The sequence below is a fragment of the Malus sylvestris genome, chromosome 12 (genome assembly GCF_916048215.2).
Source record: "Malus sylvestris chromosome 12, drMalSylv7.2, whole genome shotgun sequence".
NCBI lineage: Eukaryota > Viridiplantae > Streptophyta > Magnoliopsida > Rosales > Rosaceae > Malus > Malus sylvestris.
This window is the reverse complement of record NC_062271.1, coordinates 14,840,004-14,912,092: the sequence shown is the minus strand read 5'-3', so window position 1 is coordinate 14,912,092 and position 72,089 is coordinate 14,840,004. Positions and strand designations below refer to the sequence as shown.

At 40.3% G+C, this 72,089-nt stretch overlaps 3 protein-coding genes and 3 pseudogenes across 3 annotated transcripts in view; 2 read left to right on the top strand and 4 right to left on the bottom strand.

Moving 5' to 3' along the window:
- Positions 1-2,106, top strand: part of LOC126593748 (protein PSK SIMULATOR 1-like) — a 2,716-nt gene extending 610 nt beyond the window's left edge. The window contains exon 2 of the mRNA XM_050259863.1: positions 1-2,106. This exon is cut by the window's left edge and continues 16 nt beyond it. Within this exon, the coding sequence (XP_050115820.1) occupies positions 48-1,754 (1,707 nt within the window). The 5' untranslated portion in view covers positions 1-47 and the 3' untranslated portion in view covers positions 1,755-2,106.
- A 6,530-nt stretch (positions 2,107-8,636) lies between these two features.
- On the bottom strand, positions 8,637-11,867 carry LOC126593794 (cytochrome P450 76A2-like; annotated as a pseudogene).
- A 23-nt stretch (positions 11,868-11,890) lies between these two features.
- LOC126592177 (cytochrome P450 76A2-like) lies at positions 11,891-16,312 on the bottom strand (annotated as a pseudogene).
- Positions 16,313-31,343: 15,031 nt separating this feature from the next.
- Positions 31,344-33,474, top strand: LOC126593944 (AP-5 complex subunit mu-like; annotated as a pseudogene).
- A 12,278-nt stretch (positions 33,475-45,752) lies between these two features.
- LOC126593908 (uncharacterized) lies at positions 45,753-49,419 on the bottom strand. The gene is made up of 3 exons (XM_050260077.1): positions 49,006-49,419; positions 48,602-48,941; positions 45,753-46,284 (listed from the first exon to the last, which is right to left on the bottom strand). Exons 2-3 carry the CDS (start codon positions 48,935-48,937, stop codon positions 45,811-45,813), a joined length of 810 nt encoding a protein of 269 aa, XP_050116034.1. The 5' UTR covers positions 48,938-48,941; positions 49,006-49,419; the 3' UTR covers positions 45,753-45,810.
- An 11,880-nt stretch (positions 49,420-61,299) lies between these two features.
- Positions 61,300-64,520, bottom strand: LOC126592694 (pentatricopeptide repeat-containing protein At5g18950-like). The gene is made up of 2 exons (XM_050258448.1): positions 62,062-64,520; positions 61,300-61,965 (listed from the first exon to the last, which is right to left on the bottom strand). The coding sequence occupies exon 1, from the start codon at positions 63,854-63,856 to the stop codon at positions 62,099-62,101; it is 1,758 nt and encodes a 585-aa protein (XP_050114405.1). The 5' UTR covers positions 63,857-64,520; the 3' UTR covers positions 61,300-61,965; positions 62,062-62,098.
- Between the last annotated feature and the right edge of the window lie 7,569 nt (positions 64,521-72,089).

Genomic DNA, 72,089 nt, shown 5'->3' with positions numbered 1-72,089 from the left:
GGTTTCTGATTAGGGTTAGTTTCGCACTTTGAGGTGTATGTGCTTAAATGGGGGGTGAGATAGTCTCTGGGTCCTGGATTGGTAGTTTGAGGTTCTCATGGAGTCGTTTGGCGGAGGCTGACAAGCCAGTGATTGGAATTCTGGCATTTGAAGTTGCGGGGTTGATGTTAAAGATGGTTAATTTATGGAATAGTGTGAGTGAGAATGAGATGCTTAGGTTGAGGGAAGAGATTGTTAACTTGATTGGGGTCAGAAGGCTTGTGTCTGACAACGATGATTACTTGATGGAACTTGCACTGAATGAGATAATTGAGGATTTGGGATATCTGGCAATTTCTGTCGTCAGGCTTGGGAAGAAGTGCACTGACCCTGTGTATCACCGTTTTGAAGAAATTTTCGAGGACCCTGTCGAGAATGGTTTTCAGTGGCTTGGATGGGCTTACAGGTGGAGCAAAATGGAGAGGAAAGTGAAGAAAATGGAGAAATTTGTTGAGGCTACAATGCAATTATCGCAGGAGCTGGAAGTGCTGGCAGAGCTTGAGCAAACTCTGAGGAGAATGCGCGCTAATCCTGAAGTAAATCGGGTAAAATTGCTTGAGTTTCAACAGAAGGTAATGTGGCGGCGTCAAGAAGTGAAAATTTTACAAGATACGTCTCCTTGGAGTAGAACGTATGATTACATTGTCCGACTTTTGGCAAGATCCCTTTTTACAATGTTAGAGAGGATAAAGCTGGTCTTTGGATTTAATCAAATGGCTTTGGGAGAGGGAATGGATAGCTCTGAAGTTATCAATTCTGTTTGTCTTTCCCGCAGTCATTCATTTTCTGCTCTTATGCACTCTTCCGTTCATCCATCTGATGGTAATCCATGTGGGTTCTATTCTGGACCTCTTGGGAGGACTCTTACAAAGCCGAGGCTTAATGCTGGCAAGAATATAACAAACAAGCAGCGGCAAGCTCATCACCAGTCATCCATCCAACATGGAAGTTATTCCCATCTAAAACCCAAACGGTTTGCTCATGTTCGGTCTTTTAAAGAATGTGTGACAGGTGGAAGCAATTCTCCTGTTCTTGAGAGCTGCAAGCCAGATATGGGTGGTTCTATGAGGTTGAGAAGTACCGGTATCAAACATTTTGATAACTTAAAGTACACGCATATGGGTTCTCAATCTTTCAGCCACGGCATCTATTCTAAACTGTCCCTGTTCAGTTCAAAATGCACACTATTGAATGCTCCACCATCTACCCTTGGCGATGCTGCTCTAGCTCTCCATTACGCATATGTGATAGCTTTGATTGAAAAGATAGCTTCATCACCTCACTTGATCAGCCTTGACGAAAGATCTAATCTTTACAATATGTTGACCACAACCATAAGAGCTGCTCTGAGAGCTAGACTAAAGTCATATGCCAAAACTATGGGCTCATCTGTGTATAATCCTGCCCTTGCAGGAGAGTGGAATCGAGCAATGGAGCAGATCTTGGGATGGCTTGCTCCACTCGCCCATAACATGATACGGTGGCATTCTGACCGCAATATTGTGAAGCAGCAGGAAGTTTCCAAGACAAATGTGCTTCTGGTCCAGACCCTTTACTTTGCAAGTCAGGCTAAAACTGAAGATGCAATTACAGAGCTTCTCATTGGTCTGAACTATATGTGCATGATTGACGAACTTAATAGGAAGGCTATGCGAGACGCTGGTGGCAGCCGGCCATACGATGATTATATGCTCAAGCAGGATGAAATTGCTTAACAAATTCTGCAGATGGCATTAGCGGATTTTGGACTTGCACAGGTCTATAAGATGGAGATGTTCATCAATAAAGTGGTTTAGAGAAGCATGAGTTACTAGACAACACTTCCAAGAAGTAGTTTTAAGTGATCAGAAATCGAATTACTCCACTCTTGAGATGTTTAACACATCAAATTAACACGTTTCGCTTCTGTTTTGCTGTTTAGTTCTTCTTCTTGGAACTCAACGATTCTTTCGTTTGTTCATATGTTGGATGAATTGGGGGCCTATGGTCAGTTTCTTGTAAAGCTTATCTTGTAATACGAAACTCTGTGGCATCACGAATAGGTATATTTGCACTGATCTTTTGACATATCCGTAGCTACATTCATTTAGTCAGATTGATTGCATCTTTTTAGTTATTCTATAAAGGATATGTATGAAGGAGCAAAGACTGCTGTAAGAACTCATGAAGGACAAACCGAAAGCTTTCCCATAACTGTAGGATTACATCAAGGCTCATCCTTAAGTCCTTACCTTTTTGCGTTGGTAATGGATGAGTTAACAGGACATATTCAAGATGATATTCCTTGGTGTATGCTTTTCGCAGACGATATAGTGTTGATAGATGAAACTCAGGAAGGGGTAAATGCAAAGCTTAACCTTTGGAGAGAAGTGTTGGAATCTAAAGGTCTTCGCCTAAGCCGATCAAAGACAGAATATATGGAGTGCAAGTTCAGTGCAAATGGAGGCCAAAACGAGTTAGGGGTGAGGATCGAAGATCAAGAAATACCAAAGAGCGACCGTTTTCGTTACCTAGGATCTATCTTGCAAAAGAACGGAGAATTAGATGGAGATCTCAACCATAGAATACAAGCTGGATGGATGAAGTGGAAGAGTGCATCTGGTGTGTTGTGTGACCGCCGTATGCCACTGAAGCTCAAGGAAAAATTTTATAGGACGGCAATAAGGCCGGCGATGCTGTATGGCACAGAATGTTGGGCGGTGAAGCATCAACACGTACACAAAATGGGTGTAGCGGAGATGAGGATGCTTCGTTGGATGTGTGGGCACACGAGAAAGGATAAGATTAGGAATGAGGATATCCGGGGTAAAGTAGGAGTAGCCGAAATTGAAGGAAAGATGAGAGAAAATCGGTTACGGTGGTTTGGACATGTGCAAAGAAGGCCTACTGACGCTTCGATTAGAAGATGCGACTATGGGACAGAGGTTCAGGGCCGAAGGGGTAGAGGAAGACCTAGGAAAACTTTGGAAGAGACTCTAAGAAAAGACCTAGAGTACTTGGATCTAACGAAGGACATGACACAGGACCGAGCACAATGGCGTTCTAAGATTCATATAGCCGATCCTACTCAGTGACTTGGATTTTCCAAGTCTCCAACCGAGAAGTTTTCCTCACTCGGAAAATTAAGGGAACACTACCCCAACCTACATGCTCCACTCAGAAAGCTTCAACATACAAGCTTCAACAAAAGAAAATTCAAAGAACTTAGCGAAGAAGGCTTTGGTGTATTTAACACAATACGTTGAAATGAAGGAAAACTTATTTATTGATATCCCCGATAAGCTACAAATATGTACATATACATGAGTCAAAATAAACAAACAAGATGGAGCCTTCACAAAGGTTGCTTAGGAGAAGTCTCAGCAGTCGGTAGAGCCCCAGAAAGAGAAGGCATCGAAGGGGGATCATTCGGAGCCTCAGTACTGGACAGAACCCTAGAAGGAGGAGGCATCAGAGGTTGATCATTTGGAGCTTCATTACGCGGTACAGCCCCAGAAATCTCTGATGATCAAGTAAAACCTGACCATCAGTTTCCTTCATCTGGTCAAGCTTCCTCTTCATGTTTGTAGCATAGTCATGTGCGAGCCGGTGCAACTGTTTATTCTCATGCTTGAGCCCTCTAATCTCCTGTTTGAGACTCATCACTTCGGCCGCCAATGATTCAACTTGGCGGGTTCGAGCAAATAGGCGTTGGGCCATATTAGACACAGAACCTGCACACTGAACACTGAGAGCCAGCGAATCCTTAACAGCTAACTCATCAGACCGTTTGGAAAGTAGTCTGTTATCTTTGGGAGTGAGAAGGTTCCTGGCCACCACCGCAGCGGTCATATCATTCTTCATCATGGAATCCCCAACGGTAAGAGGACCAGTAGGGGAGACGAAGGATGGGCGCCATATGTTGTCTGGAGAAGGCGGGGCTGCCTCTTCAACAAGGTTCAAGTCAAAACGACGGTCGGAGGGGCCAGACATTTTCAAAGGTGTTGAAGAGAGAAGAAGTCGGACAAATCAAGATCTTAGAAGTGCAAGAATGGAGCTTATACTGGTGGAGATTCAAGTGTGCTTTGGAACTTAATGCCAGCCCCTATAAAAAGCTGCACTCGACAGAGCTTCAGACATCGAAGAGGCGCCTGCTCAGAAATCGAAGAGGCGTTTGCTTTCTCAAAAGCTGGGCTGCTTAGAGACCACGAGGGTGATCTCATAAATCGAAGAGGTGTTTGCTTTCTCAAAAGTTGGGCTGCTCAAAGACCATGAAAGCCGATCTCAGAAATCGAAGAGGCACTCGTTTTTTCAAAAGCTGGGCTCCTCAGAGACCACGAGGGCCGATCTCAGAAATCGAAGAGGCACCTACTTTTCCAGCCTTGTCAGCACCTGTCACACGCACACTCAGCTTTGCGGAAATTATGGGTATTCTGTCGAAGACTTCTGGGGAAGTAGAAAACACATGAATCTTACTGTCCAATCACCCACTTCCCACACGCAACAATAGCTCATGGGTACCACAGATAACTTTGCCAAAGTTCTCTGCCAAAGTTGAGCACGTGAAGCTTGCAGCTCCCACTACATCGCTCTGACCAAGAAGGGTAAAAAAATAGCAAAGAAACAGCACTAACAAAGTTTAGACCCATAAATTTTGAAGGTCTAGCTACCATATTATTACCCACAAGGGTAAAGGAACAGTACCACTGCTGGATAATTGGAAAGTCCCTGTGTGTCAACCTCTGTGCCTCGTGGCAAGGTAGACTAGCAAACATGCCCAACCTTTACTCACATTCGAGAAAACACTCCCAATAAGATTGCTTGCTCCAAAATCGAAGAGGCACCGTCCTCCGAATCTCGAGAGCCAGAATCCCAACATGACTACTTTCTCAAAAATCGAAGAGAGGGTAAAGGAACAGTACCATTGCTGGATAATTGGAAAGTCTCTGTGTGTCAACCTCTGTGCTTCGTGGCAAGGTAGACTAGTAAACATGCCCAACCTTTACTCACATTCGAGAAAACACTTCCAACAAGATTGCTTGCTCCAAAATCGAAGAGGCACCGCCCTCCGAATCTCGAGAGCCAGACTCCCAACATGATTACTTTCTCAAAAATCGAAGAAACACTGCTCCCCGAATCTCGAGAGCCAGACCCCCAGCATGATTGCTTTCTAAAAAATCGAAGAGGCATCGTTCTCCGAATCAATCGAAGAGGCGCTCGCTTTCTCAAAAGCTGGGCTGCTCAGAGATCACGAGGGCCGATCTCAGAAATCGAAGAGGCACCTACTTTTCTAGCCTTGTCAGCACCTGTCACACGCACACTCAGCTTTGCGGAAATTATGGGCATTCCGTCGAAGACTTCTGGTGAAGTCGAAAGCACATGAATCTTACTGTTCAATCACCCACTTCCCACACGCAACAATAGCTCATGGGTACCACAGATAACTTTGCCAAAGTCTCTGCCAAAGTTGAGCACGTGAAGCTTGCAGCTCCCACTACATCGCTCTGACCAAGAAAGGTAAAAGAATAGCAAAGAAACAGCACTAACAAAGTTTAGACACATAAATTTTGAAGGTCTAGCTACCATATTATTACCCACAAGGGTAAAGGAACAGTACCACTGTTGGATAATTGGAAAGTCCCTGTGTGTCAACCTCTGTGCCTCGTGGCAAGGTAGACTAGCAAACATGCCCAACCTTTACTCACATCCGAGAAAACACTCCCAACAAGATTGCTTACTAAAAAATCGAAGAGGCACCGCCCTCCGAATCTCGAGAGCCAGACTCCCAACATGATTACTTTCTCAAAAATCGAAGAGACACTGCTCCCCGAATCTCGAAAGCCAGACCCCCAGCATGATTGCTTTCTCAAAAATCGTAGAAGCATCGTTCTCCGAATCTCGAGAGCCAGATACCACATACCACTTTTTCAAAGTGCTCTAACAGAGTTAAAACATGTGAAGCTGGCAGCTCCCACTACCGTGCTATGACCAAGCAGGGTAAAGGAATAGCATTACTACTTGTTGTTAGGGAGACTCCTATATATGTCGACCTCCATCCCCAACGGACAGGCAGACCTGCAAAAATGCTTAACCCTTCCTCATATCTTAGAGGGCACTCCCAACGAAGCCTTTCGAAATATTCAGCTTTCTTTCCCCCCGATAATACCTCTGCAAACAAGCTATACTAGAGCAAGAATATCTCATATCATCAGGGTTAAAAGCAAGAGTATCCCATATCATGCTTTTTCCCTGTCTTTTCCTTTGGCCTTGTTTTTACCTGCAAGACAAGGAGAAAGAGAGAAATCAGTCAGCACTTGAAATCAAGCTCCCAACCAGGAACTGACTGCCTGGAACCCCTTACCTGATTACTTACCTGGCATTGCTCTCGAGTACTCATCTTCAACATCTTATGTTTCCAGGGAAGATACCGCATCTGCTTGAGGAACAGATAGGGCAAGTGCAAAGGATACAAGGAAGCATGTGGAGACAAGCGTAACAGCACACGTGCCTATACATCCATTACTCTGTCAAAAGCAAAAGTATCCCATATCAGCAGGGTCGAACGTATTCTAGATTTGATTGACTTGTTTTGACCCTTAAATTCTTCAGTCGGCCTTATACTCTGGAGGAAACCAGAAAACCCTCCAGCTCAGTTCAAGAATAAGCCTGTGGAAAGTTACTTCTTCAAAAGCAAAAGTATCCCATATCATCTATTCTCATTTTTCTTCTCTTTATCCTTCATGCTGCTGCAAGATGGGGAGAAGGTGAACAATCAGCCGGAGCTCTGATTGCTTACCTTGTCTGTCACCTCTTTCAGCAGATCCCCTAGCTCAGCGACTTGGGGGACTCCTACTACATGGTTTGTATCGCGCTTGACCAAGCCTGAAACTACAAGTAAGCTTCAAGTGAAATTGATACATTACCTTGTGCATCTCCACCAGTTAAAGATACCACCCCTGGATGGAGGAAGAGTACTTCCAGAGAAGCTGCCACATCTACCTATGAGACAGATAAGGCAAGTCAAGATGATACCACACTCCGATACTTAGAAGTTTCGTGATTACGAGATCATTCTCCCACAATATTTCCTAATGTCATTTGTACTCTAATGTCATTTGTACTAAATCATTCACTTGTACTCACTAAAGGAGAGCTTAAACCTATGTACTTGTGTAAACCCTTCACAATTAATGAGAACTCTTCTATTCCGTGGACGTAGCCAATCTGGGTGAACCACGTACATCTTGTGTTTGCTTTCCTATCTCTATCCATTTATATACTTATCCACACTAATGACCGGAGCAATCTAGCGAAGATCACAAAAAGCGACCGTTTTCGCTACCTAGGATCTATCTTGCAAGAGAACGGAGAATTAGATGGAGATCTCAACTATAGAATACGAGCTGGATGGATGAAGTGTAAGAGTGCATCCGGCGTGTTGTGTGATCGTCGTAGGCCACTGAAGCTCAAGGGAAAATTTTATAGGATGGCAATAAGGCCAGCGATGTTGTATGGCACAGAATGTTGGGCGGTGAAACATCAACACGTACACAAAATGGGTGTAGCGGAGATGAGGATGCTTCGTGGGATGTGTCGGCACACGAGAAAGGATAAGATTGAGAATGAGGATATCCGAGGTAAAGTAGGAGTAGCCGAAATTGAAGGAAAGATGAGAGAAAATCGGTTCCGGTGATTTGGACATGGGCAAAGAAGGCCGACTGACGCTCCGGTTCGAAGATGTGACTACGGGATAGAGGTTCAAGGCCGAAGGGGTAGAGGAAGACCTAGGAAAACTTTGGAAGAGACTCTAAGAAAAGGCTTAGAGTACTTGGATCTAACGGAGGACATGACACAAAACCGAGCGCAATGGCGTTCTAGGATTCATATAGCCGACCTCACTTAGTGGGAAAAGGCTTTGTTGTTGTTGTTGTTGTTGTTGTCTCCTCTTTTTGTCCTCTGTTTTTCGGAAGGGTAAATGATTGCCACACTCCCTTTTGACCTCCTGCACTCCTAATTTTATCAATTGATTCTCATTTGATCTATTCAATCTAATGACACAAAAAAAGGGGAGTCAAAGAGGTGAAAAGGCGGAAATCACTCCTCTTTTGGTAATAGTATCAATGAATTATGTTCTTCATATGTATCAAAGGTCAGAAATTGTCTATGTGTTGATCACGTCGTCCCTATTGTTTGGGCCCTTACCAACTACAAGGAAAAATCTAGATGATTAACTTTTTCTTATGTAAATTTTTAATCAAAAACCATGCCTGATCAATCAATTGATCTTTTTCTACACAATGATTCTTCAATAATGCCATAGAACTTACTTCTTTAAGACTCCCCCCCCCCCAAAAAAAAAAAAAAAAAAAAAAAAAAAAAAGAAAACTTACAGCTTTCACACATTTTGTAATACAACGTTGTTTGTAGCACATAGTTGAGCAACAATTTGACATAATACAATACTATTAGCATTATCGTTTGAATCATCAAATTCATTCACCAAATTTGTTTACAAATTAGGTGGGGCAATGCTTGCGTTAGTATTTTACGTAATTTGAATTAGTGAAACAACAACAACAAAGCCTTTTCCCACTAAGTGGGGTCGGCTATTTTTTGAATTAGTGAAACACTGTCACATTATTCAATGAATACGTTTGACATTCGGTATGATATTTCAATATTAAACAAGTCGATTAAGATCACTCATTCAAGAACACCAAATTGTTGTCTAGCATCAATCATAGTTTCTCTAGTAACATTTGCATCCCCAACTTCCTAAGGCACTGCTAGCAATGGCTCAGATTTTGTCATTGTTATCCCCAACTTGTCCTTCCAATCCATAGTTTCTCTAGTAATATTTGCGTCAAGTGACCAATCAAATCGTTGAAGCAACATCCCCAATGTAAGATGCAGCATTCTATGAGCCAGAGGAATACCTGCACACATTCTTCTCCCAGCTCCAAATGGAATCAACTCATAATTCTGCCCCTTATAATCAGTCTTTGAGCCTACGTGTTAAGACCTAGCTACGTCTTCGAGAGATTGCACAGAGAGAGTACAGAGAACATTCACAATTTCATTCATATCTCAACTTCCTTTACAATTCGTTATATGTAGTAAGTTCTAACAAACAACCCACCCAACTAACTCTCATCCAACTATTACCAACAGAACCAACAGAATTATGCCATCTGTCACAGACTCCTAACACTACGAACCTCTCGGGCTTAGACGACATCGGCTCTTCACGCCACACATCTCGATCTCTTCCAATTGCATAAGCATTCACAAACACCTGTGTGTCTTTGGGTGCAAAGGACCCCATGAATCTGGTGTCATGCATTGCCTTTCTTGGTACTAGGAATGGAATTGGTGGATGCAATCTTAGCGTTTCGTTGATTATGCCCTGCAAGTATGGAAGATTGTCAATATCACTCTCTTCAATCTTTCTGCTCGGACATATTACTTGAGTGAGCTCGGTTTTCGCCTCAATTAGTGTTGCTGGGTTGCATAACAGCTCGGTCAATGCCCATTCTGTGGTGCTGCTTGTTGTTTCCAAACCAGCCCGAAATATTTCCTGCACCGGACCACACATTTTAAATTTTTTCACTATTCAGGCTTGAGAAGTGAAATGTGAAGGGTAATTACAGTTCTCTTGCGAGATAGACGAGTATGTATATTGCAAAACTGTGAATCTGGATCACACGTTAACACAAGAATCAACCTGATGAATAGTACAGCATTTTAAAGAAATTTGAAGGTTTAAGGGCTAAAAAGAGAACTTACCAGTATGAAAATAATGAGATCATGATCAGAAATTTTAGCCAGTTTGTCAATTCCGTCTCCTTCAAATTCAAGCAACACATCCAAGAAGTCCATAGTTTTCTCTCCACCTACGTCCCTCTCTTGGATGCGTTCCTTGAAAAACTTAGAGGCAATTTGTATAGCTTTTCCAAGCTCCCTTTTCATCTTCCTCTTCAAGCCTTGCTGTTAGGGTAAAATTGGCAATCCCTGACAAAATGCCTGAGTCTATAATAGCTTAGACTTGTTACATATTTACAATTGTAATAGTTTTAGCCTAGGGAGGTTTCTCACACTTTCAATGCGAAGATGTTACCAAAACGCGATAATCATTCAGGTACGTTTGCATGCATGCATCCAACTACATTCATCCATATCCATATATTATTGTATTTGGGTTAGGACTTTTATTCTTGTGTGTTTTACTTTTCTAGAATCAAATTATCCTGTCTTTCAAACCGTGTGATAAAACTGGTTTTTCAAAACTTGTTTTCAAATCTTATCTGTTTGCATGAGGAGTTATCTGATTGCATGTTGGTAGAATTGTTAAACTACATGGATTGCTTTGTAGTACTTATCAGATAAAGGATAAAGGGTCAATGCTTTTGCATATATATATATGGGAAGTCAGGAACGTGAAAAGGTGAGCCAAATAAGCATGAAAAACTGATTTTATTGAATAGAATTGTTAGAAACATCAGTTTGGGTTTTGTGTGCATTGAAAACCAATTTAAATACGGCTGTTGCTTGTGGTTCGAAGGGCATGAGTTTTTAATAGAAAATGTTATTTTTCATGCTGGTTTTCTTGAGGTTTTAAATTGAATATCAATTATGGAAATGAGCTTTGTGATTTTCGTAATTGATTGTTTTTCAAACAAACACTTCATCATATAAACATTCTGCATGATCGAGTTAGCATCCTGCAAAGTTCGAGGGAAAGGTGATTGACGGCTGCGTTAGTGTCGTGCCACTTCAACTCGAAGACTGAAGAAAGATCGAGTAGCAAAGCGCGGAGACAAAGCTGCCAACTGGTATGAGTGTCTAGTTGATGAGTTTTGTAAGTCTTTATGTATTCTTTCTTTCTTAGTGCTTCCTGGCTTGGTAGCCCGAGGATTTTCCCAGTGGTGGGTTTTGCCTCGTAAAATCCTACATCCCGTGTGCACATTTTATTTATCTTTATAATTGCATATGTGTAGGATAGTTTATATGTGATGTGAATGTGGATTAATTTGAGAACTGAAAATTAAATTGAAATTTGAATTGGACTTTTAAATTGGAACCTATTCAACCCCCTTTAGGTTAAACTAGTACCATCCTAGAACTTTCACTTGCGGATCAAGCCACCTCAGCCATGGAAAGAAATCTACCACGTTGGCATTCCCGTTCCATTCCATCAGTCCTTTCATTTCCTTAAAAACTCCAACCCTTCTTCCGAATTCGTATCCACCAAGTCCCTAGACAACATGAGGTTGCCAAGAAGGTTGAAAGTCATAAGAAACACGAAACGCGCCACGTGAACGCCACGCCCTTCTTCGACTTTGGAGGCTTCCTCTTCAACGCACAACTGCATGTTGTCTATGCACTTTCTTCGTATGAAAGCAGTCTCGTTGATGCGCTTGTTTGCCACCATCTCCACTGTCACTAACCGCCTCATCACGCGCCAATGTGTGCCGTACGGAGCTCAGTGAGCCTTTGAGGTAGTCATAAACTCTTGCGGTTTCGTTTATTGTGCGCTCTTCAAATGAGAGGTCATGGTTCTTGAAAAAGTCTGCAGCTGCCTTGGCAGATTGAATTGACAATGTTTCTCACACCAAGTGTGAGCCAAATTACAGGGCCAAACTTTTGTCCTAGGTCAGTGAGAGTCCTGTGTGGCATTGTGCCGAGGTCGAGCATGTTGCCGAGTACAGGCCATCCTTTTGGTCCGGAGGAAGCCGATGGGGACCCAATTTCGATGATCTCCAGCAGATCAAGAAGAGCAGAGCTGGTGAAAAGAAGATGATAAAACATACAAGAAAACTCCACTCGCTTAAGTTGAAGAAATGAAGCATTGTAACGTTTTTGTCTCTAAAAATCAGCAGTATTGTGTGCAAGTGCAAAGCATGAAGGAAACTTTATTTGCATTTGTATTCTCGTGAGCAGAGTGGGCAAAGTTTTCTGTCAATTTTTAGATAGATCTTAAGGGAAAGTCTAAAAATATTAGCCGTTGGATTAGTGTTTAGTTATGGTAATAATGAGTATTATTGAATTTATTACGATCTGTTCTTTAGCTGTGATGTAATATTTTACTCAGTTTTTAGAATTTGTATTGTTATTTTTTTGTCAAATGATAGACTTATTAGATTAGATGTTAGATTAGGGAGCCGACGGAGTTCGAACCCATGTTGTGGTGTAAAGGCAACATTCTTTCCAACCATTGTATTGTTATTAGATTATGTCAAAAATAACACAATTACTTTAGAGGTTTGAACTTTGAAGTTTTGTTATACATCTACCAACAGGTGATCTTGAAATGGCAACATATAATTGGATATATCCCTTGGACTTTGAGAACGCATTTGGTCATTAAGGACAAGGACAACCCAGTTAACAAAAACAAAAGAGTGCAGAAACATAAAACGATAGTGCAGAAATCATTTTCTCAAGATAGTCCTTGAGATAATATATAATTAGTTATGCAAGTAATGTGACATTTTTTCTTCATTTGTACACATGTGAGATCACTTTGAACTTGATTTTTTTTTTTTTATAGGTAAGACGGTAACTTATCACCGGTCACATCATTATTTTTAACAAATACGATTGAATAATTTGCCACTAGTACTATGGTCTAACGATATTCTTCTTTACTTGTAAGTAAGACGTATTAGGTTCGATTCTCGCTAAATGCGAACTTAAACCTCATTATTGCTAGCCTATTGTAAGGCTTATTCCATCCTCCATCTTTTATTGTAGATAATATCGTTCGTTAAGGAAAAGGAAAAAAAAAAAAACGATCGTAAACTATGGCCCGCCACACCATTTGGCCAAGTGTTGAGTGACGGCTCAGACTTCCTCATTGTTATCCCTAACTTGTCCTTCCAATCAATGTTGCCTCTAGTAACATCTCCACCAAGTTCCCAGTCAAATTGGTGAAGGAACATCCCCAAAGTGAGATGCAACATTCTATGAGCTAGTGGCAACCCTGCACAAACTCTTCTTCCACTTCCAAATGGAATGAACTCAAAATGTTGACCCTTACAGTCCCATTTCGTGCCTATGAACCTCTCCGGCTTAAACAATGCCGGCTCATCATCCCACACGTCGGGGTTCTCTTCCGATTGCATAAGCATTCACAAAAACTAGCGTGTTTTTGGGTATAAAGTAGTCCATGAATTTGGTTTCCTCCATAGCCTTTCTTGGTATTAGGAATGGGATTGGTGGATGCAATCTCAGTGTTTCTTTAATTATACCCTGCAAGTATGGAAGCTTTTCAATGTCACCCTCCTCAACCTTTCTGCAGCTTGGACCTATCACTTGAGTGAGCTCAGCTTTGGCCTTGATTAATTTCTCCGGGTTGCATAGCAGCTCGGTCAGTGCCCATTCTATTGTGCTGCTCGTCGTTTCCGAGCAAGCCAGAAATATTTCCTGTTCAACAGAAGTATAAGTCTACGAATTCTGTGGCCACTTTTGAACAGAAAGATTAAGCCGTTTGGTGCATCTAAATCCAAATATGTGTGACAAAGCAAAGTATCGTTTCAAGAATGCAATATAAGAAAATAAGAAAATATGAAAATAATAAAAGAATTTTAATGATAATAGTCATCAAGCAAATCATAACATTAATTGTGCACAAGGTTAATATAAACAACTAGAGAGAAAGTAAGAAATACAACGAATTTGGAGATTGAGGCTTACATAAATGCAATGTCCTAAAAATAGAATTTCATCCCTATTTTGTGCTAGTAGTTTGGTAGGCGTTCGTCTCTCAAGATTCAACAATCTATAATTTAAAGTCGAAGCAGAACCTTATATATTCCGTATTCTCAAGTCACGATTCAAAATTTGACTAACAATGATAAAAAGACATCGGAGAAAACTCTACTTTTTCTTTCTTTATTTTTTTTTTAAAGACAATAGTTCTTAAGCATTTATAGAACCCAATATACCGTATGCCTCGGAGATGTATCTTTTTGGGTTTTAGGTAATTAAGTAATACACTTCAACAGACACATCACTAAAGGGGATTGCTCCCCTTACGGCACCCTTTGATACATAACTTTTAACACTTAATTGACTCTTATTTTTCATATATATTTTATAATAAAATATTATAATAATTATAATATATAAGTTCCAACAATCTCCTACATGAATGAAAAATTAGAAGAATATGAGAACACAGGTGAACAAGAGATGCATCGGGAAATATATCTTTTGAACTTGAACCTACCCTGATGAATACTTATCGGATTTACTAGTGAAGTAGTGTGTATAGGAGACATTGAACTGTTCACCATGTATGGTAAACTAAGACAATAACCAATACACATCTTTTATCCTAATATATAATGGTTCATAAGATTGTGTTCATTTTGGTCTTGGAAAAATCCCAGATTCATAAAACCTTTAGAGAATTTAGCCATCTCATTCTTATAGAAGCGATCTCACTTCTACTCTCACATAGGTGACTATTGATTAAGAATAGTCTGCTTTACTCCTCTTATTTATTATAAGATGTCAATGTCATTAAGTATAAATATACACCTAAAACTACAACACCTTTCTTCCATCATAGGAATGAGGTATATAATGTGTTAACTTCTTTAAATCATGCCCAACCAGTTTGCCTATTGAACTTAGACCATAGGATCTCGAATCAACTAAGTTAGGTTTCTGCCCGGCTAATCCATTAGTTATGTTGGCTTTAGCCTCATTCTCCTCGATGATCAACTTACTCTTTAGTCTAACCTTTAATAATTGGATCCAGTACTAGGTTGACTATCTTTAATCGTGTGCACAGTCCATCTTATGAAATTATACTTCATATGAGAGTAGTTGTTTTTCAATGTCAAGTCTTTAAAAATATATATATGTTAGGACTTTTGTAAGTAATGTGCTAAAACTTGAGCATATTTCCCAACATTTAAGGTATTTGTAGGAAAGTCCTTAACCTCTCCATAACTTAAAATACTCATTATAAGATGCAAACTACTATTTCCAATTTAGACATTGTGCTTTCCTCAAATCGACAAACCATCACAAAATTTAGGATTATCCTCTACAATCTTTTGAAGCCAGCATCAATGTAACAGCTCCCTACATGTTTGTTACATGCATTTGGATGACTTTAAGAAGTTCTAAATTATAATTGGGTGATGTAGAGCACATACTATGACCGAATTACACTAAACATATATTTAACCGAACGATTGGTCAAAGAATTTTATGTATGACATTGATACAACATTTTATGTGATCTCAACCCAACTTTAATATAATTCAAAACTTTAAGTAATTAGCACCAATTTTATGAACTTAATAGAATGGTAAGCACATATGGCTAATTAGGACTTGATTAAGGTATTTAATTATATACTCTATATTGGATGAAAAATTAAATAAATACAACTTATCATCACTTACCAATATGAAAATATTGACATCATGACCAGAAATTTTGGCTGGTTCATCACCCGTTGCCTTCAAACTCAAGCAACACATCCAAGAAATCCCTAGTTCTCACTCCACCCAGCTGCTTATCTTTCATGCGCTGCCTCACAAACCTAGCAGCAATTTTTAAAGCTTTTCCGAGATCCCTTGTCATCTTCCTCTTCAAGCCTTGCGGATCAAGCCACCTCACTCCATCATTCCAGTCATTGCTGTAAAAAACTCGGACCCTTCTTTCGAATTCGCGTCCACCAAGTCCTTAGACAACATGAGGTTGCCAAGAAGGTTGAAGCTCATAAGGAACACAAACCTTGCCACATGAACTCCGTGCCCTTCTTTCAGTTTTGACGCCTCCTCTTCTATCCACAATTGCAATATTTCAAGGCACTTTTTCCTTACGAAACCCGTCTCATTGATGCGCTTGTTCACCAGCATGTCAACCGTGACTAACCGCCTTAACACACGCCAGTGTGAGCCGTAAGGGGCTAGGGCTAATGAACCTTTGTGGTAGTCATAAACTTGGCTTGCTTCAGTCGTGGGGCGTCCTGCTAATGAGATGTCATGGTTCTTGAAAAGGTTGGCGGCAGCTTTAGCAGATTGAATTACCATGGTGTTTCTTGCACCAACTCTTAGCCAAATTACAGGACCAAACTTGTGTTTTAGCTCAGCGAGCGTCCTGTGTGGCATTGTGCCGAGGTCAAAACATATTGCCAAACAAGGGCAGTCCCGGTGGTCCAGGAGGAAGCCGATCGTGACCCAAGTTTGATGATCTCCGGGGGATTAAGAAGAGCAGGGCGGGTAAAGATAGGATGAAAGAATACACAAGAAAATTCCAAGGCCAATCCATCACGGTCAAGGACTCAAGAAATATATTAATTGAAATCATGCTTCACAATATCAAATTCATATGTATATTTACAACAAGACAAAAGTCCGTTATCAGCCCTAATGGAAGCATAAGAATTTCATAGGAAAAACATCAAATATGTCTTACAAGGTAAAAGAAGAAGATAGATAAAAAGAGGCAGAACTAGTAGAAGGAGATGAACAATACTGAAACAATTTGATAGAAAAAGAGCTACACAACATCGACAACATGACGAAAGCATGAAGAGTTGCAGCAGATTAGCAAAAGATGAAAAGTAACATAAGTGGTATAGTATCATGCAAAATAATGTATTTTTACTAGACAAAATCTCTAAATCATTGTGGACCCCACTATAATAATGATATAATAGCATAAGAGTACATAAAGAAAAGAGTTTGGTCCATTAATGACTTTTCACATTGAAGTGTCCTTAAGATTAAATTTGAATAGTATTAGGAGTGCTTCATTAAGACTCCCTTGGTTTTTATGCATTCAAGGATGTGTTTTGTAGTGTTGTACCTGGGAATCCTTCCAATTTTTCGGATAGAAACATCATTGCAGTCCGTAGTCTGGAGTTTTTATTTTATTTTACATTGTTAAATCAGTTAAATATAACATTTAAATTTTAATATGAGGATTGTGCAATATAAGTTTTATAAATGAACTGACTTGAAATTCGGGTGTTTTAGTGCATTTATCAAAATATGATTCTAATCATGAAGCACCCCTACCCAAAAGGTCCACCCGGACTCCGAATTGAGCTGTGTTGGCCGACTGCAGAAAGGTGACGAAGTCATAAAGCGTAGTGATGTGGAAAATGTGAATAAATTTAAACCTAAAGGTGTCTAAATGTAAGAGTGCACACGTGAGCGGAATTGAACCCAATTCACACGTAATGTTAGAGTATAAGTAAAATACAGTAAAAGTAGGATAAGAATTATACCATTGAAGATAATCATCTATACCAAGATTTGCCAAAAATCCTCGTCGACATGAAAACTAAGCTCAAACCTGGAGCGGCGAAAAACAAGGGTTAGTGGGCCTAAAAAATAAAGTTTTGTAAAACCTTTTCGAAAATGTAATAACTTTCATTGTAAAACAAGTATAGTTTCCAAATATAACATACTGCATATAGTATGAAAATACTTACCATAGCCAACAAAATCTCAAGAATGCAATACGTCACAATATTTCACATATAAAACATTTAACTTCCAGAAATCACCATATCTTGAATAAACGAACATATACTATCAGGTGCTTATTGATGTATGCTGACACACAAGTTCATGCAGAGGTATTCTAACATAAACAAGACTGGGTGTAATATGATTTACGCTCAAGTACGTGAAGACTGGCGCTATGAGCTTCACATATGAGTCCTAATTGCATATAGCAATCTAGGTCAGGACTAGCACCTACAATAGATCCAAAGTGAGCGTGTTGGTGGGATGTGAACATACACGTGAAGCCTGGCCCTGACTCGGGCGAGTTCAAACACCAATGTAGCATGCATGATGAGCAGTAATATAAATATGATCATGCTACAGAAATTTCGTAATTCACAACAATAATTATAATAACATTCGTGACCGTAAATATATTTATGGCATCATGTCAAAATATGCATAACCGTGCACCATTGAGCTATGGTTATGTGTTTAGTTCACATTGTGAGTAAACATTGAATTTTACACATTGTTTTTTTAATCTTTTACACTATTTTCAATTTTCGACCATTGGATCAAATTAATTAAAAACAATAAAAAAAATTAACGTAAAAATGTAAGAGATAAAAAATGACATTTGAATAGCACCACCCCTATTTTATTGATGACTTTGTAATAGGGATAATAGAGCCAAGATCCCTTATTCTTTAATTAACTTTAAACGACGTCGTTGTTAAGGAAGTTTCACATAATCGTTACAAACTTATATTCACATGTAGTGAAGGTCGCTTATAAACAATCGCGTTAAGTTCAATTCCTAGCGTGAGTGACATGATGTCATAGTTGCAAGTGCTTTGTCAATGCTTATGATTTTCATTAAACGTAATGATCTTTGATTGTATCTCTATTATGATGTCATGTAGGGAACTTTAGAAGAATGTTTTGGGTTGTCGAATGATGTCATCCAATCCAATAAAACAAGGAAAATCTGAGAGTTAACTAGTGATGTCACGGTTAATTTGGAGTATTGTCGTTCATAATTCAATGAAGTAGTAACTGGAAATCAAATTATTTGCATACATGTCATGTGTGGAGAAAAAGCCTCTAGCTATCCCATCCATCATCTTATTTCTCAAATTTATTTTACAATCTGTCTAATTTTTCATACTTGTTTGTTTGTTTCAACTTCATCCAAATCAAAACCCCCCTTTTAGTTTCTTGTTTCAAAGTGTTTCAAATCTATTTTAGTTTGTGTTTTTAAGTGTTTTGATTCAAGTAAAAGTCAATTTTCATCCAAAGTCATTCCTAGTGTCTATTTCAAGTTTATTTGGTTGTTTTAAGCTGTTTTGAGTATTTTAAGTTTGCTTTGAGTCTTTTGAGTCTTGTTAAGTGTTTTTAAGTTTAGTTTTATGTTTTTGAGTCAGTTTAGAGGTTCTTAGCACACCCTCCTAATCCCCAGTCCAGAACGATCCCTACTTATACTTATACTGCAATTGTCAAAAGAGGGTTAAATTTGTGTGTTAAGTTAATTTTCGCATCAGTACCAATTCTTCTTACTTACGTAATGATGCTCCGAGAGATGGTTGTTATGTGATTCCTACGCAGCTAGTATCGCTTGATTATGTGAGTGCAGTTCCTTTGCAAGATGGACCTGTGGTTTTAGTTCCTCAGCGCTCGTGCTCGTCTTCTCTACATCCGGATGCTTATGAAGAGGCGGATGATGAAGTTGATTCATACAAAGATGGATTTGTTTTGTAGCAGCGTCAACAAATTATAAAGAAGCGACCACTTGAAGGTGATCAGGCTGATAGCGACGTCAATTTTTGTCATAAGAAGAAAGAAGCGTTTAGGCTTTCTCAATTTGGTGGTCGTGTGTCACTTGATAAAGATGTACATATTCATTTCTTTCTTGTGACTTACTTTGCTTTCATTGTTTTAGCTTTGATTTCTAACATCTTTCTTTGTCTTGTTTAGGCTGGGCCTTCTTGTTCTTTTGATTTGGCGAACACATGCATTCATTCTTATATGGAGATGTTATTTAAAGGTAATTTACCTACAACGGGGAGATTGGGAATCCGTTGGTGCAAAGCCCGTTTCGAATCCGCCAAGTTGCCCTAGTTTTCAACGTGTAGGTGAGGGTATGCAAAGGCCCGTTATGCATCCAACACCTTTGCCAGCTAGCTCTGAGGTCTCTTTAAGAGGGCCGAACCTTCGTGGTACTGAGTAACTTATCCATCGCATCAAACTTAATGCGACCATGGATGTCAAAAGCCAAATTGAGGAGAGGATTTCAAAGTGCCCATGGGAAGACCTTGCATTGCTTAAGGAGGATTTGTCGAAACTTGTTTATACGATTGACAACCTTAACGTTGATTCCTCGCCCTTGAGGGTCCAGATTGAGTATTCTTCCTTGCGTGTTATTTCCTTGAAGAAGTTAAGTCCAGATGTTAGTTCTCAACAACTTGCGGCAATGGATTTATCAATTGCCTAAGTCCGGTCTTTTCAGCAAGCTGTTTTGGACGATTATCAAGTTACAGGGACCTCTTTAGCTTCCGTACGAGTTCATCTAGAAGAGTTGGAGCGGGAGCGAGAGCAGTTGGGAATCGAAGCATCATAACTTGAAGGTGTTTTCTCGAAGCAGGAAGCTACAATTTCTCAGTACTATAAGGAAATGTCATGCCTAGAGCAAGAGAAAAGCATGGCTATGAAGTTGCCCACCTTGTCTCTCACTGACAATGAAACTTTGAAGACTTTGGATGGCCTGCTTGAAGATCGTTTGCGTAGTTTTAGAGACATAGCTCTCTAGTAATGTCTTCCTTAAGCCTTGTTTGCTGTTGATCATTGTAATAAAGTTTTGTAGCCAAATCCTTCATTTTAAAGAAATAAAGTATTCACATTTTGAATTTGCTCTTTATTCTTCAAAGTGTTTGTGTTTTTATTGATGATGTGACTGTACTTGAAATTTTGAAGTTTCAAGTTGCCTACATACCCTCGGTTGAGGAGGGATCAAGTCATGACGTAGTTCAAATACATTTTTTTTTTGGAATTTTTTTGTGCCATGCGCAATTTATGCTCTTGCGGGCCAGGAGCATGGTCCGTTTGTTTTAGGAGTAGTAGCGCTTCAAGAATCTGCCATTGATAGGGCTGATTTTCAAGCCGTCTTCTGCCATGATTAAGTATGCACCATTAGTGTAGACTTCTTGTATTACATAAAGTCTATCCCACTTTGATGTGAACTTGCTTTTTGTTTTGTGAGTTATGATGATAGGCCTACGCAATGCAAGGACGAGATCTCCCATTTGAAAAGAACGAGGGGGGACTTTCTTGCTGAAGGCCTTGGAGAGTCGTGCTTGATAACACTCCAAATGTTGCTAAGGTTTGAGCTTTCTCTCATCCAGCGCTTCCAGCTCTTGAAAGCGTAACTTTGCATTTTCTTTGTCAGTCAAGCCTTCTTGTATGGCTATCCTTAGTGAGGGGATTTGACTCTCGAGAAGTAGAACAACTTCCACGCCATATACGAGAGAATAAAGCGTAGCTTGGGTAGGTGTCCTATGTGTTGTCTTATATGCCCAAAGTGCTTCACTTATTCTTTCGTGTCAGTCTCTTTTTGTTTGGTCGATCACCTTCTTTAGGAGGTTGCACAATGTTTTGTTGAATGCTTCTGAAAGACCGTTGGCCGGAGCATGATATATGGAAGACTTGTGCTGCTTGAACTTGTATTTCTCGCAGAGCTCGTCCATGAGTCAGTTGGAGAATTGTTTTTCGTTGTCAGTGATGATGTAGCGAGGCACACCATATCAGTGGATGATATATTCCTTGATGAAACGTACAACAGTTTCCTTCTTGACTTCCTTTAGAGGTATGGCTTCAGCCCACTTGGAGAAGTAATCTGTTGCTGCTAGGATGTAAGCTTTTCCTGCAGATGACTTTGGCATAATTGGTTCTACGACATCCAATCCCCATGCATCGAATGGCCATGAGGCAGCTGTAGGGTGTAATGGTTCAAGCAGTTGATGTATGAATTGGCAAGCTTTGCACCTTTTGGCATGTTCTAGGTAATCTTTCACCATGCTTGGCCAATAGTAACCCATCATTTTGAGCTGAAAATGTAGCTTTGGTCTAGACTGATGCGCTCTGCATACACCTAAGTGTGCTTCTTCCATGGCTTGATTGGTTTCTTCCTTGCCTAGGCATCTCAAAAATACTCATTCAAAAGAGCGTCGGTAGAGTGTTTCTTTGTAGTAGAGGAAGCGAGGTGCTCGTCGACGTATTTCAAAGTGATATCTAAGGTCATCTGAAAGCTTTCCATGTTTCAAGTAGTCGATCAACGACTGTCTCCACTCTTCAGGGTCGACTAGAAATACCGAGTGACGTTTGTATCATCCAATATCATTTTAGTAATGAGTGGGATCACCCATCTTTGGCAAACTGGCACGTCTACAGCTTCGTCTTCTCCTAGTGTCATACTCGAGCCTAGGGTGGCAAACTTTTGTAGTAACTGAGTTGCTAGCTGGAAGTATGAGACGAGATCATCTTTCCTCACTTCATATTCAGTTAAAAGTTGATTGATTATGAGCTTGGATTCGCCATATACCTCAAGGGATATGATTTCCATGTTGATCACCATTTGGAGCCTGATGATCAGTGCTTGGTACTCAGCAATGTTGTTGGAGCATAGTTCACTTAGTTGGAAGGAGTAAGGTAGTATTTGCCTTTGTGGCGACATGAATACTACTCCTGCCCCCGCTCCATCTGCTCGTGCGGATCCGTTGAAGAACATCGTCCATGTCGGGAAGATGTCGATGTAGAACACCTCATCGTCAGGCAAGTCGTTTGAGACTTTCCAATCAGCTAGGATTGGATGATCGGCGAGGAAGTCTGCTAACGCTTATCTCTTGACAGCTTTAGCTGGGATGTAGATGATCTCATATTGATTAAGAAGCAACGCCCATTTAGCTAGTCGCTCTGTCAAAACAAGTTTGGACATGACGTATTTGACCGGGTCAGCCTTAGCAACCAGATGGATGGTGTCAGCATGCATGTAATGCCTGAGCTTTTGGATGGCGAACACCAAGGCGAGACATATCTTTTCTATTGGGGAGTAGTTCAACTCAACACTTGTGAAAGTTTGGCTGAGGTAGTAGGGCGCTCATTCTTTCTGGGATTCATTCTCTTGTGCCAAGAGTGCTCCAACTGAAATTTCCTGATGTACAATATGAGCGGTTTTCCAGGCATAGGCCCCCCCAGGACAGGTGGACTTGATAAATAGTTTTTTATGCTTTCAAAAGCATTGTGGCATGCTTCGTCCCATACGAACCGAACATTCTTCTTCATGAGTCGACTGAACGGTTGGCAACACCCTGCAAGGTTGGAGATGAAACGCTTAATAAAGGCTAGTCGTCCTTGTAGACTCTTTAGCTCGTGCAAGTTTCTTGGTTCAGGCATGCTTTGAATGGCCTTGATTTTTGATTGGTCCACTTTAATGCCACGGTGCTTGACAATAAAGCCGAGGAACTTTCCAGAGGTGATGCCAAATGCGCACTTTAATGGGTTCATCTTAAAGTTGTATTTTCGCAACCTTTCAAACAGTATTTGCAAATCCTTCAAGTGATCTGATATTTTCTTTATCTTGACCACCACATCGTCTACGTAACATTCTACGTTTTTGTGTAGCCTGTCATTGAAGATTTTCTGCATTGCGTGTTGATATGTAACTCAAGCTTTTTTTTAGACCAAGGAGCATCACCTTGTAGCAGTAGATACTTTTTGGATGCGGAAGGCTATTAGTTCCTCGTATTCGAAAGCCATGTGAATTTTATTGTATCCAGAAAAGCCGTCCATAAATGACAGTGCTTCATGGCTGGTGGTTGCATCCACCATGATTTCGATGATTGGCAAGGGGAAGTCGTCCTTCAGGCAAGCATCATTGAGGTCCTGGAAGTCTACGTAAACACGTATTTGTCCAGATTTCTTAAGGATGATGACAATGTTGGAAATCCACTTAGGGTATTGCACATCTCAAATGAAGCCTGCTTCGATTAGCTTGTCAATCTCAAACTCAATTTGTGGGATGAGCTCCAATTGATATCGCCTTTGAGTGTGCTTTATCGGTCGCGTTCTAGGCTTAACTGCAAGATGATGCATAGCGATGACAGGGTCAAGGCAGGGCATTTCCTTACAGGTCCAAGCAAAGATGTCTTTGTACTCTAGTAGCAATTGGTAATACTCTTCTGTCTCTTCCGCACTTAGTAGCGCACTTACAAAGATAAGCTTCAACTTCTCTTTTGTGCCTAAGTTGAGCTCCTTGAGATCATCAACTGTGGCTTGCCCCCCATCCTCTAGTTGTGGTGGTGCGGCAGTGATGTCTTCCTCGGGGATTTCATCTTCTTTACCTTCTTGGATCGGGATATGGAAGATATCCTGGACTTCCTCTTCATTGTCGTCTTTTCGGGCTTATTGGCGTGAAGATTGGCCAGTGTAAATGATGGTACACCTTCTTACTTTTAGTGATCCAATTGTGTCAACCTCCAAGATTGCTTAGCATTTCATTCTTGAAGGAATAGAACTTTGAACATCATATTTTCTTGCCAGACCGTCGAGCTTTTCTTCCTTTGGCGTCATTTCCCCCTTTTTAGAAAGCTTCTTGTTGTCTTCAAGTCTTTCTAAAGCTGACCATCACGAAGGAGAGTTAGCCGTGTTGCTTTGTTGCTTGGGTTTTGACAACTTTCAAAAACAGAGCTTTGGGATGTTGGTGTGTTAAGCCTATTGAAAACGAAGGTTTGGTCTTGACCACCAATGCGATCAAGTGTCGAAATTCTAGGCCTTGACCGATTCATCCTATCGAAGACTGACGTCTGATGAGCGGACTTAGGCTTCTCTTGATTTTGTTCAACGCTCACGCTGATGTGTTGAGTGCTAGCGTTTTTCGCCATGCTTGAAATCTTCACGGGTGCATTTGGTGTGAAGCCGAGCCCAACTTTGTTGTTGTTAACTCGGTAACCATGCTCTTTCAACTTCTTTTGAGTCTTGGTGAGGTTACGTTCTTTGTCGTTAACGATGTTTGAAACCTTCTCTCCAGGATTCGAAGAGGAAGCGAAGTCGTACCCAGTTTTCAACATGAGCTTGTAAGCATTTGGATCAAAACCTTCTACGGTTCTCTTGGTTGGAAGAAAGCTTGGTTCCACCCCCTTTGGCAGAGCTCTTATAAGGCCTTGTGGTAGTCTTGCAACCTTAGTACTGCCTAGTTGTGTCAGAGGCAAAACTGCATTCGTCTTAAGCAACTTCACATTATTCTTATGTCACTGTGTGTCGGCTTTGCTTGCTCCGGTTTCGCACGGGGAATGACCATTCTTTCTTCTTGACATCGGGATGTATGAAAATATGGGTGTGTTCGATGCTTCTGAAGGCGTCCTACTCCCTTTGGTTGTTGCAGGTTTAACAGGCTCGTCATCGTTTTTGCCTAAAAATGGCACGATTTGCCATTCTTGCTTTTTAGGTGCTGCTTTTCCCGTGGATTTAATCTCTTCTGGATGAGCTTCAGGCACTATTTCTTCATCCATGTAGAACTTGGCGTTTGCGAAGTGTGATTCCGTTTCGGTGAATGGCTTGGTATCACCTTGGATCACTTTTACCCCTTCCAGGTAGAATTTTAAGCATTGGTGGAGAGTGGATGGTACTACTCAATTTCCGTGGATCCAAGGCCTTCCTAGGATCAGGCTGTAGGAAGTTCTTGCATCAATCACGTGGAATATCGTGCTTGATTTAAGTTCACCAATGGTCATCTCTACTCAAATCATGCCCATCGCTCTTTGTCCTCCTTGATTAAAACCTTGGATTAGTAGACGACTTAGGGATAACTTATCCATCTTGATGCCGATTGTGGTCATTGTTGACTTCGGCATGATGTTTATGACCGAACCACCATCCACAAGCATGCAATTGACTTTATTCTCCCTTACGTACCCAAAGACGAAGAGAAGACGATTATGAGGCTTTGATCCTAGCAGCAAGTCTTCATCGATGAAGTGGATTGTGTCTTAGGTAGCACAACAAGTGGCATACTTATGTGGTCGAAGTTTCAAGCCTTCGTCCTTACTTTCTTGCATTTCGTGGTCGTCGGGACTTGCCAAGACCGTTGTTAGTGCTCTTCGCATTTTCTTTGGCAATCGTAGCACTTCCTCGATGCTAAAGTGTGTCGGCAGGCCTTCTTTGGGTGTGAGGGTAATTTCTCCCTCAATGGCGATGATTTTTCCTTTTGAAAGTTCTTCCGTTTCTACTTTGACCATGTGACATGCAATGATAGTGCACTGTTGGAAGAAGTCATTCGGGAAGTACTCGTGCAAGGAAACAGGAATACGTGGCTCTTGTTCCACATGTTCCCCAGTGTACGTTGGCTTAGCAGCTTTTACGTTTCTTTTGGGCTTCCTATTATTGCGGCGACGGTGCTTTCTCCCTTGTTCCACCTTTGGCCTTGTGGCTTGTGGTTTTGGTCTCCTTGTCTTTTTATAGGTCACCAATGTCCATTCTTCTTCGTCATCAATATGTGTATCTTGGTCGTTTACCCCCGATGATGGTTATGCAGAATGTATCGTGCAGCTTGAGCATTGACGGGAATGGTCGGGTGTCACTTGGAGAGGCACAGGATCGAAGAATCCAAATGCAATTGTAATAGTATGTCTTGCGGCCGTGTTTTCAAGGTCAAGCTTGATTTTCCCTTGTTGTGCTAGCTTCATGATGAGTTCTTTGAGGATGAAGCATTTGCCAACAGGATGGCTTACGACACGATGGTACTTGCAGTACTTAAGATCGTTTACGCGATTCATCTCTTCAGGGCACTTGCATTCCACTAACTTGATCACCTTTTTTTCCAGCAAGTTGTCTAACATTGCATACATGTATGAGTCCGGAAAAGGGTACGTCTTTTGCTCCAGCTCCCTCAAGGTGTTTTTGTACTTGTCTTGGGTGCGAGAAGGCTCACCTTTCTTTATCTCATTTGCTTTGGTCTTGGAAGAGATCTTGATAGGTGCGGAAGAGGTCTTGATGGGCACGGGGGAAGTCTTGATGGGTGCTGTGTTGACAGTAAAAGCTTCATTTGAGGGTTTTTTTTCCAGTCTTGTCTACATTTGGGAAGAACACTTTATCCTTCTTGAAGTCGGTGATCGGCTCATTTTTCCCATGATTGGCGATACTCAGCTCCATGTCGTGGGATTGAGTTGCCAGCTCCTCAAATGTTCTTGGTTTTATACCTTGAAGGATGTAATGTAACCCCCAGTGCATGCCTTGAACGCACATCTCAATGGCAAATGTTTCAGAAAGCTAATCTTTGCAATCTAAACTTAATGATCGCCATCTATTGATGTAGTCGATGATAGGTTCATCCTTCTACTGTTTCGTACTGGTCAGCTCTAGCATGCTTACGGTGTGGCGAGTGCTGTAGAAGTGGTTGAGGAACTCCCTTTCTAGCTTATCCCAACTGTTGACAGACTCGGGCTCGAGGTCAGTGTTCCAGTCAAAGGCGTTGCCTTTCAGTGAGCGTACGAACTGCTTGACGAGGTAGTCTCCCTCCGTTCCAACATTGTTGCAGGTTTCAATGAAATAGGCGACATGTTGCTTTGGGTTTCCTTTTCCATCGAACTGCATGAACTTTGGCGGCTGATAACCTCTCGGCATCTTCAAAATGTCAATGTTCTTGGAGTAAGGCTTTGAGTATAGTACGGAGTCATGCGAGCTTCCTTCGTACTGCTCCTTGATGGTGCTGGCGATCATCTCATACAACTGCTGGATAGAGAGAGATCCCATGAATGCCATTGCTTGGTTTGGCTCAGGCTTCTCTTTGACTTTTTCCGCTGGAGGCTCCTCTTCTTGATAGGAGCATATTTATGCGACTTAATTGGCTTGTTCTCGTGCTCTTACGTTGTGTTTCTTTAGTTATTTTAGTGCTTAAAGTCACTTTTGTGTGTTTTCAGATTCTAAGGCCAAAGTATGCAAACATGTGCATTTTGGAGCAGTTTTGGGCATCAAATGGATTGCATATGCTTGGAGGTAAGAAGATGGACGAAATTGAAGATCAAATGAGCATAGGCTTGAATGATGATGTGAAGAATTGGATTCAAGACAAATTAGAACAAAGAGTTCAGAATTGGAAGCCAAAGTTTCTAAAGTTGGAAGTTTCTATTCTTGGAGGTTTCCATTTGTGAAGGTTTCCATCTTTGGCTCTAAACTTTCCTAATCCTAATTCACCTATGTTACAGCCACAAGGAGGCTTCCTAAATATTTTAGGACACTAAATAAATGCTTCTAGAAGACCTAGACCTATCCTTAATCTTTGCCGCACCCACCTTCCTATTTTCCTACTTTACCTTCCTTGTTTCCATTTCTTGTTTTCCTAGTTCCTGCAATTAAACACATTCCTATTTTTGTCCAATGCTTTGCCGTGCAAGGGGATTGTTTTCTTCCCTATTTTGTGTCCCAAATCTCCTTTCCCTTTCTCCCTTAACCTATGCCGCACCTTATATCCTTTCTTGCCTATTTTCTGACCTAAAACACATTCCTAAAATCTGCCTACAATTTCTGCCAAATTTCCCTTTCCTTTTCTCTTTAATTCCTGCACCTTACTTGCCTATTTTCCATTGATTTCTGACTTTTAATTATAGGACAAAATAGCTAAGTTATTTCTTTCCCTAAAACTCATAAAAACCGTGCCCTAGCCCTATATAAAACCCCTATGCCGCAGCTCTCTTCTTCTTTCCTCTAATCAGCCATTCCATCCTTCACCATAACCTACCTACATCCATCCACCACCACAATTCACCACAAATCATCACCAAACACCCTTGTGTCGCAGCAAAGAAGAAAGAAGGAGACCCTTGGACGTGCTTGCCATTCAAGACGTTGGATTGTTGGAGCGTTTCTAGGTGTAATCTTTCTTTTGTTTTCAATGTTTAAGTTTATGTATCTTTGTTTTGCAAACATGAGGAACTAAGCCCCTCTTGGCTAGGGGGCTATTCAATACCATGATTATACTTGCATTATGAATTGATTACCTTCAGTTGTTATTTCATAAGTTGTGAATTCAATTTGCTTAACCGTTTGATTGATAACTTATTCTTGTATGTTTATTAAGAGTGCACACTTAGTTTTCATGCAAGGATTTGAAGCTAAAATATAAGGGAGTTTCACCTAATAGTTACAAACTTATATTTGCAAGTAGTGGAGGTCGCTTATAAACCATCGTGTTAAGTGAATTCTTGGCAAAAGTTTCATGCTTTTCATAGTTACAATTGCCTTGTCAATGCTTATAGTTTTCATGAAACTTAATGATCTTTGATTGTACCTTTATTGTGCTTTTCATGTAGGGGACTTTTAGAGAATGCTTTGAATTGTTGTATGTGCTTTCCCATCCAATTCATTAACTTAAGAAAAACTTGAAGGTTAAAAAAGTGTTGTCACAGTTAACCTGGAGTATTGAGTTTCATGACTTATTGAGAGAAGCAATTGGAAATCAATTTGAATGCTAGTGTGTCATGTGTGGAGAAGAACCCTCTAGTTACCCCATATCTCATCAATTCACCTAAATTTGCTTAAGAATCTGTTTAAATTGTTCTTGTTTTAATTTACTTATTTTCGTCTAAAACCAAACCCCCTTTTACTTTGTTAAGTCATATTAGTTAGAACTTGTCTAAGATTGTGTTTTAAGTGTTTTGAGCCTTTAGAAACCCAAATTTCGTCCAAATTGTGTTTAGAGCTCAAAACTGCCCAGTTTGTGTTTTTAGGCAGTTTTGAGTGTTTTTAGCTTGTTTTGAGTCTTTTAAGTTTGTTTTGAGTCTTGTGAGTCTTGTTAAGTGTTTTTAAGTTTATTTTTGTGTTTCTAAGTCAGTTTAGAGTAGATTAGCAATCCCTCCTAATCCCCGGTCCAGAACGATCCCTACTTATCCATACTACAATTGTCAACAAGAGGGTTTAATTTGTGTGTTTAGTTATTTTACGCATCACTTCTACACCAACTTCTTTCTGTAATGGATTAACCATTGGGTCGACAAGTGCGGCAATTTGCAAGTCTTTTGCTCCACAGTCCGTGTGAGTTTTATGATCGCTTAATTCATTTGAGCCAGCTGCTCCTCAATTGAAGTTGCTTCGGTAACCATGACTTGCATGGCTGTGCTGTCGCTCTAGTCGGCATCGGAAAGTAAGGACTCGGAGTACTTCCTCGGTCTTTCCTCCCTTGGCGCCTTTAGCGAGGCCAAGGTGATCACGGGCTCATGCCTCAGGTGCTTTTGTTCCTTCGGCAGAGTTGATGCAGGGGTGGAAGAGATGGCAGAAAGAGCTCTTGCCTTACTTCGAGTTGTGATGCCCGAAGTGGCACCACCTGCAGCGAGGATGCTCTTGTTCTTTGCGTTGGTTACGGGAACAACTTGAGCCTTCCTCGATGCCATTTGTGCTTTTTACGGATTTGCAGATAGAGATGAGAGGTAGAGATTGTCCCATTGGGCGTGCCAAATTTGTAAACACGAATATTCCTGCAATGAATGAGACAAGAACACGTGTACAAAATAATATTTGTATTAATGATTTAAGGGTTACAATCTCTTCTACAAATTTAGCCTCTGATGCGATCTTTGTAATGCGTAAATTTGTGGATTGTGCTGTTGATCCAAGGGCCGTTAGGGCTTGATCTTGAAGGTTGACGAACGGATCTTCTAGGGGTTTTTGGGCTTGATTTTGAAGAACGGTTGTGCGAATTTCTTCAAGGACTTTTGGGCTTAATCTTAAAGGTTGATGGGTGAACGGATCTTCAAGGGCTTTTAGACTTGATCTTGAAGAACGGTTGGATGTGTGGATTTGTTGATGTTGTTGATCCAAATGGCCGTTGGGGCTTGATCTTAGGATGAACGGATGATGAACGATGAACATTTTCTTCAAGGGTCGTCGGGGCTTGATCGTGAATTGGTGGAAGTTCTTCAAGAGCCGTTGGGGCTTGATCTTGAAGGAGGATTTGACGAAGAACGAAAAGAGCTTTCTTGATCCTTCGGGATTGGCTTGGGAGCTTTAGAGTTTCAAAACTTCAAGGTTTTGATGTGATGTGAATTGGTTATGAATTGGTGTCCTAAAATGAATGAAATGGCCTTGTATTTATAGAATTTTTTGAGAAAGAAGAGGGAGGGGATAGTAATCTACTCTGGCCTTTAATCTTGCACAAAAAGGGCCATTATTGCATCCTTGTATTGCCTATGGTGGAGCCTAGGCATTTGAAGGCATTTGCAAAATTATGTAATAAATCTGATTATGGCAATGCTGTTGGAGTGGAGGACAGTATGTCTACCATTCTGCTTGATCTTCCGTCCATCACAGGGTATGGTAAGATACCTTCAGTATTGTACAGGAAGAATATCATACGAGAAACCTTAGTTGTTTTTTCATTCCTCGCCGTATTTTGTAAATCAATTTTTTTTTTTTAAATTGACTTGTGAGCAGTGCCTGAATTAAACTCGTGAAGGGCACATAAATTAGATTAAAATGCAAATGAGTTAGTGTGTCCCAGATGTTTGTGTAAATTTAAAACCTTGCACATTCCGTATTTGCTTTCTATTGATGGGATGCAACTGATTCCAAATTTTTTCTTTTCCTGTTTTTTCACCACGTTTCTCTTTTCTCCATTACATTTCAGGGAGCTGGCATTGCATGTTTGTATAAACCTATAAAGTATAAATTGAATCTACTGTGTAAATGGCATATGTGACTTTCTTTATAGACATTAAGCAGTTCTTTTTCTTTTTCGTTTCCCCTAGTGCTTTTATGGTGTCACATGCTATTGGTGACATAATAACTGGTGATGTGGTGGAACCTGAAGTGGTTGTAAGTGCATCCCCATCTGTCGGATGATTGTTAGACTCACTAACTGGCAGCATAGGAATATCAAGCATCTCCTCAAGGGCGAAACCTGTAGCTGCACCAGTTGCATCCTCAACCCCTTCCGGCATTGCAGCAACAGGAACTGTTACCTCAGATGCTCACAAGACTGATTCTAGGCCTTTAGATAAAGATGCTCTCCGAATTTTCATAAGTAGTTCAATGCCATTTGGTTGGTACTTTTTACTATGGTGTTTCTCATCTCGGGATCATTATCACTATTGACAATTTAGTGGTTCACCTTTGCTTTGGCCTGGTGCTGGTTTAGTGTCTTATGTGCTTGCTGATTGTACATATACGAACACCATTGGATTTAAGCTTCCCCAATATTCTTTCCATTAGGGTTAATGGCTTTTATTCGCCAGATCTTCCTCCTGCGGACCTGAAGCAACCAGCTTGGAAGCCTTACCAATACAAAGGAAGGCAGAGAATACTATTCTCAGTTCATGAGACTATCCATGCTGCTTTGTATGACCGAGACGAGATTCCAGATAGTGTATCAATTTCTGGTCAAATGCCGAGCAGAATTAGAAGGATTGCCCCGACGTGTCCTTCCCCTTAATAGGGTTGAACGCAGATCACATTGAAGTTTTGTCATTTCTTCCTTGTGCTCAAGTTCCAGAACAAGGTGTTGATAAGCAAGCTGTGATGTTTTCACCCCTGTTAGGTAATTTTGTTCTAATGCGTTACCAAGCAGTATGTGGTCTGGACCACCCATATAACGATTTTACCAGTTGTCTATGGTCTCTGAAGACAAAGGTGATTTCTTATTCAAATTGCGACTAATGGATGGATACAAGTCACCTCTCGCTATGGAGTTTTGTACTGTGACTATGCGTTTTCCTACAAGAAGGGTTGTATCTTTTGATGGCACTCCATCAGTTGGATTGGTATCCACTACAGACCATTCTGTGGAATGGAAGATTGTCATGGGTGGGAGGGCCCTCACCAGAAGTATTGAGGCAACTTTCCCTGGGAAAGTTCAGTTTGCACCATGGAAACCTCAAAAATCACCTACCACTAGTTCAGCCTTTGGAAGCATAGCTGATGAAGGTAGTGATATTGAGACAGATGGTAACAATACTAATATGGCAAATGTAGTTGAGTTCCTAACGGAAAAAATGAGCAAGGATCTTCATCCAGCTGATTTGGAGGAGCCATTTTGCTGGCATGCATACAATTATGCCAAGGTACTTGCTTCATCTTTGTTTTTTTTCTTCTTTCTCAAAAATCAGTCGGGATTTCTTGCAACAGAGAGTGATGTCTTGTCCAAAAAAGTCTGTTAGAAATTGGAGATATGGCTTCCATTCCATTGGTCGAATATTGGGAATTAAATTTGTGTTCAGTCTCTGTTATTGTTACAATACTCTTGCCAGTGTCTGTGTGGATTGAATACTAAAATAGTAATGATAATACAAATTATGTCTAGTGAATATATTTTCTGTGTCAGTCGAGCACACTTCTGTACTTTAAAGTGTTTAAGAATTTATTGATAACCTAGCTTTAACAGAGGACGGTGTTTTCTGACTCATGTTTATATAGGTATTGTTCAAGATTGTTGGGGCTTCATTGTCTGGAATGTCATCAGATCCAAAATCTGTAAGTTTTGCTGCCTTTAATTCTCCTGTCATGGCCTAGTTCGACAGGAACCCGGGGATAGGCCAGAAGGAGAGTATTCTTGTTGTATTTAGCTCATATATACTTGTATTTTTTGTTTGCTGGCTCTCTTAATTGTTTCTTCTACGTGCAGGTGAGCGTTTATCCAACTGTTAAAGCACCAGTGGAGTTCTCTACTCAGGTGGGTTTTTCATTAGAGTTCTCCGTCTTCAAGCTTGATAAACTTTTATTAGCTCTGGCAGTGCATATTGCGGAAAAATTGTTAGAAAATGTTTTCCGACATCATTGTGCTCATCGTATATAGAACTTGCATAAGTATATTATATGAAATCATAGCAATGCTACAGTTGATCTACAAAACGGGTCCAAAGTGACTCACCAGTCGGATCCAATGTGAGATCGATGTAACCATCACTTCTAATTAAATGAACTTCTCTCTCGTTTTTCACCTATCTTAGCTTCATTTTTTTTCTCTATACCTCATTGTTCTAGGTTCTACATAACTCATTACGCGTGTTTAAGTTTTCTTCTCGGCGATGAGAACAAATTTTCCAACACGGGATAGTTGCACAATGTGAGTGATTTGTTGACTGATTATTCACATCCCGCAACTGTTCTATCTTGCATTGAAGAAAACAGATTTGGATCCACTCTGGACCTTAGTGTCCAAAGCCTCCTCATCCACAAATCAGGGCCGCTGATTGGTGTGCAAGTTAAATCAGGACCGTTGGGTGTGTGTGGTGAGCTAGGAAAATGAATTAAAAGGGACCGTTGGATTCAATTTGTGCGGCCCAGATTAATGGATTAGGAGGCTTCGGATACTAAAGTCCAAAGCATATCCAAATCCGAAGAAAACCTACTGAATATTTCGAAATTGGACTCCTTTTTTTTTTTTTTTTTTTATTCTTGTAAGGTCTAGTTCCCAATGGACCACAATGAAGTGGGATGACATTATTATAACTATTATTTAAGAAGAAAAAACAAAACAATATGGAGTAAAGTGCTCCGCCCATATATGTTAAAAGCTAAAATTAAAGGAAAATTAACGCAAAATCTAAAAAACTTTATTTTTAATGAAAAATGACAAATAAAGATGTAGTGAATAGTACCAGGAAAAAGTAAAAATGTGGTTTTTCGTTAAAAGTGAACACTACCGGGAGTATTTCGTTAAAACTCCCTAAATTGTATCCTATTTTTGGTACATCAACATTGTTGGCTGCAGCCTCAGGTGGATTGTATCTTGGGAGATTTTCGAGATCAGTTGTAATTGAATCTATAGGAATGTCGATTTGAGGACTCTAGCTACCTGAAACGATTCTTGGACAATATCCCAAAGTGTTTCTACACCAGTTTCTATTGAAGTTTTGATGAGTTGGTTAGCAAAGTTGTCGTCATCGTCGTTGTCTACAGGATCTCAATCCAGAATATCGTACACCCATCAATCCTCTGAACAAATTTCCATCCCCTCCCGACCTTTGGGTCATTGATGTAGAAAACTTGTTTGGCCATAGTTGCTAAAGTGTACGAGTCTTCACTGTACCAACATCAGTTAGTGTTCACCAACTTCGGTTAGAGCAAAAACAAATCAACAACATAATCGAAGACAACATTGTACGTTTGCCATTAAAAATTGTATATTATACTTAAATAAACAAATTTATATTTATTCTCATTAACTTTAATATTTAATGCACTATCATTTTATAAATAGCATTACACAGCTTTTCCAATTAGGAAAGTTTATTTGAACCCATGTAACCTTTTTTTATACTTAACTTACTCTTTTCACCCATATTACTTTTAATTAAACTATCATATCTCTTTAAACCCAAATTTACTACCTAAACTATTCTCACAAACCTAATTCAATTTATAAATTTTTCTCTACACCCATTTAGAAAATACAAATCCCGAATATGCAAACAGAAATCCATTTCAAAATAGTACTACAAAAAAATGGACAAATTCATAATCTACGCAATATGATCGTCCTTGCAATCATATTATAATAGGTTATTTGTTTCACTAAATTGAATTGTAAAACTATAAAAACCATGCACCGGGTTTTTTTTTTGGAGAGTGCTCGTCAAAGTTAAAATCAAACAACCTACTGAAGCATGGCCCTTTTCTCCATGGTTTAAAATCTCTCTCATTCTCTAGCTCTCTCTCTCTCCCATTTGTTTATTAACATTAGTTCAGTCAATTAGGTATTGTTACTCTTTCACATCTGAAATGGCTTTATCAATTCTTAAAGGGCTTCTCAAGGGAAGTTTTATATAATCTATCCATACTAGAAGTAGATGAAGTTTCAATGGTAGCCAGCTTCATGACTTGAATGAATTCTGTCTCACCCTTGAAACTGTATCTACAGTGATTTTAATCAAACGAATGAACCATGCTTGCACTAGAAGGCCGGATGAAACCATTACATGGATCATTTGGATGAAATAAGGGGTGATGGTAGAGTTTAATTACAGAGTGGGTTTATTGATCAATTTTAGTTTTATTGTTAATTTCATTTCGTACTTGATGGTAATTATACAACAGAGTAAAAAAGACAATTAAAATTAAAGTTTAAGTTGGATGTAGAAAAATGTTATATTGGTTCAAATAAAATTTCCCTTTCCAATTTGACACAAGTTGTGAAAATACTGTCCCCTTCCTTTAAACAATTCAAGGATCTTTTGCATTGTTTTACAGATGAATGTGATATTTTCCAATTTGGCATCTAATAATCAGGGTCAATGAATCCCTTTAATTTCTTCATTAATTCGATCATAATTATTCCAAATTATTTTCTAAACATAGGCAAGGGACCCTTTTGGATTGTGTATTTTAAATTTTAATAGACTGACCTAGAAAGCAGAGTTAAGAAGAAAAAAGGCCACTCATATATCTTTAAAAAAGTTTCAAGTTGGTTTGCAATCGCATTATTTACAAATTTTAGAAAAGCAAGTGCCTTTCCGTCCATACATTTGCCCAAAGTCATGGATTTGAATGAGCTAAAGGAGAAAGAGTAAACAGTCGTATTTCGTATAACATCATTGCACGATGGGAGATATATAGTTCGTCGCACAAGTTTAAAAGATAAATTTCTTGGTGCGCCATGTTTATGCTGGCAATTTAAATTTAAGGAACTTGCACGACGAATAATAAGTAGTGGTCGCACAAAAGTTATTGCGGGGTGAATAGGAGAGGTTTGTTGCGTAAAGTGTCTTTTGCACGACGACTTTTTTATGTTTCGTCTAGCAAAATTTAATTTAATTTGTTTTGTGTATCCTTTATTTTATTGCAAATTTAATAAATTAAATTTGTTTACATTGGATATATGTTCAAAGTTGTGTTTTATACTCAACCTCGGTACAATAAATATCACTATCTTCACTTTGATCAATTTCGGTCTCCCACTCATCCTCGTCGGTTGGTACATCAACATCGTTGTCTGCAACCTCAGGTGGATTTTATCTTGGGAGATTTTCGAGATCAGTTGTAATTGAATCTATAGGAATGTCGATTTGAGGACTCTAGCTACCTGAAATGATTCTTGGACAATATCCCAAAGTGTTTCTGCACCAATTTTTGTTGAAGTTTTGAGGAGTTGGTTAGCAAAGTTGTCGTCATCGTCGTTGTCTACAGGATCTCAGTCCAGAATATCATACACCCCTTTGTGATCAATCTTCTGAACAACTTTCCATCCCTTCCCGACCTTTGGGTCATTGATGTAGAAAACTTGTTTGTCCATAGTTGCTAAAGTGTACGAGTCTTCACTTTACCAACATCGGTTAGTGTTCACCAACAATAAACCATCGTCCCCCTTAACGTTCACATTCCTACTAGAGTCTGTATTGAGCCAACGACACTTAAGAATGATGACTTGGCAACGGTCTTTGTAAAGCAATTGGACAAACACTTGTTAGTTTGCCATAGAAATCAATGTCTACAACATCTCCCACTCTCGAACATGTACCTTGCTATTTTGAGTACACAACTTATCATCACGATCAGCTCTCAAGAACTTTATGCCGTTTATATGACATCCTGAGTATAGTTCCGCATTTAGAGTTTCAATAGCCAAGTTGTATAATTCTTCAGTGTATGCGGTGGAATTGGTTTCCATCAAATTTTCACCTAATTTATAACAAACATTCCACATGTTGGTTTTACCAAAATTTAAGACTACTCATATGAAAGTATATTTTTAGAAATAACCCTAAAAAAACCTAAACAACTTACTTGTTCACAAAACCAAAGAGGAAACAATTCACGGTGCTTCATGGCATATAAAGTCAGAGGATGTTCCCGCTTCATCAACTCTTCATGCTTGTCCAGGTACTCAATTATCTCACCACAGTTTTTAAGTACAAACCAATGAGCTACTTGCATGTCCCTTGTCCTACACATAAAACCAAACATCATCACAAATAAACCAACATTTATTATCCATGCACAACTGCTTAACAAAGAGCAAATCTTCAGTTATTTGTGGAACATGAACAACATTGGACAATTTAAGTATACTAGAAGGAGTTTTAAGTGTTGCAAAACCAATATGTTGAATAGGCAAACCTTGACCATTGCCTATCTTAATCTTGTTAGATCCTTCAAATGGAATAGCTTGTGTAAGATTATTGATATTAGAGGTCATATTGTGGAGCCTAAAATAATCCCAAAAATTCTAGAGGCGACACGTGGGTTTTTATTCAAGAAAGACAAGATTGCCCTCAATAAATGGGCAGACTTCTCAGATACTCCCACACGCAGCTCACATCCCTGAAAGTTCAAGTAGCTGAATACGACTGCCCACAGCTCACCTACCCTTGGCAAGGAAAAGTCAAAGCATTAAAGATAAGGATTAATTACCCAAATCCTATCTTTAATAGATAGACTCCAATCAAGTAAGAAATCCCAATTTAAATAAATAAAGGATAATTACACCATTATCTCAAGATATTATTTCCTAATTAATATCTTGAGAATATTTTGAGAATATTTCTCCATATTGACCTTGGCCAATAGGATGCCGCCACTTGTGGGGTAAAACCCTAACATTGTGGCCGGTCCTATCCCTATAAATACCCCATATTCTACCAAATTTTAAGAGCTTTTACTACCTTTAAAAAGCCCAAAACACTTTACTCTCTCAGAGAAACTGACTTAGGCATCGGAAATCCATTGGCCTAACCCCCCCCACCCCACCTCATGGGCGCGTAAGGCTTAGATCTTTGATCAAAGGTGTTGATTGTTTTGTAGGTGCATTTTCATCAAGATTGAAGACGGCAGAAATTTGCATCGACAAATTGGTGCTTTCATTGAGAGCTTATTCAAATACTTGAAGAAGCTTCTTGCATTTGTTTCTTGAATTTTTTGTACGTTGAATTTCTCACGCATCGTATCAATTAATTTTTCTTAGAAAAGTTTCTTGATCAATCCCTAGAGAAATGATACAATGGTAGGAAATTTAAAAACTACGACAAACAGAACTCGTACGTATAAGGATTTGGACCAGAGAGTGGAGATGAGGACGTAGCCCCACAACAATGGTCCTCAAGGTTAAACGTAATGGTAGGAGGAACCATACCGCCATAGAGCTACACCATCACCGATGTGGCAAGGTCACCAGGCCACAACACCACTTCCACCATTGCTACACTTACAACGTCGGCCGCACCCAACCAAACCCTGGGCAGGAGGCCCAGGTCCATTTCCAAGCCCATGGGCAGGAAGCCTAAAACCTGGCGGCTACCATAGTAAGCTTGGGGTAGAAGACCCAGCCCACTACAGCAGCATGCCTTGCCTTAGCCCAGAACGTCGCAGCTGCTGCTAGCCAGGCAGCTCAATGAGCCCAAGCTACCCAGCCAACAGGCCACGATGTGACAACCTAACGGCCAAGATGGCCCACAGCCATACGGGCTTAAGGCTAGTAGGTGCCGGTTCAATGCGCCTTATGACTCGTTCCGACAATCTGGCTCGCAGCCCCATCCAATCCAAGACCACATCCAGCAATCCAGATTCTGACCACTGGTCTCGCGATTGACTCTGGGTTATTTTCATCCCACTTATGCAGGAATGCCCGTTTTAGGCTTAAGTTTTGTACCTGCAGTCCACACATGGAGATGCCCATTTCCCAGACTCTTCTAATCCAAATGGCGAGCACCACCTGCCCTAGCAGGTCATTAATTTAATGAGCGCCCTTGCGTAGTAGACTGTTTGGTGAACCAGCTCCTCAAGTGCATCAAGGTGCAGCACGCCCCAGACGAGGTGTCTCAAAGCAGGACAAGGGCGGAAAAACGTGACTCATTCTAGTGACGTTTAGGTAAAAAGCCACTCAGCTCACCATGAACCATGCGTTCGAGTAGTGTGCACTTTCGTTTGGGCCCTCAGGGAAATGTTTTCTCCCGCCTAGATGCGCATATGAGCATTCATTCCCGACTCGGCTCACGAATCAGTGAGTATTTACGGTTGGGTCTACATTCCGACGAACACTTAGAACATTCCAGGGGGAGCGTTCACATGAGGGTAGGCCCACAAGGAGATCATTCTACGAGGCACCAGAGTAGGCAACCGCATGATGAACATAGAAGAGCACGAGAGCAATCTAGCTCAAGTTCCACTGGCAGCCCTCACCAAGCGCAACAGCGAGCAGCACAGAGTGAACCATGTGTGCTGCAGCTGTGGCACAGACAAGCATGACATGCCAAAAAGCAACGTGGATCAGCAACATCGGGGCCAGCTGGAAGCTCTGCTGCCTTACCAGGCACAAATCGAAGAAAAAGTACAAAGGCTCGTAGCAAAGCAGCTGTGCGGATTCCAGCGTATTGACACTACCGATGATGCCCTTCGTAGAGACATAGCCAACCTGAGCAGGTTATCTTTAAGAGACGAGATCGAGTAGATGGAGCCACCGTGGAAATTCAGCCCTCCACATTTCACTTTGTTCAAAGGAGATGAAGACCTGGACAAGCACCTAATGCACTACTGAAGCACCATGACCCTCTACGCCAATAACGATGCTCTCATGTGCAAAATCTTTACCGCGATGCTCTAAGGCGAGGCACAAGAGTGGTTCCACACCTTGCCGCCGCGCTCAATCTGGAACATCAATGAACTTTCCTTGGTTTTCATCAAGGAATATTTGTCCTACCGCTCGATTAAAAAGAAGTCTGACCACATCTTCAACATGAAAAATGAACCGAATGAATCACTCCGCACATCATCAGATGCGATGACAGCAGCACATGCTCAGCTTTCTGAAAAAGGTTCCCAGCAGATCATCCTTTTTTTCGAACAATTGATCATGGGCAGAGAGCTGATCCTGGCAACTTCATATGCTTTGGCAGATAAGCACGCACTGTGGGATGAGGCCAAGCAGTCCGACGGGAACAAGCAAAAAAATAAGCACATGGACTGTTCCCCAAACAGGGATGACGCAATACATAAGGCGTTCACCAAGTTCACAGTTCTAATTGGCCACATTCTTCGTAAGCTTAAGAATGAACCATGGTTCGAATTGCCACCACCCATGAAGGGTGATCTTACCAAGCTGTATTAGACAGGGTTGGGTCACACTACCAACGACTGCCTAAATTGGAAACAGTACCTCGAGGAGTTGACGAAGGAAAATTGGTGCGACGAGTACCTCGATAAGCCAGCTGCACGGCATATGCAAGCAACAAAAGTTGACACTGAACCCCCATTGAAGATGATGCAGATTAATGGCATATTTGCCAAGTCAAAGCACTTTTAGTCCACATTTAGCAATGTGAATGAATGCTTGGGGAAATCTCCCATCATCTCTTGAACTCTATTTAGGCCTATCCAAATAAGTTCGAAGTTTCAAGCAGTTCGGCGAACAAGACCTCAAAGGCCGTGGATTATCCCAGTTGTTATGCAGTTTCTACCTTTTAGCATAGTTAATGCATTTCTTTATTCTTAATAAAGATTCAAGAAGTTATTCACAAACCTGGCTTAACTACTACTTACAACAACTGCTCAAAGCCCCATTAAGGTAAGCTTTCCCGAGCGAGAAAGTAAACTAATTCCTTGACACCCATATGGGTAAACTCTCTAACACAAAAGGGTAAACTAATCACTCGACACCCATCTGGGTAAGCTTTCAAGAGCGAGAGGGTAAACTAATCCCCCGACACCCAACTGGGTAAGCTCTCCAGCGTAAAAGGGTAACTAATTGCCTGACACCCATCAGGGTTAGCTTTCCAGTGCGAGAGGGTAAACTAATCCCCCGACACCTATCTGGGTAAACTTTTCAGCCCGACACCCATCAGGTTTAGCTCTTCAGCGCGAGAGGGTAAACTAATCCCCCGACACGCATCTAGGTAAGCTCTCCAGCATGAGAGGGTAAAATAATTCCTCGACCACCCATGTGACAAACAGAAGACGCCCTCTGCCCTATAGACATGGAGTGTGCTCCCCAATAAGGAAAAGGAAACTAATCTGGAATATCCAGACGTGGATGGAGTGGTACGACTGCTTAGTTTCCCCTAAATGCAGCGACTACCTGAGTCGGACGACCCCCTAAATTGGCCAAGATAGTCATTCCCTTGGAATAGACTTAGCCAACTAAAGGATTCAATTTCACGGGATCCTGGGTCATTAACCAGAAGAGACGCTAAGTGCAGGACACATGCCCATGAAAGAATTCATGTGTTTAGATGGTCCGTCCTTGACGTGCAAGTCTTTATGAAAGTAGCTTGGTTTTAAAGTGTTGCAATACTAGTTAAACAACCTGTGGAATCAAGTTACAACTCAGAAGGATGTGGCCTCTGAGGCATGATTCCGCCTACACATCATGCCTAAAATGCATCTGAGAGCTAGAGACGACGCCTGAAGTGGTCACGCGGGTCGTCTACTTCTATAAGTATGACGCTCGGTAGACGACCAGACTGCTGGCAGCCCAAGGCAATCCGTAAGCTGAGACTTACACCTACTTACTTAAAGGCAGCACTTCTGGTGAACGGTTTACGGTTTAAGTTTTGATGGGACAAAGACGAGGTACAACTATAACAACCATGCAGACCTCCTCTACTTTCTATGAGAAGCATGAGTCCGGCCGACGACTTTATAAGTTAAAAATCTTGCGACATGCCCCGGAAGGGCCAAGGCTCAAGAAGCCATTCGAAAGCCAAATACAACCATAGTGGCTACGCGGACTCCTCTGCCTTATACTACGAAGCACGTGTCTGGCTGCCAGCTTTATAGGTTAAAAAATTTCACAATGCGCCCCGGGATGGCTAAAGCTCGTGAAGTCATCCAAAGCCCAAATTCATAACTATAGAAGCTACGTGGATTCGCCTACTTTCTACGGAGGCAATGAGTTCAGCCACCAGCTCTATAAGTTAGAAATCTCACACTTTTTCCTCTTGCAGGTAAAGATCTAAAAGCCCCGAAGATAAAACTAAAACCTAAGTGGCGACATGGGATCAGCTACTTCATTGAGGTAGCTAACCCAACCAACCGTCCTAGGATAAAGTTTTGCAAACAAACATGGCAAAATAGAAGGGTGAAGCAAAACAAAGAAAGTTATTTATTAAATTTCTAGCAAATTGATGAACTAGCTCGAAGGCCAACTAAGTTCAAATAAAGCAGAACAAAAAGGAAAAGAAGAAAATTCCTAAGTCTAAGAAAAAAGACTACTCCTTCGCAGCTTATGCAACCACTTGTTCCTCGACTACCACGCATTCAAGAGCTGTACCGCTTTTAACAGCCAAAGCTTCCATCACCTAGTCCTCAGCTACTCCACCAAAGGCAGCCTCAAACGAGAAATCAAGTAGGTCAACTGGAGAAATGGAAAAAGTCTCGAAGTCTTTCTTGGAAAATTCATAATCCGACGACCTGCCCTAAAGATGGTCTACATAGCCAAACTTGTAGAAATCATCCTGACAAGAAGAAAGCGCCACTTCGTGACCAGCTTTCTCATTCTTGAACTGCACATTCTCCTCAACAAGTCTAGTGTGAGCACCCTGCAACTCATCCAGTTCTTTTCTTAGGTTCTCGCTAGCAGACAGCACACCTTGCAGATCTACTTCCTTGGACTCAAGTTTACTAGCAACCTTCTTAAGATGAGATACTTCAACATGTATGAAGATAAGCTCTTCGTTCTTGGCAAAACAAGTAGATCGTAGCTCCGAATTGACACGCTTAAGGTCCTCGACCATTAGAGAAACACGACTGACTTCCTTCTCTGCAACTTCCAACATTGCCTAAGTAGCACTAAACTTAGCATTCAAATGGGCGACCTCCTGATGAGCGATCTCCAACTATAAAGAAGTGGGGGCAAAGACATCAGACCCTTTCAAAATTGTAAGTTCAGATTCGAGCTTCTCGATCTTTTTAGCAGCTGAGCGAAGCTGAGCTACCAACGCCATTTCAATCTCCTTAGCACACTTAACAACATTCTGATTAACGTGCATAGACTCAGCTACTAGGATCAAGGTCTTATGCGTTGTAGCAATAAGAGAATACCTCATCGAGTAGGGAGGACGCTTCGCAAAAGAGTCTGAGCGGATGATAACTTTCCCAACACTGTCAACAAACTTGGCGTATGCATTAATGTCTTCAAGCAAGTCAGCCTTCAGCAGCGCACAAACCTCAGGAAACTCACCAGCCCCAAACTCGATGAATCTTTCACAACTGCCCTTGCGAGCAAATTTCCCATTCTCAGCAGATGAGTCAGTCACGACAGAATAAGGAATAGGCCCAGGTGCCACTTTAGCAGCAGAATCCACCCTCCCACTCTTCATAGCGACGAGCCTTTCAGAAGCCAAACCAGACTTAGCTCACCACGAATGCTTTGATATAAACCCAGACTTCGGGGGCATCACCGAACCCTTATGCTGGACAAGCCTCTTAGCAATAGATGTGGTCACTTTCAAGTAACAGGTTTTACAGGCTTAAACTCAACGGTCTTCTTTGCCCCCTTGGGGGAAGTTAGATCAATGACAAGCTTCTCGATAGTAGACGAGCTCCCACAAGCAACAAAAGAAGTCATTGGCTTCTTCTTGACAAAAGACTCACAAGCAGGTGAAGAAGATTTCTTCTTTCCACCCTTATTGGTAGCAGGCTCTACAGCAGTGATCGGACGAGCCAACACCTCGTCATTTTTCCACTTTATCTCTTGCTTTGAAGGTAGGCTACCTTTCTCCTAACGAAAAGGGCTGAGCAGCCAGCGCTATTCACGGTACTCAGTAGGAATGCCCAAGGCAATGTGCACTTTCTTCATATCTGCCAAAGTCCTTGGAGTCGATCAAAACTTCGAATCTACATAAAGTGAGAAGGACAATCAATAAATTGAAGTCATGGAGCAGCTCAACAAAAATTAAAGCAAGACAAGAATAAAGTAGTTCACTTACAATTGATAAAGGTAGTCAGGACACGCAGATCAGGAGAAAAGTCAGACTCCCACTTCCCGCTTACCTCCAAGGTGTCTTTCACCCACTCATGATCACCTTTGCAAGTAGAATATGGCGGAACCTCAATTGCCCCACATCTTCCTTATGGCCAATCTTGAAGAAGTACCAGGATTCATTTATGGTCAAGCCAACATCAAAGAACCTGCTCAAGTTCGAGAATCCCACCATTGCACGAACTGCATTTGGGGAGCACTGAGCAGGCGCACATTTCATGAAGCAGATCACTTCTTGGAAAACACGCGGCAGGGGAAAAGTAAATCCCAACACAAAGTAATACGGATGGAATTTGATGGCCCTCTTCCTAGCAGTAGCGCCATCACCGCATGGTTCATCGCCGCTGTCATCTTTCGCCCCTTTCACGCGAACCCCTGATGGAATTGCATGCTTGTATGCCTCAAGAAAAATCCGAAATAGCTCTTCGAAATTGATCTTGACATGCACAGCCTTCAAATAGCCCACCCTCCCGAAAGAACCACCTTGACGTTACAAAAGTGAAGGATATTCATCACCTTTACGATCAGAGGAAGACCTGAAGATCAAACTCGTACAAGGGTTCCATCAACGAACCTGCATCACAAACGCCTCTATCCATAATGGATGGGAGCGCTGGGCCATCTAGCCAAAATGATACATCAGAAAGCACCCAAAGAACATCAGATAGTGACTTTTCAGCCAAGACACAGCCACAATAACGGTGGTAAAAAACCCTGCAAGCAATGTCATGGATGGTTTGATACGTCATTGGGATTTTAACTTCTCTAGAAACAACCACAGTCGATAGGTGACTCTTTTCCTTCCTTAATTTTTTTCGTTTTCTCCGTAGACAATATGATTGTATTTGTTTGTAACAAAAGTGTTAGGGTTCATGATTTGTGAAATGCTCGTTGGAAAAGGAAAACCCGAACCATAAAATGGAAAAGAATAGAAAGATTGTTGTGAAAAATTGTATTGATTTTAGTTGTAACAAAAAAAATAAAAAAAAAGGTTTTTTCTGGTTCCAGGTTCTTATTCAGTGTCTACAACACAAATAATATATTATTTTGTTTTTCTTGGTGTTCTGATGTGGAAATTATCTTTCAATATCTTCCTGTCACATGTACCACGTATAATTTTTGTTGATGCAAAAAACCTATGGTTGGTGAGCGGTATCGGGACTTTAGGTGTAAGGGTGAATGTTCTTGATAATGTCTTGACAGAAGGCAACAACTTCCTTGATTAAGTAGAAATTTGAATGTTGATAATTCGTGTAAATATAATCGCATTTACAATTTAGTTTACAGTACAAGAACTTTCTCCAAAAAAATTAACATAAATTTAATTGTGTTTAAGTGAATTTGTTGAACTTAAAGGGCACACATGTTTACAAGATTATTTTGATTTCCACATATGTAATGAATTTGATGAATACTGCATTATGCTGCTTCATTCCATCCTGCAACCCCAAAGCAGTCTTTACCAGTGAATGGATCATCGTGCTATGATGGCTCATTCCTACGGTACTAGAGAAAATGTTGAAGATGTCGAGTTCTGCGGTTGTCTCTAGCACAAACTCTAGCTCCTTTTCCATCCCTAAATCCCTGAAAACTCGGACATTTTTCGGTTTGTCTCTCATCATACAGATTGCCAGCTCTATGGCAAACCTCCTTATTCTTGAAACTTTGAACGGTGGATGCATGTACTTCTTCAGAATCTGGACCACTTCTCCCTCGGTGATTCCGGCTTTCTTAAACATGAGGCGTGATTCTTCAGGAAACAAGAATACTAAAATCGACACTGCTAGTCCTACCATTGCTTCCTGCAGTTTGTGTTCTTCTGAAGTGATTACCCGAAGCACCTGCAATTGAAGCCAAATGCATAAGAAATGAGTCTCTAGTGCAAAAAAAAAACCCATAGCGCCTTTAATCACATATTATACTCGATTTGTTAAACTTATATATATATATATATATATATATATATATATATATATCTGATTCTTCGACAAGAAAACATTACTCATACTTAACATATGTTAGTACCGAATAAAAGTAGAGGTAGGTAATGTAGCAAGGAAGAACTTACTTAGGTGATGCATTCATAATTCCCTTCAGCTGGTGGTAACAGTTAGAGTTTTTGTAAGTGCACATATTCCTAAAAATCCTAGCAGCATTCACGCGAAGCAATTGATCCTCAAGAGCTTCAACGAGTTTTTCAAGTGCTCCCAATTTTAATATCCGTAGACAATTATTCTTGCTCTCTAACACCATCATAGTCAGCGTTTCTCCAGCTTTTGTCCTCACCTGTTTATTATTCCCCAGCATTCCCTTGTTGAAGAAAATGTTGAACAACTCCTTAAGAACTCCACCTATTCCACCTACACTCTCAGTTGCATCTGCTTCCAGCGCCAAAAACATTGAGATTTCAATTCCCAATTGTTGCAGCGGATGTTTCTCTCCATATCTCAAAATATCTTTAATATTGTTGATTGTGAAAACTATCTCCCAAAGATTTCACCTTAGGTTCTTTCCTGTGTTTCCGGTCATGCTTGCAAGCTTCTTCATCAACTAGAGTGATCGTTTCAGCGTCAGTATCTGATCGTTTGGCATACCAATCACTTCTTTTAGAAGCCTCTTATCAACATGTGTAAAGTTTATGATCTTGGGCAGAAGGCCTTTTATGTTTCCAATCTTCCAACAGATGTCGTGAACACGCATAAGTTTCTTCAAAATAAGTAATCCCAAGTGGTTGAATGTCAACCATCTGTAGTTTGGGTGGTCAGAAATGATCCCTTTTTCACTGATCTCATCAGCTGCACCACTTGAGCTCTTGCAGGTTTGGAGCAGAAATGAGATTGATTCCATTGCGCTAGGAACTCTAGCTACCCGAATGGAGTTTTGAATTTTGCCAGCCAGTTTTGACAAAATATGTGTTGTTGACTGTCTGATTTCCTCCTTTTCTTGATCTGTCCAATTCAAAATCTCAACCAATCAATCAATCACTGTAATATTTATAGCAATCTTCTGCAATGTATCATTTGAATACTGCAAATTCATTGAAAATTGCTGAAGAATTTTCGCTCCAATAAGCTTCTCATCGAGGGAATTTGAACCCAACAAGTCTATTCCAAAAGTAACCATATCCATCATCCAGCCATAAAAAAATGCTTCCATCAACACACCTCGAATACGCATCATAAAAAAACCTCTTAACCGAAACCAACCCTGAAGGCCCCAAATCACACTCCTTGCTCACCTCCTCCAACAATTTACAATAGCTTATAATAAACTCATTGTAAGATTTCTCCATAAGAAACAACAAAGCTTATGCCAATTCCAACAAATAAAAAATACTAAGAGGAGATTGCTTGTTCCTCTTGTCAGTGTCCCCCTTTGCAACCTTTCCATAGTTGTGTTTCACGAGCTTCATCAGCGAAAGAGCCACGCATGATGAGGCGAACAAGAGCTGGAGCTAGTAGAGTAGCTTACTTATATGCTTGGTGTGAAAAATCCATTGTGCATAAGGCAGGAGAGGGACTTCCGAGCTAGTCCAAGTCTGGACTATCTTTCTTTGACGATTAGAGTTTTGCGATAACTCCGAATTTCCATTAGTCCTCGTAATGTCTCTGCTGCGTTGACTTTGTTTCCTGGCTCCAAGTTTCTGCATAGGCCTAAAAATGCTCTGATGTTGTAGATCACGGCACTTGAGCTGATTCGCAACTCAAGAAAGTTGTGCATACCAGCGTCGGTTATGGACTATATGGTATGGGTCTGCCACTCCAGCTCATGGCTCATGCTAAAAATTCTTGTCCCTTCTATCAGCAAAATGATTGTGATGAACCAGAAGTCGGTCTGGTCTAATACAATGGCGAAACCACCTAGCACAACCACTGTTGCCTAAATGAAACTAAAGGTTCTTAGGCCGGTTGCTGTCTTTCCAAGCACTGTTAGTCGTAGCGCGAAAAAGGTCAACTTTTTCTCTAGTGCTGGAATTGGTTGTGCAGTTGGAGGACCAACAGAAGCTGTTGTGCTGCTGTTTGTCTTCTCAATGCTGTTCTGAGGCCCAAACACTATGTTGGTCGTGGCGATGCTTATTTTATTAAGGCGGCAATGAAATTGAAATCATCAACAACCTGTTAGTAGAAAACGAAATTGAAATCCGATAAGGTGGCTTACCTGTGTGCTCTGACAAGAACTCAAGAACAAACACCACTTCTTTGAAAGTTTCAGGAACTTTGCACTCAGCCATATTTGGTACGAAGGTTGTGACTTGTCCTGTGTCATAAAATCCAACTTCTTTAGGGTTGGTTGTCTCACATCCTCTTTGATGAATTCTTGATATTCCTCAGCCACTTCTTTCTCTTGAATCATTCTTCTTGTTGTACAAAGTTCATTGAACAATTCAACACATTCTGGAACTTGATTTGTTGTACCAAGAATCGGGATATTACTTTGCACCTTTAGAAGGGCTTCCAAGATGTCTTTTTCACGCTCTTCTTCCTTGGAAATCATGAACCTGCAAGGGATAGGGACATTTAGTGGAATAGGGTTAGAAAGAATTGAATTTGGAACAACCTTACCTGAATTGGATAGTGTAGGAGCCTTAGAAGGCTACGGCAAGAGGTGTTCTTCCTTTGCCATGGCCTTGTCCACCTCTTCTTCTTCTTGCAGCAGCTGTTCATCCACGTTCTGGTTGTGTTTGGACGTTTTTGGGTTAGCTCCAACCTCTATACTACTTCCCAAGGTGATAACTTCAGCGATTTCAAAATCTCCCATTGAATTTACAATAGTTGAGTTGGAGAGTTCACTTCGTTCTTGAATTTGCCCCATGAATTTTGCGATCTCTCCAAGTTGATTTTTCAATTCTCTTATCTCCTTAGCTTGTTTTTGTAAGCCTTGCGTCAAAGAAGTTAGTACATCAAGAATTTTATCATTATCCATGGACATACTTGAATTCGATTGGAATTGTTATGGGGGAGGCTGTGATGGCTGTATAGGTCTTGAATAGCTCAGATTGCTGCCAATATCCATCTTGTTGAAATTGTTGAGGTTCTCTCCATATAAAATTTGAGTAATCTCTCCAATCTGAATTGTAAGTGTTGGAAAACAAGCTGTTCCTTGATTGATTATGGCCTTGATAACCCCAAGCACCTCCATTCTTAGTTAATTGAGGACGTTGATGAGTTTGATATTCTTGCCTATAGAACACACCAAATGTAGGCACACTTTTCATTGTGGTCCTTTCGATATACTGCGACAATTGAGAAGTAAGATTCACCATTTGAGCTTGAAGATTAGCAATTGCCATGTCTTGCTTCTCTAGTACCTAAAATCAAAGAAAGAAAACTAAATCAAATATCAAAAGTAAAATAAAAAAAACAGGGTGATTAGTAATTTTACTAATCCCCAGCAACGGCGCCAAAATTTTGTTGTGATATAAACTAGCACTTAAACTTAACCCTCTTTTTGACAATTGTAGTATGGATAAGTAAGGATCGTTCTAGGCCGGGGATTAGGAGGGACTGCTAATCTACTCAAATTAGACTCAATTACACTTAACTAGACTCTTATGACTCAAGACTGACTCAAACTACTCAAAACTACACAAAACAAACAAATTGACTCAAAACTAACACTAAGGATGACCATGGACGAAAATTGAACTAAAAAGACTCAAAACAATGTGTATGGACGAATTCTAACTTATGTTGACTCAAAATACTAAAAAGAAACCAGCTTGGACAGATTCTAACTAAAAGACACTAAATATAAAAGGGGAGTGGTTTTTGACGAATTTAAAGTAAAAGCGAACAGATTTAAAGACTCTAAACAACTTTGGACGAAATTAGGTGTTTTAATGGGTGAATGGCTAGCTAGAAGGTCATTCTCCACATAAGACACATATGCATACGACTCGATTTCCAGTTATTATTCCTATCGACCATAAATGACAACACCCCAGATTAACCGTGGACAGCACTAATTAACCCTTAGATTTTCCTAAGTTCATTGAATTGGACTCAGCGTTGCAACCAAATTATTCTTATCTAGTTCCCGACACGAACAGTATGATAGAGATACATATCAAAGATCATTAAGTTCTATGAAAATCATAAGCATTGACAAGGCATTCGTAACTATGAACAGCATGATACTCCTGCCAAGAATTTTACTTAACACGATCATGACCAGTGACCTCCACTACTTATAAATATAAGTTCATAACTTTTAGGTGAAACTCCCTTATATTTTAGCATCAAATTCATGCATGCAAACTAAGTAGGCCTCCTTAATCAACATACAAGAATAAGTTCTGAATAAAACAGGTAAGCAAATTGCATTCACGATTTATGAAATAATAACTGAACGTTTCATATGCAATATATGTTCATGGCTTTGAATTCGCCTCTAGCTAAAACGAGTTTAGTTTCTCATGTTTGCACTTAAACAAAGATAACTTAAATTAAACATTGAAAACAAAAGATAGAATACACCTAAGAACATTCCAGCAATCCAAGCTTGAATGGCAGGGCACGGTTCCAAGGGTCTTCTCTCCTTTCTTCTTGCAAGGCTACGACACTAGAGAGATTTCTGTGTATAATGGATGTGTGGTGCGAATTGTGGTGAGAGATGGATGATATATGATTGTTGCGGCACAATGTATTTATAGGGAGAAGGGAAGGCACGACAAAAGTTGTAGAGGAGAAGGATTTGCATGGCAAATTCCTACGGGGAAAGCGATAGGGTAGTTCGGCACAAATCTTCTAGAACCAGGTTTTTAGGTTTCCTAATCTGAAAATAACTCCCCCTTGCAGCTGGAATTTAGGTAGATTAGGATAAGGATAAGGTGAGGATAAGATAAGATAAGGTTAGTTTGGATAATGTTGAGATAAAACAGGACTGGATAAGGTTTTAGATAATGTTCCTTCTTTTTAGCTGATTCCTTACCTTCTTTGTCTTGAATTCATTTCTTCCAAATCTTTAGCACATTCCTAGCCTCTTTAAACTTCAAAAACGTCCATCCACCTTACTCCATGCATGTGTTATCCATTCTTGGCCCAAAACTGCTCCAAAATGCTCCAAATTGCATTTTCTTGCCAACTTTGTCATTTGAACCTGAAAACACACTAAAATAGTTTAAAACACTCTAATAAGTATAAATTAGCTATGTAAATGCAAGAAAACAAGCTAAGTCGCATAAATATGCTCCTATCAATAAGGTCAGCAATGCTTTATGACTCGGAATGTTGGGCAATGAAGCATCAACACGTACATAAAATGGGTGTAGTAGAAATGAGAATGCTTCGGTTAGAAGATGCGATTACGGGACAGAGATTGAGGACCGAAGGGGTAGAGGAAGACTTTGGAAGAGATTCTTAGAAAAGACTTAGAGTACTTGAATCTAACGGAAGACGTGGCACAGAACCCAACGGAATATAATTCTAGGATTCATATAGCCGACCCCACTTAGTGGGAAAATGCTTTGTTATTGTTGTTTATGTTGTTGTCTTTAACTCCTAAGTTTGTTATGTTTTGTTGGAAAATCAATTTTTGCTCTTCTTGCCTTGGATTCAACGTCTCTTTCTTGTTTCAACTAATTAGTTTATTGATTACCGGTGTAGTGAAATTAGTTAGAGTAGTATTTTCCTTTAAATGAGATTCATTCTCAACACACCTTTTATATGTCAGAAATTTTCAAACTTAGCTCGTGGATAACATAAATGGGTAACATGGAGCACGTGTTGTCGTTGATACTATATTAACTACATTGAAACATTTAAGAATTAAAGAGAAAACAAGGAATAAAAGATGAACAGTGAGAGATAAGTCTGAATATCCAAAGTTAGAGAATGACTTTCATATCATGACGATGTTTTTGCTCTGGCGTCTTGTACCAATCATGTAATATTTCTAATAAATTTTGTATACATGACATTATTATTAGAATAAAATTGATAAAAAGCAACATAAAAACACAAAAGCATACCTATTTTCAATAAGCAAAAGTGTCTTTTAGATATAACTTTTCACTTTATCTGAAAGAAAATCAATAAAAAAAAAAGAGCAGTTCCATAGTGGGAAAGGCCCCCAGGGCTATTCACTATTTGATCCACCCAGTGAACAGTAACTGCCCTTAATGAACAGTAACTGCCTTTTGCATGTCCATCACTACACTTGAATAGCCCTGACAATAGACAATAAAATAATAGTGTTTTATTTATTTATAAAATAATACAAAATAATTTAATTTGTAATTTCGGATAAGATTTTTAATCGTTCTCGTTGCGCCACGTGTCATTATTCAAAATGACAATTATTGGTGATGGATTTCGATAAGATTTTTATCTAATGTTGTCGTGCCATGTATCGTTATCTTTTCAGAATCGTTGAGGATAGATTTCCGATAAAAATTTTAACCAATCACGTCGCGGCACGTGTCACAATCTGTTTACAATCATTGAGGATAGATTTCGGTCATATTTTTAATGAATGGCGACATGCCACGTGGCATTATCTACAACCTAATCCTTTATGAATCCTTCATATAATCCACTCCACCTAATCATATACATGCATAAGCCAACATAATTATTTCTCAAACATCAATTTATTAAAAAGATTGTGGATTTATTAAAAAGAATATTCCTCTTGTGTGTAAGATTCGCAAATCAGTTGGTCGTTGATTACAGAAAAAGGTTTTCATTAGTGTTACTGTTCTATTTACACACTTACGTCTAACATATTTCTCTTAATATTCAACCATCAAATCCAATGAATTAAAGAAATATAGCGCTTCTTTTGGGATCACATTTGCAGAAAAGGGTTATGACTTGTGAGTTCATTTGTGTCAAGTTAAAGGTTCAGATGGGTCCCACTCCTTGCTCACCTAAAATCCCTTTGAGTTGAGTGCACGGATCCAATCTCTATCAAAGAGTGTTTTGGGCAGCAACTAAGCCTAAAAAGTCGTGGCTTTTAGTTTTAGTTAAGTAAGGTTGCATTTGATCGTTACTGGCTCTAAATTTGGTTCCTTTTAGTTAATTACACATACATAGAAAAATTCCTGCAGCTGAGCGATTTTTGGTTTTTTTGGAACACTGCTATGTGATGTTACTAATTCACCAAATCATGTTACGTGTATTTATTCTCTATTAATCCACTAAATCATGTTACGTGATTTTCAGTTTATTTGAAACACCTCTAAGACCAACTCCAATGGTTGGGCTAAAAGCCAAATTTTTTAACCCAAAAAATTTAGCTTTTAGCCCAGAAACAGGCTTTTCTGCTCCAACCCTTCTGGCCTAAAATTTTAATCTGAGATTATTAAAGAATGAACTTAGGCTATTTTTTTTTCTTAAATTAAATTAAAAAAAAATATGTAAACTATCGTAAATTAATTTTATGAAAATTTTAATATAAAAATATTTAAATTCCGATAAATATTGAAAAATCATTAAATTTTCCACAAAGCAAGTCTTCAATTTTCATCAATCTTTCAACCCTGGACTAACTTTCAATTCACCAACTGTTCAACACCAAATTTTCAATTCACCAACCGTTCAACACCAAACTTTCAAGTTTCACCAACCGTTCATAGGTATTTATAGAGTTTTGGGGTGAATTTTGAGTTTTTTTAATATTTTAGCCATTGAATTTAAATTTTGGCCATTAGATCTTTTTTTTTACCGTTAGATTTGATTAGAGCAATTCCACCCCAGTGGACATTGCCTAGCACCTAGTCCAAAAAACTGCCCAGCCCCTTGTCAATTTGCTCCAGCCCGCAAAAGAGCCTGGCACACAGCCCAAGCCGGGCAACAGGCCAGCCCATTTCGGACAGACCCAGAGGCCGGCCTGTTTAGCAGGCGCGTGCAGCACAAGCGCGCTTGTGCGCGAGTAGCAGACCGGGTTGCAGGTGGGGGGGCCCGCTTGTCAGCCCACTTGTGTTCACCTGGAATAGGGCTACGTGGCCCTCCTCAGTGCCGTTGGATTTCCAACGGCTATTTTTTGTAGACCGTTGGATTTCCAACAGTAAAAAAAATTTAAATTTGACTTTTAAAATGGACCGTCCGATCATAGATCAACGGTCCACGTTTTTTTCACAAAAAGTAAATAAAAATAAATAAAAAAACAGCCCAACGGTCATAAATATGACCGTTGATCACGTGGCAAGTCCCTAGCTCTTGGATTTGAATATTTTTCAAATCCAACGGTCCAGATTAATTAACTATATTAAAATTCATTAAAAATTATTAAAAAATACAGAAAAATTATTAAAAAATACAGAAAATTTTTAAAAAAATACATAAAATTTTGAAAAATGTTAATTTTTTTCCTATAAATACCTAACCCTCATCTTCTACCTTTACACCACATTTCAATATTTTCTACACTTTCTATACTATCTACATTTCAATATTTTCAATGTTATCGAGAGAACAAGCTGGTTAGAGAAGCACTTCATCGAGAAAATGAATTGCTTCGAGAAGAAAGGATGGCTCAAGCAGATCGTGACACTATGAGCAAGTCTCTAGTAGGACTGTCTCCGAATTCTAAATATTTTTGGACATCGGAAAAAAGAGATGTCATGCGAAGGAAGCGTGCAAGAGATGCGGAAACAAGTCAAGGGGGTTCTAGCAACTTTTGTGACAACCAAGATCCTCGCACCACATATCCTAACTCGAGAGACTTTGTATAATTTTTATGTATTTTTTATGTTTTTTCTTTCTTTTTTCTTTTGAACTTTATTTAATTTCTTATGTAATTTCTTATGTTTTTTTCTTTTTTTAGGTTTGAACTTTATTTAATTTCTTATGTAATTTTTATGTTATTTCTTATTTATTTTTAAAACTTTATTTATTTTTATTTAATTTATTATGCAATTTTAATGTAATTCTTTATTTATTTTTAAAACTTTATTTCTTTTGTACTTTATTTAAACACATGAAATAAGATTACATAAACTCACCAAAAAAATTTTAAAAAAAAACACACTACATAGAATTACATAAACTCACCAAATAAATAGAATTACATAAACTCACCAAATAAACTTAAAAACAAAACACACTACATAGAATTACATAAACTCACCAAATACATAGAATTACATAAATTCACTAAATAAACTTAAAAACAAAACACACCACATAGAATTACATAAACTTAAAAAAAATACAATTTATTCTTCAACCACAAGCCTCATTCTAATTATCTTCGCCTTCATGCAATCCCCACTGGTGCTCAATCAAGTCATTTTCGTGGGTTACGTGCCAGTATGGCTCTTGCACATTAGTGTACTGCTGAACGATCAATTCATTGTAACGTCCATCGCGTTTCAACGGCTCGTGTTGCACTGGATCTTCGGTCCTATCATGAGCACAATAGATATGTGTTCTTGAGTTGTTCATCGGATCCGGCTCATATTCATCGACGCCATCATAATCATACTCATCTTCAACAATCATGTTGTGGAGAATAATACACGTCATCATGATGGATCGAAGAGCCTCGACATCAAACATTCTAGCTGCAGCCCTGATAATCGCCCAACGAGCTTGCAGGATACCAAAACAACGCTCGACATCCTTCCTACACCCTTCTTGACATTTTGCAAAGTGTTTTTCCTTTTCAGTATGTGGATGTGGCACTGTTTTGACAAATGTTGACCACCTTGGGTAAATGCCATCTGCAAGGTAGTATGATCCCTCGTATTGGGTACCATTAATGGTATATGTGCATCTCGGCGAGTTTCCTTGCAGCAGTTCGTCGAACACTGGGGATTGGGCAAGGACATTTAAGTCATTCTGAGCTCCTAGAACACCAAAAAAAGCATGCCAAATCCATGTATCAAATGAAGCCACCGCTTCCAAAATGATGCTTTTGGCTCCTTTTCTGTTGCCATATGCTCCTTGCCACGCACTTGGACAGTTTTTCCAAGTCCAGTGCATGCAGTCCATGCTTCCAATCATGACAGGGAAGCCTCGCATCTCACCCTTCCTCAGAAGCCTTCGCATGTCCCTTGGCGTGGGTGTCCGGAGGTACTCATTGGTGTAGAGGGCTTCAATTGCAGAGCAAAACTGCATCAGGGACTCCAAAACAGTTGTTTTTCCCATCCTCGCGATCTCATCCACTTGATCTGCAGATGCTCCATATGCAAGCATTCGCAAGGATGCCGTAATTTTTTGCTCGGGAATAAGACCTAGAACATGAAAAGCATCCTCTTTTTGCACAAAGTATGAATCATGGTTGCAAATATCACTCATGATTTTGTTGAACAAATTTCGTTGCATTCTAAAACGCCGTCTAAAAATATGATCAGGGAATATGCTATTGGGAATAAAATAATCTTCCAATAGATTTTTACCTCGTTTTTCCCTATTTCTATCGAGGTTTGCAACACGTCTTGGTTTGGCTATCTGACCCACGACTTCCATGACACGGCGGGAATGTGAGGCCTTCTGCCTTCTATGGTGATCATCCTCATCCTCCTTCATGAAGAAAGCCTCATCTCCACCTCCACTTCCACCTTCCTCGAGATTGGCCAATTCTGCCTGTTGTGCCAACAACCTTTGTTGTTGCTCCTGCAACTGTTTATACACCCTTCTTGAAGAAGACATTGTAATAAGAACTCAAGATTTGAAAACGATGAACAAGGATTCTGAGCTAAAAAGAAGGATTGAGCTTGGTGTGAGGATGGATGTAGGGATGTAGGGATGTAGGGTATATATGGACAAAAAAAGAAAGGATGAGGTTCTGGACAATGCCACGTGGCACTACGTGATTGGTTGAAAATCTTATCGAAATCTTGGCTAAATTATTGTAAACCGGAAGCGACACGTGGCGTGTCGGGATTGGTTGAAAATCTTAGCGAAAATCTATTCACAAAATAGTACGTTCAGATAATGACATGTGGCGTGACGAGATTGGTTAAAAATCCTATCCGAAATTAAAACTATTTTATTTTTTTATTCTTTTAGACAAAATTTAAAAATATTTTAAATGGGCTGGGTGCCAGCGCATTTTGTAGGGATGGAGATCGTTTATGCCAACGCATTTTTTCACTAGGTGCCAGCGCATTTTTTTAGGGGTGGAGATGCCTTGGCCTATTACTGTTCATTGGAGTCTATTACTGTTCATTTGAGTGGATAAATGCGCTGGGTGCTGGCGCAAAGTCCTTAGGGGTGGAATTGCTCTTATATTCAATCTTAGCCTTTGGATTCAATGTATTTTAAAATAACATATTCTAAAAAAAAATTAAATTTGAATCTGGAAAGTTGGATCAACCAACAGTCCTTAAAGCCCAGCCCTTGGATTAAAATTATAGCCGTTGGGATGATGATGTTGGCCGACACACAGCTGACAGCAAGGCCCACCCCTTGCAAGCCAACCGCGTGGGGTGCATTGGAGTGTTGGCAGGCCAAGACTGGCCCAAGTGCCAACGAATCCACTCGCATTGGGGGGGGGGGGAATTTGGAGGGTATTTGGCCCAGCTTTGGCACTTGGCTTTTAGCCCAATGTTTTAGCATGGGTTAGGTGGTGTTTGGGGGGAGGGGGAATAAATGGGGAAATTTGGCTTTCAACCGATTATTGGAGTTGGTCTAAGTGATGATACTAGGCCATTGTAGTCTATAGCTGTATTCCAAACCAATCAAGTAGTTGCAATGCTTGATTGTTTCAGGATACCGCCACAACTGCATCAAGTCATAGGTAATCTCTCCATAATAGTGGAGTGAAGTGGAAGCAACATTTTAGAATAGGGTATTGAATGAGTCTGCTGTTTTTGGGTAGATTTCATCAAAGTCCTGGGTGTTGAATGAGTCCTATGGGTTAGGTTAGATGCTAGAGAAAGATAATTTGGCTGTGCTAGGGAGGAAGACATATTTTAGACAACTTGATCAAATTCTCCTACCTAAGACAGGTCATGACCAATCTTCCCGAGGGGCAGCATCGAAAGTCGGAAACTATCAACCAAATCAACTCAACACATAAAATTGAATCTTCAATTTCAAACTGCCTATACTATATAGAATAGTAGCAATAGTCGCTAACATACGGAAAAAAACAGAGCGGCATACACCAACGTTCTCAGGCATTTTCAGAACAAACAGAATACAGCAAATAAAATGGCTAGAGGAAGTCAATTATGTAGCCCAAAAGTAGAAACTATTTGAAAATAGGAACCTTATGCGTGTTTCACAAGCCTAGCTACAACACAACATATCCATGTCCAATGGCTACTAGATTAACTAACAGCCTTCACATAACGACGCAGTAAATATTTGCATCCTTCAAATGACAAACAAAACCAGATAATTATGTGAACCAGTTGAGCAGAAGATGGTGAATAGGCAGGTTGAGCAGACATGGTTTGACCTTTAACGGCCATAAATGATATCTGATAGCAAGGAGACTGAAAACAGATTTCCTTCTAAACATGCAAAGCTAACACAGGTTGATTTCTCTAATTCACCTGTTTAGATGTCCGGCTAATATACCAAGACAGGACCTCCGTAAACGTTGGCTAACAGACAAGTCAGTTGTTACAAACGTATCTTAAACCAGCAAAAGAGCAAAGTCAGTGTGAAGTGAAGCATTTTGGTTCAGTATGGAGCAGACTGGTTATCAAAGGGTTGTACAGCAAGAAAAGGAATGTCAGTTCTTATAGCTTATCTCGTAACCAACTCATTTTACTAAAAGTTCGTGCCACAAACATCTCCAATGAAACTGAATATTTCCTACCTTCCATTAATTAGTGCATCAAATTCGACCATATCTAACACTGTATGCTCAGGGATCATTAGTGTGGATACATGCTTAATAAGGATAACTCCGACAAAGTGATAGAAGCATATTTATACGACTCAGTTAGCTTGTTTTCTTGCACTTTCATAGTTAGTTTCTGTTTATTATAGTAATTTAAGCTATTTTCGTGTGTTTGTAGGTCTAAATGACAAAGTTGGCAAGAAAGTGCATTTTGGAGCATTTTAGAGCAATTTTGAGCTGGAATGGATAGCTTACATATGGAGCACAAGGAATGGACGAATTTGAAGTTCAAGAGAGGCTAGGAATGTGCTAAAGAGTTGAGGAAATTAATTCAAGACATTGAAGATAAGGAATCAGCTCAAAAGAAGGAGATATTATCCAAACTGCCTTATCTTATCCAAAACCTTATCTCATCCAAACTAACCTTATCTTATCTTTGTTAAGGGTAATAATGTAAATGATGCTAAGTGAGTGTTGTTAGAGTTGTTGTGAGAAGTTTGTTATACCTTACTTAGTTAATAAGTTAGGTAGTTATCCTATATGAAAATGATGGTATATATACCAAAATGTAACATTATTATATACACAGAAATTACAATTTTCATTTCTCTTTTCTCTATCGTTCTTATTGGATATCTCTCTGAAGTCTAACAATCTTATCCTATCATAATCCTATCCTACCTTAATTCCAGCTGCAAGGGGGACTCCTTATCACATTAGAATTCCTAATATCTGATTCTAGAAGCCCTGAAACAATGCAAATAACCTGATCCTCTTTCCCCTGGAAATCTGACAAATTTAATCCCTTTCTAGAAGCTTTGTGCTAAATTTCCTAGTCCTATTCCTCTAGGATTGTGTAATCCTTCTCCTCCACTACTTTACACAAAACCCTAGCTTATAAATACATATTTTCTGCCACAATTCAAACCATCACCCCCATAATCATTCTACACCACAATTCACGCCAATTTCCCAGAGATTCATCAAGTAACGCAGCAAGGAAGGAAGAAGGAGCTTTGTGCTGTGGCTTGCAATCCAAGGAGGGTTCGAATCTGCCATTGGAGTTGCTGGGACGCTCCTGGTTCTTTCTATCCTTAGTTTTAGTTCAATGTTTGTTTTAATTTGGTTTTATGTTTTCAAAGACATGAGGAACTAATTTCTTTTTAGTTAGAGGTGAATTCGAAGCTATGACTATATGTTTTATATGAATTGATTACATCCAGTTATTATTTCTTGAGTCTTGAATGTGATTTGCTTATCTGAGTTATTAAAACTTGTTTATGTATGTTGATTGAGGATGCATACTTAGTTTGCATGCATAAACTTGATGCTAGAGTATAAGGGAGTTTCACCTAATTGTTATGAACTTATATTCACAAGTAGTGGAAGTCACTAGTCATGATTGTGTTAAGTAAATCCTTAACAGGAGTATCATGCTTTTCATAGTTACGAATGTCTCGTCAATGTTTATGGTTTTCAAAGAACTTAATGACCTTTGATATGTTTTCTATCATGCTTTTCATAGTTAGGGGACTTGAGAATGATAATTTGGTTATGATGCGTATCCCGTCCAATTCAATGAAATAAGGAAAATCTGATGGTTAATTTGTGCTATCACGGTTAAATTGGGGTGTTGTCATTCATGGTTTAAAGGAATAATAACAGGAAATTGGTTTGTTTGCATATGTCATGTGTGGAGAAAGATCCTCTAACTAACCTATTTCACCATTCAATTTACCTGATTTCGTACCTAGTTTGCTTTAGTTTTGCAATCTGTTTAGTTTAGTTAAATTTCGTCCAAATCAATCCCCCTTTTAATTAAGTGCTTATATTAGTTAGAAAAGTGTTTAAATCTGTCCAATTTAGTGTTTTGAGTCTTACTAGTCTTAAATTCGTCCAAATAGCTCCCTAGAGTCTATTTTGAGTCTTTTTAACTTAGTTTTGCTGTTTTGAGTGTTTTGAGTCAGTTTTGAGTTTATAGTGTCTAGTTTAGTGCTTTTGAGTCTTATTTGTGTTGATTAGCAGCCCTAGTTAATCCCCGGTCTAGAACGATCCCTACTTGCTTAATACTACAATTACACATTTAATAGGGTGTAATTTGTGTGTTAAGTTAATTTTCACATCATAAAGATAATAGATTGCTTCCAATTTCTTGAATAACACACATTGTGATTCTGTTAACTGCAACTACTTAAAGCAGTTGATTTTCCTAGATCCTAAATTTCACATTCAAATTGTTACAAAATAAACAACTTCCTATAAAACCAATAGAACTTGGATCATTGCGTGCATTCTTCCACACGCGAAACTTGTCCATTCAAATTCAACAGTTTATAACTAAAATTAAACTCGTAAAACACAAATTCGACCTGGCACCACATTTACCTCCACAGCTATATCACATAACTCTTCTGCTGCACCTAAGCTTTCTCAGCGTCAATAATGGACTCCACCAACTTAACCGCATTGTCCAACCTCCCCTCCGCATTCACCACCACATAATCGAAATTCTTAACATGCTTCACCTCCTCCCTAGCCGTCACAACCCTCACAATAAGTCTTCGCCTCAGTTTTCTGGTTAATCAGCCTCCCCATAAGCTTGGCCTCACTCTCCGCCATCAAAAATATGAAAACAGCCGAATTCCCAAAAATCTTCCTTAAGTCCGAGCACTCTGAATGTCAACTCTCAAAACAATGTCGTACCCTTTCCCCAATTCATCCCTAATCTGCTGTTTGGGAATCCCCAGTATCCATTAACTCAAACTTTCATTCGAGCTTTTCTGTCATAAACAAACATACAAAACAAGCTGTAAAACAATTGAAAGAAAGCCACAAATCAACTTACAGAAGTTTCTAGTAAAAAAGAAGTAACTTACAGAAGTCGCAAGGAACATATCAAGATGACTTGGAACATCACTTTCCTTCTAAGATCTCCCCTAGACATGTTTCAACGAAATGGTTGTTCTCCCCGCCAAGCTTATTGACCAGAGAATAACATATGTGTTCTTCCAGTGTATAACCTGCCCTAAACATAAAGTCTAAAACAAGTAAAGAATCATCCAACCTGTCTCTTTGTGAAAGACATTCAACTAGTTTCCCAAAAGTTTTCCGCTTTGGTTTAAGCTTACTCTTTAACATGTCTAAGAACCATTCCATTCCCTCTGCAGCATCTCCTTGATCACACAATCCAATGATAACATAATCTTGAGTGCCGAAAGTTGGTTCCAAACCTCTATTCTTCATATCATTCCACAAACTTTTTGCTTCTTGTACAGCTCCAACCTGACAAAGCTTTTCAATAAGTGGGGTGTAAGAGTAAGTTGATGGTTGTAAGCCTTGAGTCAGGAGCTCTCGGAATAAGTTTGTACTTTCTACTATCTTGCCTTCCTTACAGAAACCTTGGATTAGAGTGTTGTATGTAATCAAATCACGAACAATACCCTTATGGGGCATTTCAATGAGTAATCCATATGCCTCATCGGTCCTTCCATGTAAACATAGTCCTCTCATCATTGCGTTGTAACTGACTGTGGTTTCTTTATAACCTCTATCACACATCTCCTTGTATAAGATCTTGGCCTCTTCAAAACTACCAATCTTACAGAACCCCAGAATCATTGTATTGTATGTGTACTCATTTGGACGATATCCCTTCTCAATCATCTCAAACCACAGCTTCCTAGCTTCCCCAATATAATCCATTGTGCAAAGACCACGAATCATGGTAGTATACATGACAATATCTGGGGCATAGCCTCTATCCTTAAGATCATTGAAAACCCGTAAACCCTCACGCCCCTTTCCTTTCTTACACAGCCAATTGATTACCTCCTGATACGTATAATTATCCGGGTCACGATTCTTTAAAATCATGATGTGGAGGAGTTCAGACACTCGAGTATAATTCTTCTCCTTACAAAACCCAGAAATCAATTTATTGAAAGCAGCATTTCCGGGGACTAGTCCATCTACCAGAACCTGCCGAAGAAACTCATATCCTTTCGAAACATTGTTATCAACACATAATGCTTGAATGAGATACCCAACAGTCTCAACATCAGCTACAACACCACATTCTATCATTTCTTGATACAATATCCAAATAATATCAGTCCTACCCACTTTAAGGCAACCTGACAAAGCCGCATTCCAAGTCATTATAGACAGGCACAATCCAGCCCCTTTCAACCTATAAAACACATCAACCGCCTCCTGAACATATCCACCCTCGCAAAGACACCCAATATAACTTTCTAATGAAGCAGGATCAGGGCTAAAACCAGTATGTCCAAGAAGCAATTTTGCAGCATTGCAGGCCTTAGCCTCCACGAGCGCAGTGAAAAGCGCATTACATGAAACGGGGTTGGGCGAAAACCCATTCTGAGAGCTCAACCAGAAGAAGAACCGAAGCGAGAAAAACACATTCCTTTGGTGCTTCAAAAGCTCAGTGAAAAATTGGGGGTCAGTGAAATTAAAAGAAGGGTAATGGGATGGCAGAGTCTGCTCCCATCTGGGTTTTGTTCTAATAATCTTACAAATCTGTTGAGAAATTTCTGTAAAGTCAAAATCTTTGGTTTCGGTAGTGAGGTATCTGATTTGGGTATTTGGGTTTGGCCAGGCACAGTGGTTGTGGCGGTGGAAGATTAGGATTGACGACGGAGCTCTAGCCATGAACTATTAGCTCTCTCTCTCTCTCTCTCTCTCTCTCTCTCTCTCTCTCTAGCTAAGAATTGAATCAAAAGCTCTCTGTTGATGTGGAAATGAAGCTCAAAATTATTGCACAAATGGAAGTTCGAGTGTGAAGTTTCACTTACTGGTAAATGGGTTTTGAAATAGAAATGTGCAGACTGCAGAAAAAATCAATTACAAATCAATTGCATCCTCTACAGAGTCTACACGGTCCGAAGCCTGCATCCAATCAATACAAAAATATAAATTACGATTACAATTACAAGTCAATCTAGCATACACAATAACATTCACAGATGCACTGAATCTGTTCCAAAAGACAGAACAATGAATGATTAAACCAAATTATAAAGAACCTGCACAGTAGCAGAGGTGAATAGAGGAACACAGCAGCCATATGAGAATACCAGAAAATTGACCCCAACTGAAGCTGGGAGGCTAATAAAAAACCCCGACAAGTATAGAGAAAAATACTTCAAGGCCGCTGTATGCAGCAAACCGAGAGAACTGAGACACCAAGCAAGCACACACAAGTAACAAAAAACTGTAAACACAAAGAAACAATCAACCAGAAACAATGCTGCACTACAGAAAAACTGCAAGATGTGACAAGGGAGGGTTTTTATTGCTGTCCTAAAAATTATTTGTTCTTCTACATTACAGTACACATCTATCGGAACAACAACAACAACAACAAAGCCTTTTCCCACTAAGTGGGGTCGGCTATATGAATCCTAGAACGCCATTGCGCTCGGTTTTGTGTCATGTCCTCCGTTAGAACCAAGTACTCTAAGTCTTTTCTTAGAGTCTCTTCCAAAGTTTTCCTAGGTCTTCCTCTACCCCTTTGGCCCTGAACCTCTGTCCCGTAGTCACATCTTCGAACCGGAGCGTCAGTAGGCCTTCTTTGCACATGTCCAAATCACCGGAACCGATTTTCTCTCATCTTTCCTTCAATTTCGGCCACTCCTACTTTACCTCGAATATCCTCATTTCCAATCTTATCATTTCTTGTGTGCCCACACATCCCACGAAGCATCCTCGTCTCCGCCACACCCATTTTGTGTACGTGTTGATGCTTCACCGCCCAACATTCTGTGCCATACAACATCGTTGGCCTTATTGCCGTCCTATAAAATTTTCCCTTGAGCTTCAGTGGCCTACGACGGTCACACAACCCGCCGGATGCACTCTTACACTTCATCTATCCAACTTCTATTCTATGGTTGAGATCTCTCTCTAATTCTCCGTTCTCTTGCACGATATATCCTAGGTAGCGAAAACGGTCGCTTTTTGTGATCTTCGCTAGATTGCTTCGATCATTAGTGTGGATAAGTATATAAATGGATATAGATAGGAAAGCAAACACAAGATGTACGTGGTTCACCCAGATTGGCTACGTCCACGGAATAGAGGAGTTCTCATTAATTGTGAAGGGTTTACACAAGTACATAGGTTCAAGCTTTCCTTTAGTGAGTACAGGTGAATGATTTAGTACAAATGACATTAGGAAATATTGTGGGAGAATGATTTCGTAATCACGAAACTTCTAAGTATCGGAATGTGGTATCGTCTTGACTTGCCTTATCTGTCTCATAGGTAGATGTGGCATCTTCTCTGGAAGTACTCTTCCTCCATCCAGGGGTGGTATCTTTAACTGGTGGAGATGCACAAGGTAATGTATCAATTTCACTTGAAGCTTACTTGTAGTTTCAGGCTTGGTCAAGCGCGATACAAACCATGTAGTAGGAGTCCCTCAAGTTGCCGAGCTAGGGGATTTGCTGAAAGAGGTGACAGACAAGGTAAGCAATCAGAGCTCCGGCTGATTGTTCACATTCTCCCTATCTTGCAGGCAGCATGAAGGATAAAGAGAAGAAAAATGAGAAGAGATGATATGGGATACTTTTGCTTTTGAAGAAGTAACTTTCCACAGGCTTATTCTTGAACTGAGCTGGAGGGTTTTCTGGTTTTCTCCAGAGTATAAGGCCGACTGAAGAATTTGAGGGTCAAAACAAGTCCATCAAATCTAGAGTACGTTCGACCCTACTGATATGGGATACTTTTGCTTTGACAGAGTAATGGATGTATCGGCACGTGTGCTGTTACGCTTGTCTCCACATGCTTCCTTGTATCCTTCTCACTTGCCCTATCTGTTCCTCAGGCAGATGCGGTATCTTCCCTGGAAGCATAAGATGTTGAAGATGAGTACTCGAGAGCAATGCCAGGTAAGTAAGTTCCAGGCAGTCAGTTCCTGGCTGGAAGCTTGATTCCAAGTGCTGACTGATTGCTCTCTTTCTCCTTGTCTTGCAGGTAAGAACAAGGCCAAAGGAAAAGACAGGGAAAAAGCATGATATGGGATACTCTTGCTTTTAACCCTGATGATATGAGATATTCTTGCTCTAGTATAACTTGTTTGCAGAGGTATTATCGGGGGGAAAGAAAGCTGAATATTTCGAAAGGCTTCGTTGAGAGTGCCCTCTCATATATGAGGAAGGGTTGAGCATTTTTGCAGGTCTGTCTGTCCGTTGGGGATGGAGGTTGACATATATAGCAGTCTCCTTAACAACAAGTAGTAATGCTATTCCTTTACCCTGTCAGAGCACTTTGAAAAAGTGGTCTGTGGTATGTGGAAAGCTGATGTTGCGTGTGAAGATTACAGACAGCTTTATCCAAGGAGATCCGGCTCTTGTAGTTGGGAAAGTGTTGCCTCTTCGGTTTTCGAACAAGCAATCCTATCAGGGATCTGGCTCTCGAGATTCGGAGAACGATGTCTCTTCAATTTTTGAGAAAGTAATCATGTTGGGAGTCTGGCTCTCGAGATTCGGAGGGCGGTGCCTCTTCGATTTTGGAGCAAGCAATCTTGTTGGGAGTGTTTTCTCGAATGTGAGTAAAGGTTGGGCATGTTTGCTAGTCTACCTTGCCACGAAGCATAGAGGTTGACACACAGGGACTTTCCAATTATCCAGCAATGGTACTGTTTCTTTACCCTCTCTTCGATTTTTGAGAAAGTAGTCATGTTGGGAGTCTGGCTCTCGAGATTCGGAGGACGGTGCCTCTTCGATTTTGGAGCAAGCAATCTTGTTGGGAGTGTTTTCTCGAATGTGAGTAAAGGTTGGGCATGTTTGCTAGTCTACCTTGCCACGAAGCACAGAGGTTGACACACAAGGACTTTCCAATTATCCAGCAGTGATACTGTTCCTTTACCCTTGTGGGTAATAATATGGGGTAGCTAGACCTTCAAAATTTATGTGTCTAAACTTTGTTAGTGCTGTTTCTTTGCTATTCTTTTACCCGTCTTGGTCAGAGCGATGTAGTGGAAGCTGCAAGCTTCACGTGCTCAACTTTGGCAGAGAACTTTGGCAAAGTTATCTGTGATACACATGAACTACTATTGCGTGTGGGAAGTGGGTGATTGAACAGTAAGACTCATGTGCTTTCTACTTCACCAGAAGTCTTCGACAGAATGCCCATAATTTCCGCAAAGCTGAGTGTGCGTGTGACAGGTGCTGCCAAGGCTGGAAAAGTAGGTGCCTCTTCGATTTCTGAGATCGGCCCTCGTGGTCTCTGAGCAGCCCAACTTTTGAGAAAGCAAGCGCCTCTTCGATTTCTGAGATCGGCCTTCGTGGTCTTTGAGCAGCCCAACTTTTGAGAAAGCAGACGCCTCTTCGATTTCTGAGATCGACCCTCGTGGTCTCTGAGCAGCCCAGCTTTTGAGAAAGCAAACGCCTCTTCGATTTCTGAGCAGGCGCCTCTTCGATTTCTGAAGCTCCGTCGAGTGCAGATTTTTATAGGGGCTGGCATTAAGTTCCAAAGCACACTTGAATCTCCACCAGTAGAAGCTCCATTCTTACACTTCTAAGATCTTGATTTGTTCGACCTCTTCTCTCTTCAACACCTTTGAAAATGTCTGGCCCCTCCGACCGTCGTTTTGACTTGAACCTTGTTGAAGAGGCAGCCCCGCCTTCTCCAGACAACATATGGCGCCCATCCTTCGTCTCCCCTACTGGTCCTCTTACCGTTGGGGATTCCGTTATGAAGAATGATATGACCGCTGCGGTGATGGCCAGGAACCTTCTCACTCCCAAAGATAACAGACTACTTTCCAAACGATCTGATGAGTTAGCTGTTAAGGATTCTCTGGCTCTCAGTGTTCAGTGTGCAGGTTCTGTGTCTAATATGGCCCAACGCCTATTTGCTCGAACCCGCCAAGTTGAATCATTGGCGGCTGAAGTGATGAGTCTCAAACAGGAGATTAGAGGGCTCAAGCATGAGAATAAACAGTTGCACCGTCTCGCACATGACTATGCTACAAACATGAAGAGGAAGCTGGACCAGATGAAGGAATCTGATGGTCAGGTTTTACTTGATCATCAGAGATTTGTGGGTTTGTTCCAAAGGCATTTATTGCCTTCGTCTTCTGGGGCTGTACCGCGTAATGAAGCTCCAAATGATCAACCTCTGATGCCTCCTCCTTCTAGGGTTCTGTCCAGTACTGAGGCTCCGAATGATCCCCCTCCAGTGCCTTCTCTTTCTGGGGCTCTACCGACTGCTGCGACTTCTCCTAAGCAACCTTTGTGAAGGCTCTCTCTTGTTTGTTTATTTTGACTCATGTATATGTACATATTTGTAGCTTATCGGGGATATCAATAAATAAGTTTTCCTTCATTTCAACGTATTGTGTTAAATACACCAAAGCCTTCTTCGCTAAGTTCTTTGAATTTTCTTTTGTTGGAGCTTTGTGAGTGGAGCATGTAGGTTGAGGTAGTGTTCCCTTAATTTCCTAAGTGAGGAAAACTTCTCGGTTGGAGACTTGGAAAATCCAAGTCACTGAGTGGGATCGGCTACATGAATCTTAGAACGCCATTGTGCTCGGTTCTGTGTCATGTCCTTCGTTAGATCCAAGTACTCTAAGTCTTTTCTTAGAGTCTCTTCCAAAGTTTTCCTAGGTCTTCCTCTACCCCTTCAGCCCTGAACCTCTGTCCCATAGTCGCATCTTCTAATCGGAGCGTCAGTAGGCCTTCTTTGCACATGTCCAAACCACCGTAACCGATTTTCTCTCATCTTTCCTTCAATTTCGGCTACTCCTACTTTACCCCGGATATCCTCATTCCTAATCTTATCCTTTCTCGTGTGCCCACACATCCAACGAAGCATCCTCATCTCCGCTACACCCATTTTGTGTACGTGTTGATGCTTCACCGCCCAACATTCTGTGCCATACAGCATCGCCGGCCTTATTGCGGTCCTATAAAATTTTCCCTTGAGCTTCAGTGGCATACGGCGGTCACACAACACGCCGGATGCACTCTTCCACTTCATCCATCCAGCTTGTATTCTATGGTTGAGATCTCCATCTAATTCTCCGTTCTTTTGCAAGATAGATCCTAGGTAACGAAAACGATCGCTCTTTGGTATTTCTTGATCACCGATCCTCACCCCTAACTCGTTTTGGCCTCCATTTGCACTGAACTTGCACTCCATATATTCTGTCTTTGATCGGCTTAGGCGAAGACCTTTAGATTCCAACACTTCTTTCCAAAGGTTAAGCTTTGCATTTACCCCTTCCTGAGTTTCATCTATCAACACTATATCGTCTGCGAAAAGCATACACCAAGGAATATCATCTTGAATATGTCCTGTTAACTCATCCATTACCAACGCAAAAAGGTAAGGACTTAAGGATGAGCCTTGATGTAATCCTACAGTTATGGGAAAGCTTTCAGTTTGTCCTTCATGAGTTCTTACGGCAGTCTTTGCTCCTTCATACATATCCTTTATAGCTTGGATATATGCTACTCGTACTCCTTTCTTCTCTAAAATCCTCCAAAGAATGTCTCTTGGGACCCTATCGTACGCTTTCTCCAAATCTATAAAGACCATGTGTAAATCCTTTTTCCCATCTCTATATCTTTCCATCAATCTTCGTAAGAGATAGATTGCCTCCATGGTTGAGCGCCCTGGCATGAACCCGAATTGGTTGTCCGAAACCCGTGTCTCTTGCCTCAATCTATGCTCAATGACTCTCTCCCAGAGCTTCATTGTATGACTCATTAGCTTAATACCCCTATAGTTCATGCAATTTTGTACGTCGCCCTTATTCTTGTAGATAGGCACTAAAGTGCTCGTTCGCCACTCATTTGGCATCTTCTTCGTTTTCAAAATCCTATTGAAAAGGTCAGTGAGCCATGTTATACCTGTCTCTCCCAAAACTTTCCACACTTCGATTGGTATCTCGTCTGGGCCTATTGCTTTTCTTTGCTTCATCTTCTTCAAAGCTACAACCACTTCTTCCTTCCGGATTCGACGATAAAAAGAGTAGTTTCTACACTCTTCTGAGTTACTCAACTCCCCTAAAGAAGCACTCCTTTCATGTCCTTCATTGAAAAGATTATGAAAATAACCTCTCCATCTGTCTTTAACCGCATTCTCTGTAGCAAGAACTTTTCCATCCTCATCCTTGATGCACCTCACTTGGTTTAGGTCCCTTGTCTTCTTTTCCCTTGCTCTAGCTAGTTTATAGATATCCAACTCTCCTTCTTTGGTATCTAGTCGTTTATACATATCGTCGTAAGCCGCTAACTTAGCTTCTCTCACAGCTTTCTTCGCCTCTTGCTTCGCTTTTCTATACCTTTCACCATTTTCATCAGTCCTATCCTTGTATAAGGCTTTACAACATTCCTTCTTAGCCTTCACCTTTGTTTGTACCTCCTCATTCCACCACCAAGATTCCTTTTGGTGTGAGGCAAAGCCCTTGGACTCTCCTAATACCTCTTTTGCTACTTTTCGGATACAACTAGCCATGGAATCCCACATTTGGCTAGCTTCCCCCTCTCTATCCCACACACACTGGGTGATTACTTTCTCTTTGAAAATGGCTTGTTTTTCTTCTTTTAGATTCCACCATCTAGTCCTTGGGCACTTCCAAGTCTTGTTCTTTTGTCTCACTCTTTTGATATGTACATCCATCACCAACAAGCGATGTTGATTAGCCACACTCTCTCCTGGTATAACTTTGCAATCCTTACAAGTTATACGATCCCCTTTCCTCATTAGAAGAAAATCTATTTGTGTTTTTGACGACCCACTCTTGTAGGTGATCACATGTTCTTCTCTCTTCTTAAAGAAGGTGTTGGCTAAGAAGAGATCAAATGCCATTGCAAAATCCAAGATAGCTTCCCCATCATCGTTTCTCTCCCCAAAACCATGGCCACCATGAAAACCTCCATAGTTGCCTGTCTCCTTGCCCACGTGTCCATTTAAATCTCCTCCTATAAATAACTTCTCCGTCTGAGCAATTCCTTGCACCAAGTCTCCAAGATCTTCCCAAAATTTCTCCTTCGACCTCGTATCCAACCCTACTTGAGGTGCGTACGCACTAATCACATTGATAAGTTCTTGTCCTATTACAATCTTGATTGCCATGATTCTATCTCCTACCCTCTTGACATCTACAACATCTTGTACCAAGGTCTTGTCCACGATGATGCCAACACCGTTTCTCGTTCTATGTGTGCCCGAATACCAAAGTTTAAACCCTGAGTTTTCTAGATCCTTTGCCTTACTACCAACCCACTTAGTTTCTTGTAGGCACATAATATTTATCCTTCTCCTCACCATAACTTCCACTACTTCCATAGATTTTCCCGTTAAGGTTCCTATATTCCACGTTCCTAAACGCATTTTGCTCTCTTGAACTCTACTCTTCTGTCCTAGCTTCTTCACCCTCCCCCGTCTAATAGGATCAAAGTACTTCTTTTGTGTGTCCCGGGTAAAGTTGATAGGAGCATATGCTCCCAAACAACTTTGAGTGGAGTCGTTCGAAAAGAAGTTTCTATGGCCCCCTTGCTCATTTAACACTGCATCCGGGTGCCGATGGAGATACAGCGACCCTTGCTCACTTATCACTGTGCTCGGGCCGCACAGCGCGCCACTTACGGGTGACGCCCTAGCTTTAGCGCTATTTTGTTCTGGATTCATTTTCATAAGGATTTGACGTGATCATGGAGTGCCGGCTGTCGACTACCTGACGCCCTCCCCCTCCTCCTTTATCCGGGCTTGGGACCGGCCATGTAAGACATAGGCGGAGTTTACACATCTATCGGAAAAGAGAACTTATTCAAGCCCATACAAAGAGATCAAAATCGGTATCAACTAATGTATATACGAGCTTTGAAGCTTAAATAAAAGCCTTTTGTCCAAACCACATGTTAAGATGGTG

Excerpts from the sequence above, each read along its gene's own strand:
- LOC126593908 (XM_050260077.1), bottom strand. The coding sequence starts at position 48,937 with ATGATTTCCAAGGAAGAAGAGCGTGAAAAAGACATCTTGGAAGCCCTT. Across the intron at positions 46,285-48,601 it reads GTTCTTGTCAGAGCACACAG|GTGCTTCGGGTAATCACTTC; the intron begins GTAAGCCACCTT and ends CTTCAATTGCAG.
- LOC126592694 (XM_050258448.1), bottom strand. The coding sequence starts at position 63,856 with ATGGCTAGAGCTCCGTCGTCAATCCTAATCTTCCACCGCCACAACCAC.